The sequence below is a fragment of the Macaca fascicularis genome, chromosome 2, assembly GCF_037993035.2.
Source record: "Macaca fascicularis isolate 582-1 chromosome 2, T2T-MFA8v1.1".
NCBI lineage: Eukaryota > Metazoa > Chordata > Mammalia > Primates > Cercopithecidae > Macaca > Macaca fascicularis.
In genome coordinates this window covers 90,748,543-90,818,139 of record NC_088376.1, presented here as the reverse complement: position 1 = coordinate 90,818,139, position 69,597 = coordinate 90,748,543, and the positions used below count along the sequence as shown (strand labels likewise).

The 69,597-nt window shown below is 41.7% G+C and overlaps 1 protein-coding gene across 7 annotated transcripts; it reads left to right on the top strand.

The window, feature by feature from the left end:
• The first annotated feature begins 12,932 nt into the window (after window positions 1-12,932).
• On the top strand, window positions 12,933-69,334 carry ZMAT3 (zinc finger matrin-type 3). 7 transcript variants are annotated; one of them, XR_012430869.1, is made up of 6 exons: window positions 12,933-13,147; window positions 16,904-17,230; window positions 62,064-62,183; window positions 65,245-65,415; window positions 65,534-65,634; window positions 67,838-69,334. XR_012430869.1 is itself a non-coding variant. In XM_005546426.5 (6 exons), exons 2-6 carry the CDS (start codon window positions 16,961-16,963, stop codon window positions 68,044-68,046), a joined length of 867 nt encoding a protein of 288 aa, XP_005546483.2. In that variant the 5' UTR covers window positions 12,933-13,147; window positions 16,904-16,960; the 3' UTR covers window positions 68,047-69,334. The 7 variants fall into 7 exon arrangements, 5 of the variants coding, with proteins under 5 accessions (XP_005546483.2, XP_005546481.2, XP_073887525.1 ...); XR_012430868.1 differs by having other exon boundaries at window positions 67,835-69,334; XM_005546426.5 differs by having other exon boundaries at window positions 65,245-65,411.
• The last annotated feature ends 263 nt before the right edge of the window (window positions 69,335-69,597 follow it).

The window sequence follows — 69,597 nt, the reverse complement described above, 5'->3', positions numbered from 1 at the left end:
TTTGATTATTTGGGCTCTGAATTTTAGAATAGTTTTTTTCTAATTCTGTAGAAAATGATGTTTGTAGTTTGATAGGAACAGTGTTGAATCTATAGATTGCTTTGGACAGTATGGCCATTTTAACAATATTGATTCTTTCAATCCATGAATATGGAATGTTTTTCAATTAGTTTGTGTCATCTATGATTTATTTCAGCAGTGTTTCATAGTTCTCCTTGTAGAGATCTTTTACTTCCTTGGTTAGATGTATTCCTATTCCTTTTTTGGTTACTATTGTAAGTGAAATAGTATTCTTCTTGATTTAACTCTCAGCTTGAACATTACTGTTGTATATAAATGCTATTAATTTTGTATCCTGAAACTTTACTGAAGTTGTTTATCAGTTCCAGGAGCCTTTTGGTGAAGTCTTTAGGGTTGTCTAGGCATAGAATCATATCATCAAAGAAGAGAGCTAATTTGATCACTTCTTTTTTTATTTGGATGCTTTTTCTTTCTTTCTTTTGCCTGTCTGCTCTGGCTAGGACTTCCTGTTTATCTTCTTAATTAGCATGCAAGAACAAAGAGCTTAGGGATTTCTTTGTCTTGTTCTTTACTGTAGCCCCAGCATCTAGAATAGTACCTGACACATAGCAGGCTTTGACTGAATTTATTAAATGAATGCATATATGAATGAGGCGATAGATTCCCCTAAAGTAATGGCAACTTTTTTGTACACCAATGAACCTTTCTCTATTCATATGTTTCTAGATGAAACTTCAACTGTGGACATGCCTCTATTAACTGTGGTTGTTGTTCCAAGCCCTTGTTTTGTTAAGCAGAGGGAGGGTGGGATTGCCTTGCTTGAAAAGAAAAACTAATTTGACAGTAAAGGCCAGAGTAATAACAAATCATAAATAGTTCTACCAACTTCAAGTGCACTCTTCTTTCAAATGCAACTTGTAAGTCACCTTGAAGAACATCAGCACTGGTATGGACCTCTAGGACTTTGTCAGGTATGACTGTCATTCTTCAATAGCTTGGAAAATATTAAAGGGAAATGATGCCATTTTGTAGATTTTTTAAAGCAGCTTACATTTAAACTTGAAGAAATCCTACATTTCTATCATATATATATATAGGTTCATAAAATTTTATATTTGGCTATGACTCAGATATAATCTAATCCAAGGAATTTATTATGCAAATAAAGAAGATGAGGCCCACAGCTATTGATTTATCCAAAATCATTTAGGAAATGAGTGGCATAATCAGCACATCTACCTAGGTTCCTGACACCTAGTTCAGTTTTTCCTTCCAGCACTTAAATGTCATTCAGTATAGTAGTCACCAACTGACCAATTGAAGTAGCTGGTACTTCACAGCAAGACCTCCTTCTCTGAGCCTATCCCTCTGACCAGAGATGATGGATCCAGGCATGGACATCTGACCTACTCTTATTCAAGCAAATTCTGTTTCAAGGTTGTTAAGTTTGGAATAGAATGATAGACACTGAGATTCAGTCTTCCCTGATGGTGGAAGTCATGAGCTGAAAGCCTTGGGAACTCTGGGCACCCATGTTTCCTTCCTTGTGGGAGAACCAAGGCTGCAGTGAAGCAGAGTGAACTCCATTTGCCCTAAGAAAGAAACAACTCCTAAAGAGCAAAAGAGACTCCAGGCAGCATCTGAGTCCTCACTTCCAGGTTGCCAGCTGCCTTCCCTATAGGGCTACTAGAGAATCTCCAGGGTCTTTCCATTCCTTTGGACCAAATCAATTTGAGTGTGTTTCTGTCGTTGTCACAAAAAATATACATATTGAATACCTAGAAGATTTATAGCAACATTCTAATCTCCCAAGGAAAGACAAATCAATACTGAGCTTCTACTACATGTCAGGTACTGGAAATACATTGTTTTTTCAACCTAACAATCCTATGAAGCTGGCCTTATTCTCTGCATTTTAGATTAGGGAAGTGAAGTTCAAAAAGAATACATGCTAAGTCAGAAGGCATTAAGTACCTGCATCGGAATTTGAATTCAGATGCTCAAATTCCAAAGTCTGTAATCCTTCCAATGAGTCACATTGTCTTAAATTCATTGTGATCTATGCTTTGCTACTCAAAGTCTGACATCACCTGGAAGCTTGTTAGAAATGCAGAATCACAATCCCAACCTCAGACTACTGAGACATTATCTGCAGTTTAAAAAGATTGCCAGGTGATTCTCATGCATGTTCAAGTCTGAGAAGCTCTGATCTAGTAGAAACCAAGGTACACGGAGATGTAAGCTGAATGACTTTGAACTATAACCTAACATTTCAGCATCATCTCTAAAATGAGTAAAATAATATCTGCCTCACTGGGATTATTGTGAATGAGAAAAGAAAAATATCTCAGAGCAGTCTGAGCTATGCAAGGTGTACAAAATTTATTAGGCCGAGAACAACATGAATATGGGACTTCAGTTATTCATGCGCTAACCCCCTCGTGCCTGGGGCAGTTATTTAAAGGTATTTGTTCCTGACTAGCTGCCTCACTCACTATCTCAATGTTCTGGAATTTGTGTTACAAAGAACAATGTATAGTCAATCAACAGCTTAAATGGTGTCTTGCTATGTTGCCCAGGCTGGCTTCAAGCTCCTGGCCTCAAGGGATTCTGCCACTTCAGCCTCCCGAGTAGCTGAGATTATAGATGTGAGCCACTTCACTGGCTCTCATGTTTTGTAACATAAATTCTTGATAAACAACTTAGGAACTGCCTCTTCTTCTCCTTTATAAACCTACTTGTAACTGCTGCTAATTGGAACATATATTCAGGGCAACATGAATCTCTGTTCCCAGTTTGCAATCCTCAAACTTGCCCCAATTAAGCTCTCTACTTATATTAAATTTGCCTCATTTTTTCTTTAGGTCAACATGAGGATGATATGAGCTAGGGTATAAAAGCCCTAGCTAGGGTACCTAGCTAGGGTACAGTGCCTGGCATAGTAGGCTCTTACTGTAGTACCCTTCCATTCCAACATTAAATAAATGTATCATTCTTCCCGTTGTTGGACAGCATTGATAAACACATACACAAAATGATGCAGATAAGAATGTATGAACGCATAATGAACAGGCATTCCCTCAAAATAGTATTGTGACTGCAAGGGTAAAAGGTCAAAGGGAAATACGGTTTCATTTTCTTTGTCATAATTGGCATGCAAAATTAAGTTCACACTAGCGATGTCAATGACAAAGCAACAATGAAAGCTAACCAATTTGAATAAGACACAGTATTAAAACAAAAGTTAACTCCAGTAATTTTAGAAGTAGCAGAGAAGTTGTGTAGGTTGAGAGAGGGAAAAGAATATTGGATCAGAAAAGGAATACAGAGTTTTTAGGAAAGTTGCTAATTATTTCTACTGCTTTCAGATCATAAGACCTAAATTGGATAATCATATAACTCACAGGATACAGAAAAGAAATGTGTTTGCTATTGTATTAAAAATATCCCTTTTCTCTCTTGTATATTGATAGATCTGTCCACAAGGAAGAGTGTAGAATTTTAGCAATAGTACAAGTAGACAATAAAGTATTTTAAACACTTGAATATAATTCAAGACTTTGGTAATTTTTCTCTATGCCAGAAATATTACATAAAAGAAAATAGATTCCGTTCACTAAAGAAAAAAGCATACTTTCCCCATTTTAATTAAATATTGCATATACAATGAAGAAAATCACAAAATGTTAGTGAAGACCATGAAAGTCTTGAATCATTGTACAGTGGTAGGAAACAGAATAGCGTAAAATTTTAACTTATCTACAAATATATATGTATAGATTTGATGAAATTCAATTGAAATCCCAATGGAAGTTGAGGAATTTGACAATGTGATTCTAAAGTTAATCAAGAAGTATAAACAACAAATACTAAGCAAGGAAAGTAAAAAGAAAACACAAAAAACTAGGAATGAGAGAAATACATTTTTAACAAAGTAATCTATATACATAGTTTAAAGAGTCACAAAAAGGTTGGGGGACTGCATAAAAAATTACCCCAAGCTGGCTGGGCACGGTGGCTCATGCCTGTAATCCCAGCACTTTAGGAGGCCAAGGTGGGTGGATTGCCTGAGGTCAGCAGTTCAAGACCAGTCTGGCCAACATGGTAAAACCCCGTCTCTAATAAAAATACAAAAAAATTAGCTGGGTATGGTGGCGGGTGCCTGTAATCCCAGCTACTCAGGAGGCTGAGGCAGAGGAATTGCTTGAACCAGGAAGGTGGAGGTTGCAGTGAGCTGAGATCGCTCCACTGTACTCCAGCCTGGGCGACAAAGCGAGACACCATCTCAAAAAAGAAACAACCCCCCCACCAAAAAAAAAAAAATCCCCCCAAATTACCCCAAGCTTAGCAGTTTATAACAACATTCATTACCTCACATGGTGTCTGTGGTTAGGTCTCTGGGACTGGTTTAATTGGATGGTTCTGATTCAGGCTCTCTCATGAGGTTGCAGTCAAGTCAGGAGGCGGCCATCTAAAAGTTTGACTGGAACTTGGACGATCTACTTCTAAGGTCACATGCCATGTGGGCCCCTCCAGAGGGCAATTTCAGTGAGCAAGGGTCTCAAAAAGAGCAAGCAGTTCGTCTTCATAAGTAGTTCTTTTAATAGGTTCACATTCTGATCTTTTAGGAGCAAAAATTTCCAGAAACAAGTAACTAAATTTTGTTCTGCTTATTATAGTTAATTGTTTAACATAGGTACAGGAAAGTATGACTGGTCTCAGAATCATTTAACATAAGACAGGAAACTATGTTTGCTTTTAACATTGTTTAGCACAGGAGCAGGGTATTATGTTGGCTTATTTCTCAGATCCATGAAGGGAAGTATGGGATACTTGGCATACATGCACCCAGGAGGGACTGGTAACTGCAACTTAGGGTTAGGATAGACTTCACAGAAGAGGTGACATAGAAGCTGAAACCTATAGGATGAGTAAAACTTCCTTTCCTTACCTGTCTCTCTCTTTCTTGTCTTGTCTTGCTCTGTCATCCAGGCTGGAGTGCAGTGACCCAATCTCAGTTCACTGCAGCCTCAACCTCCTGGGTGCAAGCAATCCTCTCTCCATAGCCTCCTGAGTATCTGGGTCTACAGGTGCATCCCACCGTGCCTGCCTAATTTTGTTCATTTTTTGTAGAGATGAGGTGTCACAATATAGCCCAGGCTGGTTTCAAACTCCTGGGCTCAAGGCCTTCTCCTGCCTCAGCCTCCAAAGTGCTGGGACTATAGGCATAAGCCACCATGCCTGGCCTAAAACTTCTGTAAGTAAAAAAATATTGGCCGGGTGCGGTGGCTCATGCCTGTAATCCCAGCACTTTGGGAGGCCGGGACAGGTGGATCATCTGAGGTCAGGAGTTTGAGACCAGCCTGGCCAACATGGTGAAACCTCATCTCTACTAAAAATACAAAAATTAGCTGTGTGTGGTGGCGGGTGCCTGTAATCTCAGCTACTCAGGAGGTTGAGGCAGGAGAATCATTTGAACCTGGGGGGGCGGAGGTTGCAGTGAGCCGAGATAGTGCCACTGCACTCCAGTCTAGGTGACAGAGCAAGACTCTGTCTCAAAAAAAAAAAAAAAATATATATATATATATATACACACACACACATACACATATATACATGTATGTGTGTATATATATATATACACACATACACACATATATATATAGAGAGAGAGAGAGAGCAAGTAAACAAAAAACTAGGAGAACTACTTTTAACATAAAGAGACAATGGGTTGATATTCTCAAAAGTGTATACTACATAATTAATGAGATTAGTCTCCAAAAGAAAAATAAAGGACAAAATCAGACAATTCTCAAAAAATAACTGCAAAAGTTAAATAAGTAAAGACATGAAAGTGACAATACACCATTTTGTTGCTTAGCAAATTGTAAAGAAGAAAAAAGTTGCAATAAGCAATATTGTGTGTGAACAGTGAGAGGATCACACTCAGAAAGGGCCTAGTGGGAATGTTGAGTGGGCCACTGTTTTGGAAAGCCAATTTGGCAAAATGTATTATAAGCCTTAAAGGTATTCATTCCCTTTGATCTAGTAACTTCATATTATAATAATTTAATCTAATAAAAGTTATTATAAATTCAAATCAGGATATATGAACAACGATGAGGTGCTGTTTATTTTAGTGAGAAAGTGGAAAGAAACTTAATGCCCAACAATGAGGTAACGTTTAGATTTTTTTTTTTTGAGATGGAGTTTTGCACTGTCACCAGGCTGAAGTGCAGTGGCGTGATATTCTCTCTCTACAACCTCTGCCTCCCAGGTTCAAGCGATTCTCCTGCTTCAGCCTCCCGAGTAGCTGGGACTACAGGCGCCCGCCACCATGCTTAGCTAATTTTTGTATTTTTAGTAGAGACGGGGTTTCACGTGTTGGCCAGGATGGTCTCGATCTCTTGACCTCGTGATCTGCCCGCCTTGGCCTCCCAAAGTGTGGGGATTACAGGTGTGAGCCACCGTGCCTGGCTGAATGTTTAAATTTTACTATGTCTATTGGATGGAATATTATGGAGCCATTAAAAGTGCCATGTTCCAGGATTATTTATTGAAAGCACTTATGATATAAGTAAAAAAAAAAAAGGTACATATATAGTGTACTCCAATTTCACTAAAAATATGTCTTTACATGGGTAGAAAAACACCCGAAAGGAAATGGTGCAAACTTAAAAGAAAAAAGCATGGTGTGACTATGAGAAGTCTATTTCTGCTTTATATCCTTCTGCATTTTATATAATGACGAGATATTATTAGTTTTCTTCTGTTTTTAAAAGTTTCTGTATTGTAAAATATGACATAGATATTGAAAAATGCATTAAAAAGTACAGTTTAATGCATTATTAGAAGTTCTATTTCTTGACCACCACCTGTGTGAATGGTGAGGACTACTGTTCCAACAGTAGTAAGGTTTAGTTAGTAGTAAGGATAGTGGTTATTATTTAGTAAGTTAGTAATTTAGTAAGTAGCTTAGTATTTAGTAAGTAGTAAGCTAGCAAACAGTGCGAACGCTGGAATAGCTGGTGAATGGTGAAGGTGCCTCACTATTCACCAGCTTCTCCAGAAACCTTCCATGTTTCTTCTCCCAGTCACACCCCATCTGCGTACCCCCTGGGAAAAAGAACCACTATTTCAATTTTTATTGTAATCAATTCTTTGGTTTTTATTATGGCTTATCACCCAAGCATTCATTCTTAAACATTGTAATTTGGTTTTGCCTGTATCTTTAAAAAAATCTCCACATTCCCCTTTCATTCCCTGCCCCGCTTTTTCTGTGTAATGCACTTGTTGTATAAATCAGGTCATTGTCCTATAGTCTAGATTTTGCTGAGCTCAGGCCCATAGTATAGTTTAAGGTATTTCTTTGCCATCTGTATTTCTTGCAAGCTGGCAGTTGAATCACAGATGTGATCAGAAGCTGACGAATGGGTGGTTTAGGACACATTTCTAAATTCAGACTCTAGAGCTCCCTCTGCTCTTGTCCTCCTGTCATTTTCCAAAGGTGATGACTTACTTTCTGAGATCTGGTTCCTTCCTCTCTTCTGGATTTTTTTTTTTTTTTTTTTTTTCCTATTTCTTTAACCTATACTCTTTGGATTCAAATCCCAGCATTTTCTCTTCTGTTTGGGAAAGGAGTTTGGGATAGTTACTTCCGAGAGTTTATGGGCCCCAAACTGCTTCAGTCTGTGGAAAAACTGAAAATCAGAATATAAAGTTTAAAAGTGGCCCAAGATAGCTACAGGTTGGAGATATGCGTAATAAAAACGAGGTTTATGAACTAAGCTGTGCTCACACCTGCTAGGCTGGAGTCTGTCAAATATTTCACTGACTTGTAGTGATTACAGCCTTGTCTATCAGATAAAACACAAAGGCAGGATAAAATCAACCATTCCTCTCTAGACCCTGAGGCCTACATGTTTGTTAACCACATATTTGCTTTATTTTACATATAATGTCACTGAGCACCAATCAAAACCGTAGAACATCACCTTTGCTTCACCACTCCCCTTCTCCCATTTTCTATGTAGCAAAACCTATAAATACTGTGTCTTGTGTAGTCTACTCAGGAACACCTTCTCAGTTAGCTCTGAGGTCTGTGTTTCCAGGGTTATTAGTCCTCAAACTTGGCCCAGAAACTAACTTTAAATTTCTTTAAGCTATAGTGCCTGTTATATAACCATTTGGTCCACAAGTCCTGTCAAAACTCACCTCTTACCCATTGCATGAATCCACTCTTAGAAGTGCAAAGCTCCTCTCACTTTCAGTTACTGTTCTCAAATTGGCTCTCTGAGCTTTCCAGTGAGTCCCATTAGCTACAGCTGTCCCTCAGTATGTGGGGGATTGGTTTCAGGACCCTCCAGACCCAGCATACCCAAATCTGCAGCTGCCTTGATATAAAATGTCATAGTATTTGTAGATAACATATGTTTATCCTCCAGTAAACTTTAAATCATCTCTAGATTGCTATAATACCTAATACAATGTAAATGCTCTGTGAATCATTGTTATATTATTTTTAAATTTTTTTTGAAAAATATTTTTGATCCACAGTTGTGGGTGCAGAACCCAGTGGATATGGAGGGCTGAGAGCACCTTGGTTTTCTCAGGTCCGTCAGTTGCCCTGTTGTTTCTCTCTACTTTCTCCTGTGGATGCCACACAGGTCTTGTAGCTATTGGTGGTTTGTCCCCACTCCCTACTATATTTTGTTATAGTTGGCTATAGGCCTTTGGTTTTGCTATCTATTTGGCGCCCCTCCCCCCACCTTTTTTTTCAGAATACACATTCTTTTCAAGGTCCATTTTTAAAACTAGAGGAATCCAGGGAAAAAAATTGTGACTGCTGTTGCTGTGTTTCCACTTCTTCTTCATATTTTATTTTTAGGTTAAACAATGTTAGAATATTATTAAAATGCACAAGAGGCTATTTTGCTGGATTTGAGATTTTTGATATATTGCTTTACTCTGATTGTAAGGAAGGATTGTGTTGAAAGGCAGAGGTTATTATGAGAGACAAAGAATGTTGGAAGCATACTCTGATGATTTAAAGAAAGAAGTTGGTCTGGAAGACATTATATGTTATGAGAGAAAAGATATGTGGAATCTCAAAGGATGACACAAATTCCCATACAAGAGAGAATCTGACCTGACAAATTGTATCAGTCGATGGAGAGGGATGAGTGTTTCTCTCCTTCTGCTTGTGAGTACATCATCATGTAGCTTTCTGGATAGATTCCCAAAAACTCAAGCCATGCCACCAAAAGTAAGTGTGTTAGGACCATCTCCTTGGTAAATAAATACAAATGTAGATTTTCTCAATATAGGATCTAGCATAATGAAAAATAATTATCCTTATTTTAATATGAGAGTTCCTTTCTGATAAATTCAGAGAGTTTCCCACATAATAGTTACATTAAAAAAGGAAACATTGCAGTGAAGTACATTGTCAGGCACTATAATGCCTGTTACAGAATGGAGAAAATAAATTCCTCATTCATTCACACATTTATGCAATCAACTATGGTCATCCAAATGTACTGGTTATACTATATCAGGTCATGAAACTCAGCGTATAAAAACATTTCTTTTAAAAAAATCATTAAAATTCATCTCAATGTTGAGATCTTGTTCTTTTTAAAGAGAGAAAAAATTAGTCAATTCTACATGTACTTCTATTACCCACAAATCTCTCTTGTCTCCAAGTCATTTCTGGTTAATATGTAATCACTTCAAAATGATCTGCTTCCCCTTATTTTTCTGAGAATAACCTTAAAATTTGGGGTGGGGTTGGGTGGAGTGGGGAGGCAGGTGGCAAGAGGAAGTAGATATCAGTGCAAACACCCCTTGGCTTTGGCCTCAATAGTTGATGTCTATTTTTTCTCTGCTATCAGATCAGTGATCTGTTCATTCAGTTCTGTCCTTCTTTCTGACCTGTAGGCTCATCAGCTCCCTACAGCACTCTATCAGCTCCTCTGAATAGTTTCTAATACCATAAATACTAAAAAAAAAAAAAAGTTTTGGGGCATTCCTCTGGCTCAAACAGTTCAGGCTAACATCCTACTCTCTTTTGACTTATTGAGGGGAAACCCTAGATCTTGATTGCTTTTCTGATCCCCACTGGGACTAGAGCTCAGATGCCCCTAATCTCTAGATCCTCAAACACGTGCGGGAACTGTAGCATTTCTAGCTCCACAATTTCTTTCAAACGAATCCCAAGGACTGGGTGTGTGCGGCTGGTGGGTGGGTGGGGATTTATAGGCCTTTCTTTGGGACATACACCAATATCTCTGGGGAGAGAAAATTGGTTCCCCCATCTTTGTGGCAGATTGTATTATTGTTTACAATTAACCACACAACTCCCACTCCAAAAAAATTACAATCCATGCCCATTGCCATGTGATTTGCCTATGAAAGAAGTAGACTTCTCCACTTACTTGGGGTTTGGCCATATGAAAGGCTTTGGCCAATGGGATTTGAGTAGACATATCATGAGACATTGGAGAAGCAGCTTTAAGAGGCACCGCAAGTTTCTAACAGCTCTCCGGCTCTTCCCATCTCCCTTGAGAATTGCCAAGTCCCACATAGGGGCAGCTTCTTCAGCTTGGGCACTGGATTGAGGAGACCCATGGAGCAGAACCTCAGCTGACCCACCATGTAATACAAATATGAAATAAACCTTTGTGGCTGTCAGCCATTGTGATTTTTGTTTTCCAACAGCAAAAGTGATGAATATATTGTTTGTGGCTTTTTTTTTTTTTTTCCTTTCACCTCATGTGCTGAAACTCATGAAGTCCAGCTAATTCTAAACTACAAACTGACTTATGAGACTACTGTCACAGCCATGAGCTTCAAATGTCTATTACACAAGCATCAGATTTGACTTTTCTTTCTCCCCGAGGCAGGGAAGGAAATGCCCTAGCTGTCTGAGAAGAGTATGTGAGCAGAGAACATGGGATTGTTCAGATTTTTATCCTGATGGACAAGAATGCATCAAACTACCAAACATAAAACTTGAAAACTCCAAGACATTTATCCTTCCTGGACTCAAGGTATTTATAGGGCAGAGGAAATATCTCTTAAGTAATTATAATGTGGGACAACAAATAATGTGTCATCAAGGTGTGCAGAGAAAGTGCTGTGGGAGCTCATGAAAGAAGAGACCTGGAAGGATAGGTAGGATCTGACAATGCAAGGGGAGGGGAGAGAAAGCATTTTGCACTCAAGATGCAGATAGAGCTAAATTACAGAGGCAGGAAATTAAGGGGCATGGATGGGGGTGTGAGTGAAATGAGGAGAGGAGACTGGTGGAAGGTCAGATGGGAAAGGCTCCCTAAGGCCTAGTTGTGGTCCTAGCTAAGGAGTGTGGACTGTGAAGTTCTAAGACTGGCTAAAGACCATATAGAAAAGGGGCTGGAGAGTGGATTTTAGCAGTATTTATTATTTTAGAAATAATATAGCCCTTTAAAATAGTGACACATAAAGTAAATGTACATATACAGTTGGAAAACCAATTCAGATGATGGATTACTCTCCCCAAATGGCTGGTATACACTGTGTATACGTTTGTTAAACAATCATTGTACTTATGAAGTCTTTCATGGTTTGTTGTTGTTGGTATTGGATTGGTGCATGTTTCAGCCAAAGAAACAGCCTTAATTTCCTGCAGTTGTTTCCCTACTACTAGGACACATCTTACTATACTTAGATCTCCTTGGCATTTTAATTCGTGTTTTAAAGAATAACCACACAATAATGTGAATGTACTTAATGCCACTGAACTGTACTTTTTTAATTTTAATTTTTATTTTTTGAGACGGAGTGGAGTCTCGCTCTGTCACCCAGGCTGGAGTGCAGTGGTGTGATCTCCGCTCACTGCCATCTCCAACTCCCGGGTTCACGCCATTCTCCCGCCTCAGCCTCCCGAGTAGCTGGGACTATAGGCGCCCGCCACCACGCCCGGCTAATTTTTTGTATTTTTAGTAGAGACGGGGTTTCACCGTGTTAGCCAGGGTGGTCTTGATCTCCTGACCTCGTGATCTGCCCGGCTCGGCCTCCCAAAGTGTCGGGATTACAGGCGTGAGCCACCGCGTCCGCCCTGTACTCTTAAAGTAGTAAATTTGTTATCGTTTGCCACACACAAAAATAATACCCCAGCAGATCTTCATAAGGGTTAATTTACGCTGCAAGTTTAGAGCCGGGATTTCCTCAGCTCATCACTCAATGTTAACCCTGAAGATGTCCAGGTTGGTTATGAAGGATGCGACATCCTAGCGTTGGCCACTCTTTTCCTGGTCCTTCCTGTCTTGTAGGTGAGCCTCTGGGGGTCAGGAGAAAGTCTCCTCTATCTCCTGCTCACTTTCGTGTAGGAAGAGGGAAGGTGTGTGCGGGGGAGGGGGGGCGGGAAACGGCACTTTGTGTGAGGGAGGCGGCCACTACTGGGCAGGCAGCCACGCTCTTCTTCCTCCCTCCTGGGGCGGAAGTGGGGAGAGCAGCAGTTTAAAGGATCCACTCAGCCGCCTCAACCGCCAACCAGGAGGCGAAGGGAGGAATAGAATGAACAATGTTTGGATCCCAATGACGGGAGATGAAAGTTGCAAAAGCTCTGCCCAGGCTTCTACCAAGGATGAACTTTCCAGGGCATCTGCTGAACAGCTCTTCGGGGCTGTCTGCTGAGATTGGCGGTGGGAGCCTCCCGCCTCTCACTCGTGCCTTTGTTCCCCACGCCGGCCCAACCCCGCGCCCCTGCGCTGGCGGCCACAGCACCTGACCCACGCGCCGCCCGCCGGGGATGCTGCAGCCGCCACGGCTGCCGCTGCTACCGCTGCCTGGCCTGCTCCGCCAGGCACATGCGCAGTGGCGACACCGAGCCGGCGCCCTCAGTCTCCTCCTCCACCGCCTCCCGGTTCCGCAGTCACTTCCTGCAGCTGTTTCCCTGTGGGTCGGGTTGGACTGACTTTTGACAGTCAGCCTTCGGCTGCGGAGGGGGCTCGGCGGCGGCCGGCGGAGAAAGTTGCTTCGAAGAGAGGCTGGGTCGAGCTGGGCCGAGCCGGGCGCGCAGGGCGGGCGTCGCGGGCGTCCCGGGCGGACGCGGCGCCGAGACTGCCGGCGCGTCCCGGGGGTTCCGGTAAGTGCAGGCGATTGGGAGCCGCGGGGCTTTCAGGACAAGCCCCGGAGCGCCGGGGACTAGCGGTTCCTTTCCGATGCTCTTTCCATCTGCCTTCCACGTGACAGGGCTTGCGCTGCTTCTATTTATCAGTTTAGTTACCTCGTTTCAGGCATTTCACGTGGACCAGGTGGATCATCTGTGGGTGCCGCTGCCTTGGCCCTCTCAGTTGCCCCCGCCCGGTGGGAGTCTGGGGATTCCATCCTTCGTGATGGCATCCTTACCGGGTTGAGGTGCGTGTGTGGGTTCGTGTGTATGCATGCACATCTTAGGAATGTAAGGTGGATGTGGGCGACGCTGAAGTGTCTGTAGCTTTGATTCAAATCTGTAAACAGTTCCCTAGGATTAGGAACCGTCACAGCGGAGACTGAAAAACATTCGCCAGTTCGCCAAGGCCTCTTCCACAGTTTTCTGCGTTCTTTCGAGCCTTCCTTATAGGATATACCTTGCCTCAAGTGATTTTTTTTTTTTTTTAACTTTTCTCCCTCTCATTCCTTCTTGCTGCGTTCTGATGACCTCTGAGTAATGCTCGCCGCCTTTCCCGCATTTCCAGAATTCCCAATTACAGACTTACCTAGTTTGCGGAGGTGCTGCTAACCTGTTCCTTTATTCTATTCTCTTTCCTCTGTAGATTTCTCCAAATGAGAAAGAGATTGTCTTTAACACAGTATGTGAAGAGTAGGCCCCAGTCCAGTGATGAAAACTAAGTATGCTATGATAATTAATTTTCTTTAAACAGGGTACATTGCGAAGCTTTGATTTTCTTTAATGTCGTCTTAGGTCCTTTCCAAACCAGGACATTAACCAGCATGAATCCTTCATTTATGCCATTGCAAGCATCAGAGTGAGTGGTTTTTAAGATCTGAAGAATATTTATGCCAGTCTTCAAATTAGTCCCTTTTAAACCAATGCAACAGTTGAACAGATCTGAGTTGCATGTTTTGGGTCTATGGATTCCATCATTCATGCATTCACTGAAGACTTGGTTTTATTCATTTTAAGATTTATATTTTATGCTAATTTTTGTTTGCAAATGTACTAATATTTGATGCAGTTGTCATACATAGATTTTTTTGAGGAGTCGACATTGTGTTGATTGTTAAATATAACAAGAAATAAATTTGGGATATCAAGCTACTCTTTAAAAATTATAAGATCAAAGCGATAATGGGTAAAGCTGTGTTTGGCAAGAATTTTTTCTTTAAATCAGGTAACTTTATCCCCTCTGGTAGGAGGCCTTTTGTACCTCTGTGCTTTGAGAAGGACCTTTATTTTGAGGGAAACTTGTAGATAACACTGGGGGAGACACATGCTAGAATTTCCTCAAGTGAAAGTGAGCTTTCATAAAACAAGTCCAGACATGCCTAGGCAATTGGTAGCATTTGATTTTCTGTTTATATTGGTTTCCTTTATCCAGATGTTTTCACACCCCCATTCACCTTTTCACTAATGAACTAGCAGCATGTTTGTGGCAAGTTGACGTCAGTAGCTTAACATTATGAATTATTATAATTAGGTAGTTAAACTTTTTAAAAGGCTGTTCTTTGTCTACTTAGTTCCCTTTTCTAAAATGACCATATCTGTTTTTGCTTTATGGATATCTTTACTTGATTCGATTAAGAGAAATAATACCATCACAGAGAACCTGACTTTTTAAATGTTCAAACTCTATATTGCTTTTCTTTATGTTCCCAAAGATATGGGCAGTACACTTCTGCTTAAAAATGAAATAATATCATTTTTCTAAATTTTGTGATTAATGAGAAGTATTGTTAAATTCTATGACTAATACTTACGCATTTTACCCTTAACTACATTATTTTCCCATCACGCTGATTTCCTTTGTTGCCTCCCCACCCCAAATTTCGTATGAAAGTTGTTACTTGATTTTCAGGTGCTGTGTAGTTATCAAATGTGGTAATACAGACTTTAACTTTTCAAAATTTACTTGATACATTTTAGTAATTCTATTATTGCCATAATGTACACATTTCCATTGCAGATGGAAATTTTCAGCAGCTTAAAATAGCTATATTCTATTGACCAAGAGAAGAGGTTTTAATACTGTATTGAGAGAGTGTAGGGAATTGTGGATTTTGAAATAAGGATTCTAATTTGGGTTAATTAGAATCTTGGGAACCCAAAGGGTGTACTGTGGTTCATTTTGAGACACTCAGGTTAGACGATGCCATCTGTAGGGGGAGGCAGGAGAAATTATGGATAAAGATTGAAGAGGGAGAGGAACATTTTGGGTCTTTTCTGAGGGAATTATAATAGAGACTATCAGTTATTTATTAAGAAGGGGGAGGAAAATAGCCTCAAGACTGAGGAACTGGAATTATACTGTGGCTTTTGGTGGTGTGATCCATTATTCCATTGGACATTTCCTTGATACCTTATTTTGTGTAGGTAATTTACCTAGAGAAGGAGGAAAAATTTGGATTTTACAGGGGACTGATGAATATAATCTAAGGCTGTATGAGGTAAACTCAAGAGCCCACAGTGAACAGGCAAGTATCAAGAACAGGCAGCAACTGAGTGGGGACTGAGGTGTCCCAGAGATGGCGGGCCTGGCTAGAGGGCACTGTGCCTCTGAGCACTAACTAGTTAATTGCGTCCCATATAGGAATGTGGGCCAAGTGATGCCAGATCATCCTTTTTCAAGAGAAGCCACGAATCTCTTGATTTTTGAATGTTAACAACTCATTCAACTTAAAAAATGAAAACAAAACTGTATATTCCAAACAGCACATCTGTGGCTGTATGTGGCCCACGGGCTGCTTGCCACTTCTGCTATACATTGGCTCAACTACTTAAATATTGCTAGTTGATCAGAAGGAGCATATTTTATTTATTTCTGTCATACTTTAACTCTAGGCTATTCCTAGAGTTCCTTGAAATTTCTGCAAGGTGATTTTTTTTTTATTCACTCTTCTTGATATTGGTTGGTTGGAAGAGATATTTGCTAAGATTTTTAGCTGGTGGTTTTTTTTTTTTTTTTTGAGACACAGTCTTGCTCTGTCACCCAGGTTGGAGTGCAGTGGCATGATCTCAGTTTACTACCACCTCTGCCTCCCCTATTCAAGCGATTCTCCTGCCTCAGTCTCCGGAGTAGCTGGGATTACAGGCACCTGCCACCACACCCAGCTAATGTTTGTGTTTTTAGTAGAGACAGGGTTTCACCACATTGTCTCGAACAGGCTGGTCTCGAACTCCTGACCTCAGGTGATCCACCCACCTTGGCCTCCCAAAATGCTGGGATTACAGGCATGAGCCACCATGCTGGACAGCTCATGGTGTTTTTGTCTGTGCGTGATTATCATTAAGAGTGTTTAAGTGTTAGTGTGCCTGAGGGAAGGGGTCTGGACTAGGTGACCTTTGATGTCCATTTCAGCCATGTGACTTTTGGATTTAATTAGCCTTGGATGCAATGCTATTAATGTTCATGGGCCAGAGGGATAGCAGTTGGAACGGTGCCAAGCAAAATAAAGCCAAATCTATAAAGCCATTCTCAGTGGAAGAGCACCACGTTAACATGAATTAACAGGCAGGGGAAGTCTGCTAAATGAGGCCAAAGGAAAGAAGTCCCAAGGATGGGTTTGGAGAAGTAGAAGAAAGGGTCAGATTATGTTGTCATTTACATGTTATCTTGTGAAGTCTCATTTTTAAGTGAATTTTTTGTTTCTGGTTTGTTTTTTTTTTTTGCTGTTGATTCAGATTTGAAGACCTTGCTTCTCATCACCCACTGGATTATGCCCAAGGCTTTCCTACCCAATGATCCTCTTGCAACACACCGTGCTTCCTCCACCTAAGCAGCCCTCACCCTCGCCTCCTATGTCATTGGCCACCAGGTCTACAGGAACCTTGCAGCTTCCACCACAGAAGCCTTTTGGGCAGGAGGCTTCCTTGCCTCTTGCAGGGGAAGAAGAGTTATCAAAGGAAGGGGAGCAAGACTGTGCCCTGGAGGAGCTATGTAAGCCCCTGTACTGCAAACTCTGCAATGTCACCTTGAACTCTGCACAGCAAGCCCAGGCTCATTATCAGGTAAAGGGAGAAAAGAAAACCAGGCATTTAGTGGGGTGAACATTTCAGGGCTCTTCCTGTTTAGCAGTTGTCTCTCTAGATATGACCGTGCGTGGAATATCAAGATGGCTTAGAGAACAACTAAGTATAAATTTGTTTGATTAAAAGCCTTATGTTTTTACTTTAAAAATAAGTATCACTTTTTGTAGAATGGATCTCAACCTCTTACACTAAGCTGTGTGGCGTTCGATAGCTTACCAGTCTTTGTAGGCAAATGTAAATTATCTATGCTGGCATTTGAACCTGTAGTCTTAAGAAGAACAAGTATTTAAAACATGATGTACCAGCCTGGACGACAGAGCAAGACTTATCTCAAACAAACAAAAAAAACCCATGATGTACCAAACTCAATTCAGTGTAAAATTGTTCAGAAGCTAATACAATTTGCATCATTTCAAGGTGATCTCTGTGCATGACTCTCATGCTTTCCATTTTTGACTTATAACTCTTATATATCCTATCACTGGTAAGGAAAACACAGGTATCTTTTTATAGTGAGAATAAAATGACATTGGAATATTAAGCCCTATCCTTCATTCATAATAAGCATACTCTAATTTATTTTAGCCCGTTAGTGTAAACTAATACTGGTTTTTAAGATTTAAAGCTTTCACCTCCATGTTGAATAGCTAGTGGAGAGGACCATTTTAAAGGGTAATATTACCTAAGAACAAATGGAAAATTAAACTTTGGTTCTAAAGAGAGGGTACAATATTTCTTTTTATTCTAGACGTCTGTATAAAGTTAAATAATTTCCTTTTTTGGAGAAAAGAGACCTGGGAAATAATCAAGGACAAAACCCACTGAATGATGTCTTCCTGGGACATCATTGATTTGATTATTTATTATCTGCATGAAAATCTCTAGTAATAAGAGAGTATGGTAGAAGACTTACACAGGTGTTTCTTCTCTTGTGCACCATAAGTTTCTCCAACTTAAAGTTTTTGTTTACTGTGGGTGTTAAGTCTTCTGTTTTGCTTTGATCCCAAAGACTGATTATTGTGTTGCTTTTTGATTATATGTTGGAAGTATTTTGATGGTCAGTTGTTTTCTCTGGTATTTAGGGGAAGACATAATATGTTGCCTTCTTTAAGTTCCCATTATGTGGTTTTGTTTTGCCCTCAGGTGCAGAGAGTTGAGTTAATTGTATCTCACAGATCTTGACCTGTGTCATCATTGGTTCCTAAAGGCCTCTTCTGGTTTTATTTTTACGTTTTCCCCCTTTCCCCAGTATCTACTCTCATCACCTTGCTGTGCAGTACAATTGTTTGATACAGGGTCTTCCTTTGCCTGTCTTTACCATTCAAGCAGAGTCTGTTAGGATGATTCATCTCAACTCCAAGACTGTATTAGCTTTCTTCATTTATTCCTACGGATGTTCAGTTTTACAGCCTAAGACTCACTTTGAAAAAAGAAGCCAGAGTTCTCAAGGTTTAATTATTAGCCGTATAAAGCCCCTAACAAATCATTAACTTGGGAGCAAACCCACTTGTATGCTATACACATATATAATTACCTTTATTTATTTATTTATTTTGAGACAGAGTCTTGCTCTGTGGCCCAGGCTGGAGTGCAGTGGTACGATAATGGCTCACTGCAGCGCCTGTCTCCTGGGTTCAAGCGATTCTCATGCCTCAGCCTCTCGAGTAGCTGGGACTACAGGCGCACACCAGCACACCCAGCTAATTTTTGTATTTTTAGTAGAGATGGAGGTTAGCCATGTTGGCTAGATTCAGCCTCCCAAAGTGCTGGGATTATAGGCGTGAGTGACCTACTGCACCCAGCCTGTAATTCCCTTTTAAGGAAGAGTTGTTTACTTTTATGAGGGAAAACTCTTGGGCAGTGTGTAATTTTAACATGTCCATTGATTATACATATACGTTATTTCTTTTTTCTCCTAATAAAACTTTTTGACTTCATGGACTTTGAAAGGTGCTACTGATGATACATAGAGAAGATTGAGTTTGATGCAAGGTCATTGGATTATAAGGCTAAAACTAGATAAACGGAATCAACATTTGTTTTTTTCTTTTATTTTACATTTTTGCATATGTTTGTTCTAAACTTTTTAGTTGGCAAGATTAGTAATTATACTTAATTTCAGTTTCCTCAATGGTACAGTGAATAAATAAATTAGAAAATATAAGAAAAGGGAAATACAATTTAGGTAAATTTCTCAAAAATCAGAATTTTTAAGTGGAAAGGTTAAAGGAGAACAGGATGTAACGGGACAACTTAAGCAGCTAAAAACCAGCGTAAAGATGGGAAAGAAAAGAGGCAAGCTAGTAATCAGAAAGTAGAAGCTTACAGAAAATGAAAAGTTTGGGTATAATAAAGTATATTGCTAAGACTTTAGAAGCAAAGGTTCGAATGAGACTGATGTTATTGGTAACTCTTAAAGAGAGAAGGTTTTTTTTTTTTTTTTTTTTTTTTTTTTTTTTTTTTTTTTTTTTTTTTGAGACGGAGTCTCGCTCTGCCGCCCAGGCTGGAGTGCAGTGGCCGCATCTCAGCTCACTGCAAGCTCCAAAAAGAGAGAAGTTTTTACCAGAGAACTAAACTAAGGCAAAGCAGTTCATGTGTAAAAATACAGAGCAATTACATTAGGGGAACATAGAAAGAAGGTCATCTTAGAAGTGAAATCTGGATTTTAATAAGATAGAAATGGTCAAGATAAAAGTGTATAGTCCAAAATGTAGCTCAGGATAATAAACAATCAGAGTGTGAACATAACTCTAGAAGTGGGTGAACTACCAAAGAAGGAAAGCATAGAAATGTTAGCCAAAAAGATGCATCAGAGGGTGTACATGAATAAGCAGTAATAAAAGAAAGATTACTGAAGACAAGGCTAAGACCAGGCCAGGTGTGGTGCCTCACACTTGTAATCCCAGCACTTTGGGAGGCTGAGGTGGGAAGATTGCTTGCATTCAGGAGTCCAAGACAAGCCTGGACAGCATAACAAGACCCCATCTCTACAAAAATACAAGGAAATTAGGTGGGCATAGTGGCAGACACTTGTAGTCCCAGCTATTCGTGAGGCTGAGACAGGAGGCTCACTTGAGCCTGGGAGATTGAGGCAGCAGTGAGCTATGATCATGCCACTGTACTCCAGCAAAGAAAGACAACAACAACAACAACAATAACAACAACAACAAAACATACAAAAAAGAGAAGGGTAAGACCAATGAGTAAGGCTTACCAAGCACAGGAATAAGTAGAATGCCAATGATTGTAGATTAATACAACAAAGTGGTTTAGGGTTAAATGAGATGATGGCTGTACAATTTTATTTCAAGACTAAAAACTTACTTTCTAATTTTTAATACAGAGCATTACCAAACTGTATCTTCATTATTTCAGTTATGTGTGAGATAAAATGGGTCATGGGTAGCCTGTTTATGAGCTAGAAATGCATTTGTGAGAAGTGATAAATCACTGTGATTACATTACTCAAAACTTTTTAGTCAGTTGATGCCATTGTTGAAATCGTGGAGTTTCAAATTGCCTCAGGTATTGTAAACAACGGTGGTTACACTGGAGCCGGACTGTATCATGTTCCAGTAATCCAGGACATGCAGTGGAAACTACCCAATAAATACTTCCCTTTAAGCTCACTAGCGTTTTTTCCTGACGTCCCAGTGTTCCCAAGCTGGGGCTACCTTAGCAGTGACCCATGTGTATCTGTAGTCATTAGAGATTTAGTTTTATTCCAAGTACTTTTTAAGACTGATCAGTTGGCTTCAAAACATCGTCAGCTGTTGTTTCATTTTTAATGAAGCCATCGAATTTTATATTCTTAAAATTAGGGCTTTGGGTATAACTTAATTTAAAATCCAATCTTTGGAGGAGAAACATACTTTCATTTTATTAAAGTCTATCTGCAGGCTTCAGGTTACTTAGGGCAAGGCTGGCATGGGGTAACATACCACTGTTTCATCAGCATAAATACCCAGAGGAGGAACTGCTTTAGCATGGAAGGTTATTAACAGAAATAAAAAAAGCAAAAAACATGGATGAATTTTGCTAAGGCATCCACAGTTTAAAGTCACCAGTTTATTTGCTAATTTGCATGTATATATTTGACAAGATGTACTTACATTACATTTATAAAATTTGTCATAAACATGGCTTTCTATTTGTAATATTTAGTAGTCAAATAGTAACCTACTATGTTAATTAGATTGATTAGAGAAAGAGAATACAGGTGAAAGAGTAGCTTTAGAATTAGGATGCTGAGTGTAGTGGTCTTAATTCATAATTCATAATGAAGAGAATGCTGTTAGATTTTTCCCAAAATTTAAAGTACTGATTTTGGCACTTACATCTTAATATTGATCACCCAGGTTTGGATCAGTGAATTAAATCTCAGCTAATTTTCATGTATTCAAAATTCTCCGATTTGACTTTTTTCCAAATGGACTTACAGTGGACTGAGAATGGCTAAAACACACTTCAGATTTGGTTTTAATGCATGTGCTTTACACGTGGCATGTATGCTTTGGAATCTAACAGCTTTGGGCTGGAATCTTGGCTCAGTTACTTTAGGCAAGACACTGAATCTCTCTTTATTCAATATCTGTAAAGTAGGGGTCATTGTACTTCCTGTGCAGTATTGTGAGAATTGCATGTGTTATCTTAATAAATCCTGGTTGGTTGAAATAGGTTGCTATTGTTTAGAAGTGTTTGGGTCTCAAATGAGCAGAATGAGATGGTACACAGCTGTCTTACTGTTGTTACTACCTTGATAGTAACTTGCTGTAGGACCTTGTGTAAATAAGCAAAACTTTGTTTTTCTTGATCGTTCTCCAGAGATACTCTTTCAGATCCAGATACCAGGTTACCTTAAAAGAGTCTCATGAAGAATAATTCAACCAACAAATGAGGCAAAATAAAATGATTTTCAAATGTAAGTTCAAATAAAATGATTTTCAAATTTCAACCATACTACTCGTCTGTCAGCTTAGTCCATTTACCCAAGAATCAATTCTTGTTGGTTTTCTTGTTCTGCTCTCTGAAATCACCACCTCTGTAGGCTTTTCTAGCTGTTGCTTTGATCATTTGAGAGGGCAGAAGCTCTCTGTGATCTTGCCAGTTTTCTGCCTCCTCCTCTAGTCTACCCCTACCTCATTTCTTCTTATTTCAAAATGATAGATACCCTTTCTTTTGTCCAAGTTTGATTCCTCATCCTGTTTTCTGGATTTCATCACCTTTTCACCTCAATCAAAAACTGTGCTCAAGTCTCTTCTATATAAATAAAAATACCAGCAGCAACCTTCCCATTACTTTTAATCCCTGCTGTCAGCAACCTTTCTCCTCTTCTCTCCTGTCCTTAGCATTCTGCTGGGTATAATTGTTCTCTTCAGGTCTTCATTTCCCATTCATTCCCCAGCCCACCGTATGCTGATTTCCATTCCTATAGGCCACTGAAATGGTCCTTTCCAGTGTCACCATGATCTTACAGGCCAAATCTAACTCCTTCTCACTTGACCCCTTTGTAGCATTAGCCAGTGGTAACAACTTTCTCCTAAAAAATTTTAAAAATATTTTTATTTAAAATAATGCCTGAGGAACCAAAGGGTTTATAATGGAAAGTAGTAATTACCTGTTCTCCACCCATTCCCTTCCTTTTTTCCCCTCTCCATTCTCTTCTCCTTTCTGACTCCCAACTTGAGCTGGCTATAGTTTTACTTTGACACTGTCAAGATTGATCATGTTTTTATCCATTCTGTCATCAAATTAAGTTTTCCATGCTCTATTTGCAGGTTGATGCCAATTGTTGAAAATTAACATTCAGCATTTGCATTATTGTGAATAGGGAATTTTGCATTATTATGAGTGGGGAAATACTGTTCACTGCAGAGCTGTTTCCTTCCCTATATTTCCAGTGTCATGATCTCATGCTACTCACAAGAGATATTCAAATAGGTAACTCTTTCCTGAATGCTACCAGTTGCTCAAAAGTGTGTCTATTTTAGTTTGCTTCATATGTGGATTATAACTTTGAAATAACTTTGTTTTTCCTTGAGTTTCTGGTACTTTTTAAAAAAAAACTAGAGAGAAGATTCTTAAGCCTTACAAAAAAGCTGTTAGCATCTCAATCTTTCTTTATATTGCTTACAACCCATTTCATTTATCTTCATGAAACCTACTGTTTTCTGATTCTGATTTTGACTAGTTTTTCTAGTTTGGATTAGTTGTTCTATATTTGAATCACTACTTCATTGTGTAGGTTTTTGTATTTCCCAGAGTGTAGGTTTTTGTATTTCCTGGAGTTTTTAGTTGCTTTTCTTCTCCCCTGTTTTTCTAGCATTATATTTTTCATATCACCATTCTCCTCTCCACTCCTAAGTCTCAACCCCGCTTTTTATTGTATGGAATTTTCCTTTTATCCTAGATTCCTCTATCTCCTTGCTCCATTTTCAGCTGGCGTCTTTTTGGTTTGCTGCACAGCTTTGTCAACTTTGGACTTACTGCTCTTTAGGTTGGACCACTATTTTCTAAATATATGTGTTTTCTTTTTTAAATCTTGCTTTGTTGGAGTATATTGTCACATTACTTTAAGGAAGAAATAATGAATATAAATGTATAACACATTTTTTTCCTTGAAATAAAATGAGGGAGTAATGGGGAATAAATTTTTTTGAGCCCTGTGTTTCTAAAAAATATTTGCGTTGTGCCTTCATATTTGACAATTCAGTTCCAGGTTGAAGATTATTTTTCTTTGGAATGTTAACAGCTGCCCTCTATTTTCTGTTTTTATCTAATGTTGCTGAAGAGAAATCTTCTAATTCTTATTCTTTTGTTGGTGACCTGTTTTAATTTTGTATCTTTCTTTTTTTTCCCCGGGAAGCTTTTAGGCTCTCCTTTTTATCCTTGTAGTCTGAGATCTGACAATGATGGTTGTGTCTTGTTTTCCCCTGGATACTTTTTCATTTGTCCTGGTCAGCACTAGTAGATCATTTCAGTTTGTGTACTTCTGTTTCTCTTGCTCTGGAAAATTTATAAAATATTCTTTTTTTTTTTTTTTTTTTGAGACAGCGTCTTACTCTGTTCCTCAGGTTAGAGGGCAGTGACGCGGTCTCAGCTCACTGTAACTTCTGCCTCCTGTGTTTAAGTGATTCTCCTGCCTCACCCACCCGAATACCTGGGATTACAGGTGCCTGCCACCATGTCCAGCTGAGTTTTTTGTATTTTTAGTAGAGACGGGGTTTCACCATGTTGGCCAGGCTGGTATCAAACTCCTGACCTCAGATGGCCCACCTGCCTCGGCCTCCCAAAGAAAAAAATATTCTTTCTTAGTTACTATTCTCTAGATTTTTTGTCTTTCCTTCTAGGAATCCTGTTAGCCATTATCATGGTTCTGCTGGATTGATTCTCTTTTATTTTTCTAGCTTTATTGAAGTATAATTGATGGATTGATTATATTGTTTGTCTCTGCTATCTTTTATCATTCTTTTTTTTTTTGATTTGAGACATGTTCTTAACTTCTAATCTCATATTGAATTTTTAAATTTGACAGTCGTATTTTTAATTTTTAAATTTAAATGTTACATTCAAACATTAACATTTTACATAATGACAGTACAATTGTCAAAATCAGGAAATTAACACTGATTTAAATAAATAAGACTTCTGGATTTCTTATTCTCATTTCATAGCATCTGTTTTATAGGATATTAATTAGGAACCTGAAATCACAGACTTTGGGGTGAGACTAGTATTAGATCTTGTGGTCTTACCACTCGCTAGATGTATGATATCAGAAACATTTCCTAACCCTTCTCTGCTTCATGAAGAAGGAGATGATGAGGAGAAGGATGATACTAATAATACCTGCATGTTAATATGTGTAGGGCATTTAGAAGAGTTCCTGGTACCTGAGATAGTCCTTGATAGTGTTGAGTGTTCCCAAGGTGCAGTGGAACCAGATTGTCCCAGCTCTGCATTGGACAATTGTGGCATTTGACAAGTTTTATTTTTATTTTATCAACTTTTTAGTTTGAATTATTCTAGACTTACAAAACAGTTCCAAAAATAGTACAAATAATTCCTGTATGCGCCTTATTCAGGCTTCCCAAACATGAACATTTTACATAACTACAGTATAGTTGTCAAAATCAGGAATTTAACACAGATTCAAATAATATTGTTTATATACTGTTTATATTACATTAATTGTGTACTAATGGCCTTTCCCTGATTCCAGTTATTTAATCCAGGATGAAATTTTGCAGGTAGTTTTCGTGTCTCCTTTAATTTGGCTAGGTCCTTGGTTTTTCTTTGCTTTTTATCATCTTGCAATTTTTGAAGAATTGTTTTGTAGAATGTCCCAAATTTGGGCTTGTTTGATGTTTGATTAAATTCAGGTTATGTGTTTTTTAGCAAGAATACCACAGAAATGATACTGTGTTCTTCCTAGTGTGTCATATCAACAAAGATGTGTTGTGAATATCTTTTATTGCTGGTGCTGTTAACTCTGATCACTCGTTTAAGCTGGTGCCTGCCATGGTTCTCCTTTGCAAAGTTACTCTTTTTCTTTTTGTGTTCAACAAATGTTATATGGGGAGGTGCTTTAAGACTGTGAATATCTTATTTCTCATCATAGTTTTGGTCAGTGATGATTCTTGTCTCCAATAATTATTAGAGTGGTATTTGCCAATTGGTGATTTTTCTGTTTTAATCATTCCTTCTAAACTTGTTACTTGGAATTTTACTTTAAGAAAGATCTTTCCTATTTTTGCATTTATTTATTCAGTTATTTATATTACTGTGGATTTATGGATTCTAATTTTGTTTTATATATCTTCTATATCTATAGATATATTCTATATTTATTTCTATAGATATATTCTATATCTGTACCTATATTCTAATTTTATTTATTTTGATTTATTTTATTTTACTGTTTTTGAGACAGAGTCTCCCTCTGTCACCCAGGCTGGAGTGCAGTGGTGCAATCTCTGCTCACTGCAACCTCCGCCTCCTGGGCTCAAGCGATTCTCCTGCCTTAGCCTCCGGAGTAGCTGGGATTACAGGCGCCCGCCACTGTGCCTGGCTAATTTTTGTATGTTTAGTAGAGATAGTGTTTCACCATGTTGGCCAGGCTGGTCTTGAATTCCTGACCTCATGTGATCTACCCGCCTCAGCCTTTCAAAGTGCTGGGATTGCAGGCGTGAGCCACCCCGCCCAGCCCAGGTTGCTGCAAATGCCATTATTTCGTTCCTTTTTATGGCTGAGTAGTATTCCATAGTATATATTAATATGTGCCACATTTTCTTTATCCACTCGTGGATTGATGGGCATATTTTTTCAGCTGCGAATTGTGCTCGTATAAACATGTGTACAAGTATCATTTTCATATAATGACTTCTTTTCCTATGGGTAGATAACCAGGAGAGGGATTGCTGGATCAAATGGTAGATCTACTTTTAGTTCTTTAAGGAGGGAATTGCCACACTGTTTTCCATAGTGGTTGTACTATTTTACGTTCCTAACAATAGTGTAAAAGTGTTCCCTTTTTCACCACATCCATACCAACATCTATTATTTTTTGATTTTTTGATTACAGCTGTTCTTGCAGGAGTAAGGTGGTATCACGTGGTGGTTTTGATTTTCATTTCTCTGATAATTAGTGATGTTAAGCATTTTTTTCATATGTTTGTTGGCTATTTGTATGTCTTCTTTTGAGAATTGTCTATTCATGTCGTTAGGCCACTTTTTGATGCTATTGTTTGTTTTTTGTTGCTGATTTGTTTGAATCCTTTGTAGACCAGATATTAGTCCTTTGTTGGATATATAGATTGCAAGGATTTTCTCCTACTCTGTGGGTTGTCTGTTTACTCTGCTGATTATTTCTTTTGCTATACAGAAGCTTTTTAGTTTAATTAAGTCCCATCTATTTATCTTTGTTTTTGTTGCATTTGCTTTTGGGTTCTTGGTCATGAAGTCTTTGCTTAAGTCAATGTCTAGAAGAACTTTTTCCAATGTTCTAGAATTTTTATGGTTTCAGGTTTTAGATTTAAGTCTTTGATCCGTCTCTAGTTGATGTTTGTATAAGGTGAGAGATGAGGATCCAGTTTCATTATTCTACATGTGGCTTGCCAATTATCCCAGCACCTTTTGTTCAATAGGGTGTCCTTTCCTCACTTTACGTTTTTGTTTCTTTTGTTGAAGCTCAGTTGACCGTAAGTATTTGGCTTTATTTCTGCATTCTCTATTCTGTTTTATTGGTCTAAATGCCTGTTTTTATGCCAGTACCATGCTGTTTTGGTGACTGTAGCCATATACTATAGTTTGAAGTCAGGTAATGTAAGGCCTCTAGATTTGTTCTTTTTGCTTAGTCTTGCTTTAGCTATGAGGGCTCTTTTTTGGTTCCATATGAATTTTAGCATTTTTTTTTCTAGTTCTGTGAAGAATGATGATGGTATTTTGATGGGAATTGCATTGAATTTGATGATGGTATTTTGATGGGAATTGCATTGAATTTGTAGATTGCTTTTGGCAGTGTGGTCATTTTCACAACATTGATTCTACCCATCATGAGCATGGGATGTGCTTCTGTTTGTTTGTGTCATCTATGATTTCCTTCAGCAGTGTTTTGTGCTTTTCTTTGTAGAGGTCTTTCAGCTTTTTGGTTAAGTATATTCCCGTTTTTTTTTTTTTTTTTTGCAGCTATTGTAAAAGGGGTTGAGTTCTTGATTTGATTCTCTGCTTGGTCGTTGGTCACTGTTGGTGTATAGCAGAGCTACTGATTTGTTGTATATTAATTTTGTATCCCAAAACTTTGCTGAATTCATTTACCAGTACCAGTTGCTTTTTGGATAAGTCTTTAGGATTTGCTAGATACACAATCATTTCATTAGCAAATAGTGACAGTTTGACTTTCTCTTTACTGATTTGGATGCCATTTATTTCTTTCTCTTGTCTGATTGCTGTGGCTAGGACTTCCAGTACTAGGTTGAATAGAAGTGGTGAAAGTGGGCATCCTTGTCTTGTTCCAGTTCTCAGGGGGAATGCTTTCAGCTTTTCTGCATTCAATATAGTGTTGTCTGTGGGTTTGTCATAGATGGCTTTTATTACCTTAAGGTGTGTTCCTTCTATGCTGATTTTGCTGAGGGTTTTAACCATAAAGGGATGCTGGATTTTGTCAAATGCTTTTTCTTTGTCTATTGAGGTGATCATATGATTTTTGTTTTTAATTCTGTTTATGTGGTGTATCACATTTATTGACTCAAGGATGTTAAACTATCCCTAGAGGTAAAACCATCCTTGAATCCCTGGTGTGAAACCCACTTGATCATGGTGGATTATCTTTTTGATATGCTGTTGGATTTGGTTAGCTAGTATTTTGTTGAGGATTTTGCGTCTATGTTCATCAGGGATATTGGTCTGTAGTTTTCTTTTTTTTGTAATGTCCTTTCCTGGTTTTGGTATTAGGGTGATATTGACTTCGTAGAATGATTTAGGAAGGATTCCCTCTTTCTTTGTCTTTTGGAGTAGTGTCAGTAGGATTGGTACCAGTTCTTCTTTGAATGTCTGATAGAATTCAGCTGTGCATATTGCTGGTCTTGGACTTTTTTGTTGGTAAGTTTTTAATTACCATTGCAATCTCACTGCTTGTTATTGGTCTGTTCAGTTTCTATGTATTCTTGGTTTAATCTAGGAGGGTTGTATATTTCTATCCATCTCCTTTAGGTTTTCTAGTTTATCCACATAAAGGTGTTCATAGTAGCCTTGAATGATTTTTTTGTATTTCTGTGGTATGGGTTGTAATATCTCGCATTTCATTTCTAATTGAGCTTATTTGGATTTTCTCTCTTATTTTCTTGGCTAACCTCAATAATGGTCTATCAATTTTGTTTATCTTGTCAAAAAACCTACTTTTTGTTTCACTTATCTTTTGTATTTTTTTTGTTTCATTGAGTTCTGTTCGGATCTTGACTGATTTTCCGCTGGGTTTGGGTCTGGATTGTTCTTGTTTCTCCAGTTCTGTGAGGTGTCACCTTACATTGTCTATTTGTGTTCTTTGAGACTTTTTGATGTAGGCAGTTAATACTATGAACTTTCCTCTTAGCACTGCCTTTGCTGTATCCCAGAGGTTTTCATAGGTTATGTCACTATTGTCATTCAGTTCAAAAATCTTTTAATTTCCATCTTGATTTTATTGTTGACCCAACAATCATTCAGGAGCAGGTTATTTAATTTCCATGTATTTGCATGGTTTTGAGGGTTTCTTTTGGAGTTGATTTCCAGTTTTATTCCACTGTGGTCTGAGAAAGTACTTGCTATAAGTTTGATTTTCTTAAATTTGTTGAGACTTGTTTTGTGGCTATCATATGGTCTATCTTGAAGAATGTCTCATGTGCCGATGAATAGAATGTATATTCTGCAGTTTTTGGGTAGGATGGTCTGTAAATATCTGTGAAGTGCATTTCTTCTAATGTATAGTTTAAATCCATTCTTTTTTGACTTTCTGTCTTTAAGACCTGTCTAGTGCTGTCAGTGGAGTATCAAAGTCCCCCACAATTATTGTATTGCTGTCTATCTCGTTTGTTAGGTCTAGTAGTAATTGTTTTATAAGTTTGGAAACTCCAGTGATAGGTGTATATATATTTAGGATTGTGATATTTTCCTTTTGTACTAGTCCTTTTATTATTGTATAATGACCCTCTTTGTCTTTTTAAACTGCTTTTGCTTTAAAGTTTGTTTTGTCTCAAATAAGAATAGCTACTCCTGCTCGCTTTTGTTGTCCATTTGCATGGAATATCTTTTTTCACCCCTTTACCTTAAGTTTACATGAGTCTCTTAAAGATAGCAGATACTTGGTTGGTGAATTCTTATCCGTTCTGCCATTTGGAATCTTTTAAGTGGAGAATTTAGGCCATTTGCATTCAATTTTAATATTGAGACGTGAAGTACTATTTTGTTCCTTGTGCTGTGTTTTTTTTGTTTTTTGTTTTTTTTGCCTGAATACCTGGGGTTTGTTTTTTTTTTTTTCCCCATTGTGTTGTTTTATAGGTCCTGTGAGATTTATGCTTTAAGGCTATCCTATTTTGGTGTCTTTTGAGGATTTGTTTCAATATTTAGAACTCCTTTTAGTAGTTCTTGTAGTGCTGGCTGATAAAGTGGCAAATTATCTCAGAATTTTTTTTGTCCGACAAAGACTGTATCTTTCCTTCATTTATGCAGCTTAGTTTCACTGGATACAAAGTTCTTGGCTGATAATTGGTTAAGGAGGCTAAAGATAGGACCCCAGTCCCTTCTAGCTTGTAGGGTTTCAGCTGAGAAATCTGCTGTTAATCTGATAGGTTTTCCTTTATAGGTTACCTTATGCTTTTGCCTCATAGCTCTTAAGATTCTTTCTTTCATCTTGACTTTGGGTAACCTGATGACTGTATGCCTAGGTGATGATCTTTTTGCAGTGAATTTCCTAGGTGTTCTTTGAGCTTCTTGTATTCGGATGTCTAGATCTCTAGCAAGGCTGGGGAAGTTTTCCTCAATTATTCCCTCAAATATGTCTTTCAAACTGCTGTTTCTCTTCTTCCTCAGGAACAGCAGTTATTCTTAGGTTTGGTTGTTTATCATAATCTTAAACTTCTTGGAGGCTTTGTTCATTTTTTAAAAATTCTTTTTTCTTTGTCTTTATCGGTTTGGGTTAATTCAAAAGCCTTATCTTTGAGCTCCGAAGTTCTTCCTTCTACTTGTTCGAGTCTATTGCTGAGACTTTTCAGTGTGTTTTGCATTTCTCTAAGCATGTCCTTCATTTCCAGAAGTTGTGATTTTTTTTATTTATGGTATTTCACTGGAAATTTTCCATTCATACCTGTATTATTTTTTGATTTCTTTAAATTGGACTTCACCTTTCTGTGGTGCCTGCTTTTTTTTTTTTTTTTTTTTTTTTTCTCAGTTGCAAGTTTTAATAGAGTGAAAACAGAGCTTCCATACAAAGAGAGGGGACCCAAAGAGGATAGCCGTTGCCAGCTCAAATGCCTGGGCTTATATCCCAATCATTGTCCCTCCTGCTGTGCTCTCAAGCAATAGATGATTGGCTATTTCTTTACCTCCTGTTTTTGCCTAATTAGCATTTTAGTGAGCTGTCTTTACTATCTGATTGGTCGGATGTTGAGCTAAGTTGCAAGCCCCGTGTTTAAAGGTGGAAGCGGTCACCTTCCCAGCTAGCCTTAGGGATTCTTTGTCTGCCTAGGGAATCCAGCTAGTCCTGTCTCTCAACAGGTCAGTCCCCCCTCTCAACAGGAAAATCCAAGAGCTATTGGGGAGGTTGGCTGACGACTGCTCTAACTGCTTCCTGCTGAATTGGGGCATAGTAGGGGTTGTGCAGTTGAGATTTCCTCAGGAGGGGTGCCTTCAATGTCATTAACATCGGAGAGTGGGCTAGCAGGCCGGTCCAGGGGTCCATGGTAGATCTTAGTCATGGACTGCATCTGGGGTTCCATTTGAAGAACTATTTGTAGTTTTACAGCTTTGATTCTGGAAGGGACAAACTTAACAAGGAGGTTAAAGATACAGGGATTAAAATGTATGGCTTGCAGTGCAGGGGATTATTTCTTTGGCACAGTTTACAGGCCCTGACTATCTGCTTGATGGTTTTGAAAAGACCTGGTCTGGTAAATAATGATTTGGCCATCCAATGGGTGTTATCAATGCCTAAGTGAAAGGTTTGGTGAAGGGTTTTAAGTAATTTCCATTGGTTAGCTGCAGGAAAAAGCCTTCTTTGGTGGCTAGACATCCTGAGGGGAGGAAACTATGTCCTCATGAGGTTCCCCATTCTATTTCTTCTTCTGAGTACTGCGACTTGGTTTCCCAGAGCGGATTACCCCATACTAGGGGTCTTTCTATAAGCATTTCTAATGGAGGGTCCTGCCTTGAGGTTCTTTCGGCTTCAATATCCGCTTGGCGGTTCCCTCCTATTTCCCTTTCCTTTCCTTTCTGATGACCCCGGCAGTGTACGACTGCCACCTCTTCAGGTTTCTGTACAGCCAATAATAATCTCCTAATGGCTTCCTGATGTTTGATGGGTGTTCCCTCAGAAGTTAGGAATTCCCTTTCTCTCCATATTGCTGCATGGGCATGGAGGACTAGGTAAGCATACGTAGAGTCTGTATATAGATTTACCCTTTTTCCTTCTCCCAATTCTAGTGCCCGAGTGAGGGCTATTAGTTCTGCCAGCTGAGCAGTAGTTCCTGGAGTGAGGGGATTCTTTCAAGTATTCCATTATCACTGACCACTGCATACCCCGCTTTTCAAAGTCCTTTTTCTACAAAGGAACTTCCATCAGTATGCAAGTTGAGGTCAGGATCAGCCAAGGGAACCTCTAAAAGGTCCCCTTGAGCGGCGTAGGTTTGAGCAATTACTTGTTGACAGTTATGTTCTATCTTTTCTTCGCTGTCTGGAAGAAATGTGGCTGGGTTAAGAGTTGCACAAGCGCACAGTCGCAGCACTGGCCCTTCAAGTAATAGAGCCTGATATTTAAGCAAACGGTTGTCTGACAGCCACAAGTCTCCTTTAGCAGTGAGTATGCTGTTCACATCATGAGATATCCACACAGTAAGATCTCTTCCCTGTATCATTTTAACTACTTCAGATACTAAGACTGCTACTGCTGCCACTACCTGTAAACAATGAGGCCAACCCTTTGCCACTACATCCATTTCCTTACTCAGGTATGCCATGGGTTGCAAGCTCATCCCTCAGACCTGTGTAAGGACTCCTAGAGCTATTCCTATTTTTTTTCTGTGACATATAAAGAAAAGTCTTGCCCTGTTGGCAAGCTTAACACTGGGGCTTGGGTTAGGGACTTCTTTAGGGCCTGGAAAGCCGCTTCTGCTTCAGGTGTCCATATTACTAAATGGATATTGGCTTTGAGTTTCCTTAATTAGTGTATATAATGGTCTGGCTATTTCGCTGTACCTGGGAATCCATATTCGGCAGAAACCTGTTATGCCAAGGAACCCTCTTAGTTGCTTTAGGGTTTTGGGATGAAGATAAGCCAGTATGGGCTGGATACATTTCTCACTGAGGGCCCTGGTGCCTTTGGATGATTTTAGCCCTAAGTATTTAACCTGCTGTGAGCAGAGCTGAGCCTTTGGTTTGGAAACCTTCTAGCCACAGGTAGCGAAGAAATTTAAGAACGCTTGGGTGGCTTGCTGGCACAAGGTTTCTGAATGGGCGGCTAAAAGTAAATCATCCACGTACTGAAGGACAAGAGTGTCCAGGTATGAGGTATGAGAATTGGCTCAAGTCTTGGGCTAATGCCTGGCCAAATAGATGGGGGCTATCCCTGAACCCTTGGGGTAAAACAGTCCAGGTGAGTTGAGATGTTGGGTTTGAAGAATCTTCAGAGGCAAACAAGAATTGAGAGTCAGGATGTAGAGGGATCCAGAAAAAGGCATCCTTAAGGTCTAGGACTGGAAACCACTCTGCTTCCTCTGGTATTTGGGAAAGCAGAGTATAAGGGTTGGGTACAGCTGGGTATAGAGGGACAACGGCCCCACTGATAATCTTGAGATCTCACACTAACCTCCACTGTCCATTGGGTTTCTGTACTCCTAAAATTGGAGTATTGCAGGGGCTATTGCTTGGTTTTACTAGGCTTTGGGCTTTTAGGTCCTTAACAATCTTTTGGAGTCCTTGTTGGGCCTCGGGTCTAAGCGGGTACTGCCTTTGGTAGGAAAAGGAGGCGGAATCCTTTAGTTTAAGTTGAACAGGATGGGCATTCTTTGCTCGTCCATATTGTCCTTCTATTGCCCAGACTTTAGGATTAATTCCTTCCTTAAGCAGGGAACAACAAATGGGTGCTCCTTCTCCTATGTTCAGGTGTATAATGGCCCCTGCTTTTGCCAGAATGTCTCTCCCTAAGAAGGGAGTAGGGCTTTCAGGCATAATTATAAAAGCACGTGAAAAGAGTAAAGTTCCCCAGTCACAGCTTAGTGGCTGGGAGAAGTATCTAGTGACTGGCTGCCCTAGGACCCCTCGGATAGTGGCAGATCTGGACGACAGTTATCCCGGACAGGAGAGTAAGACTGAGAAGGCCGTGTCAGTGTCCAGGAGACAGTTACCCTCCTGGCCCACAATGGTCAAGCATACCCGGGGCTCTGTGAGGGTGATGGCATGGGCTGGCGCTTGCCCCGGGCACCCTCAGTCCTGCTGCTGGATCATCTGGTTAGTGCCTTCTGACTCAGAGGACCTTCATCCCCTGGGGCAGTGGGCCTTCCAGTGATTCCCTTGACATAAGGGGCATGGACGAGGGGGCAGCTTACTTTTACTTGGACGATCTTTTTTAAAGTGTCCTTGTAGACCACACTGGAAGCAGGCCCTCTTAGGCATTCCATTTGCCCAGCTTTTCCCTTTTCCAGAGCCTCTGAAGTCTGCTTGCCTGAGGGCCATGACTAAAGCAGTGGCCTTTTTTTTTTTTTTTTTTTTTTTTAATCCCGTTTGTCCCGTACCACCTGCTCCTCCTGATCTCTATTATAAAACACCAAGGTTGCCAAGTTCAGTAGGGTTTCTAAGTTTTGCTCTGGGCCTAAGGCAGACTTACTGAAGTTTTTTTTTGTTTTGTTTTGTTTTGTTTTTTTAATGTCTGCAGCTGACTGAGTGATAAACTTATCCTTTTAGATTAGTTGGCCTTCAATAGAGTCAGGTGACAGGGAGGTATGCTTCCTCAGTGCCTCCCTTAGTCTCTCCAGAAAGGCAGTAGGATTTTCTTCCTTTCCCTGTGTTGTAGTGAACATCACTGAATAATTCATAGGCTTCTTCCTAGTTTTCCTTAGTCCTTGTAACACGCAAGTGATTGCGGCACTGATCTCCATGTTCTGATTTCTGTGTCCCAGTGAGGGTCTACACTGGGAGCTGCCTGCTGGCCTGTGGGGAATCGTCCTCTTTCCTCTGTTGTCATCCTATCATTGACCTGACTGAGATACCAGAGATCGCCAAACTCTCAGGCTGCAGTTATGACAGCACTTCTCTCATTTGGGGTTAGCGTCTGATTTAGCAGTAACATTATATCTCTCCATGTCAGATCAAAGGATTGTCCTAACCCTTGTAAAACATCAATATAGCCATCAGGTTATCTGAGAATTTTCCTAGGTCTGTTTTAATTTGCTTTAAGTCTGAGAGAGAAAAAGGTACGTGCACTCTGGCTGGGCCGAATTCTCCTCCTTCCACTGCTTGGAGGGGGCATACTTGGGGAATATTGGCGCCTTTGGTTCACTGTTTACCCCTTTGTCTATCTCCTTTTGGACCGTTTGGGTTGAAGGGGCGTCCTTATTAGCTGGGGAAGGAGTCGGGGTGGGGGGGACGCTGGGGTAGGGAGGTAAACTCTGAAGGCTTCCTGTAGGGCATAAATCACACTTTTTACATAATTGCGAGTTGTCTCTTAATGAAAAGAAAGTTTGTACGTATGGCACTTCACTCCTTTACCTTTTTTCTACAAGAGAGGTCTAGCTGTAAGATGGTGTTATAATTTATACTTCCCTCAGGAGGCCAGGTTTCTTCCCCTTGAAGAGGATATCATGGCCAGGCGGTATTGCAGAAGAATGTAAGTAGTTTCTTTCTTAGCGTCTGAGGGTCAAATTGGTCCCGGTTCTCCAGAATACATCTTAGGGGCGTTTTTGCCTTGGGGGAACGTTTCCCATCTTAAAAAACAAAGTTGGGATGCCAGCACCCCTAGTCATTTTCCGATGAGTATTAGTCCTAGAGCGTCCTCTGTGGTCCTAATGCTTATTCCTTTCTGGGGTGTGTAACCACCCATGGACCTCTGCTTATCGGATTAGTTATGCTCACCGATATAGCAGTCCTGCACCCCTTTTCCTGCCTTTCTTGACCACGAAGAAAGGGGTCCTGGCTGCTGGATTCTAGTGGTCCTTTACCAGTGTGCCCAACATTGCCTTTGTGCTCAGGGGTGAGTCCTAGAGCTGGGCTGGGTTCCTGAGTATTTCATAACAACCCAGCTGCCCCATCAAGATGCATTCCCATAAACAGTTCTTACGCAAATTCATTTCAGGGAGGGTGTAGGTAACCTTTTGAGTCAGTATTAAGATAGTCTTTTTTTGATTCTGTGAGTACTTTAAGACTTGGCGGAGTGCAAACAGCTGGCATGTTTGAGACCAATTATTAGGCAATTTTTCTAACTCTGCTTCCACAGGAGACTCCCTATCAATTACTGAATACCCATTGTGGTTTTTTCCTGTCACCTGGGAGGAACCATCTATTGTCCTGTCCTAAAGGGAGTTCCTCCTAGGTCTGATCGGACCTTTGTATGGTAATTAAGATTTAAATCCCCTTTTAGGAAGTCTGCTGGGTTAAGGGAATTATCAGTGGTTGGTGTTAAATTACATTTTTCTAACAGAATAGCCCCACACTTTAAGATTTTTGAGTTAGTAAGCTACCTTTTTGCTTTTTTGACTTAGAATAATTCTGAACTGGTGAGGTGTGCTCACAATGAGGTTTCCTCTAAAAGTTAATTTTCTGCTTTCTTCTGTTAGCAAAGCAGTTGCTGCTACAGATTGAATGCATCCGTGGGTTACTGGGTTAAGGATTTTTGAAAGGAAAGCTACTGTCAGTGGTCTCAGTGTTTTCAGGCTATACCCTTGTTTACACTGACAACAGGGTAGTATTAGAGTATTATAGGGTCACAGAGAAGACTTTCAATTATCAATTATAGGTTTTAAATTTACCCTGGCTTTTAAAGGAATAGGCACAGTGGTTTTTTTTCCCCCACTATTTCTTTCTCTTTCTTCTCTTTGACTCCATCTTTGTCTCTCTCTCTCCTCCGTCTCTCTCTCTGTCCTCCGTCTCTCTCTCCTCCGTCTCTCTCTCTCTCTCTCCCCTCCATCTCTCTCCTCTGTCTCTCTCTCCTCTGTCTGTCTCTGTCTCTCTCCTCTGTCTGTCTCTTTCTCTCCTCTTAGCCATTGCAAACTTGGGGCCCTGGCAAGGGTGGTGGGGAATGGGTCGCACATAACTGCCCATGTTGAGAGCTGTATACCTAAATTGGGAGGGACATCAGGGATAAGACTCCCTGGGTTTATCATCTGGATACCTAAGGACACAGCCTAGAGCTTCCTTAGATCCCTTTGGAGATACAACTTGCTAGAGGAAATGAAAGTCTGAACCATCAGTACCTGGGAGGCAGGGATCAGAGGAACTAAATTCAGAGGTAAGGAGAATTTTGAGGCTACACTTTCAAGAAAGTTGCGGTCGGGACTCAGGAGGTATGGGTCAGAAGGAAAGGTAGGGGCACATGCATGGGCGACTGTTGAGTAGAGGCTTCTGGCTGCGCCATGATCTCAGCCGGCTAATGCTGGGAGTTTGGGACGACAGCTTTCTGCCTCCAGTCGGCCCCCGGCTTCCCCAAGAAAATTGAAAGTGGAAGCTGGCTCCAGCAGACCAATGTCGCCAACCTAGAAGGGTTGGGGTTTGTTAGAAAGCCCTTCCCCAGATAGCCTCACACCTGAGTCTTAAGTCCGGTGGCCACGATAATCAGTTGTAACTGACTTACAGGTGCCCGGTATTTTCCTCCAATTCTAAGGAAGGATAGGACAGAATAGCAAGCCAAAGTGGTCCAATATTACCGCTTTGGGGGTCCCTTTGTGGTCACCAAAATGTTACCGGGGGGCCCTTGCTCCCAGAGCTCCCAAGATAGTGGCAGACCGCTTCCAAAATGGCAGTGGGCTGCTTCCAAGATGGTGGCAAGCCTCGTGTTCTCTGACCTGGGGTTCTTGGCCTCACGGATTCCAAGGAATGGAATCTTGGGCCATGCAGTAAGTGTTATAGCTCTGTTGGAAGCCGTGGGTCATGGAAGAGAACCGTGGAACCCAGTGACTAGTGTTGTTGGAACCGAACTGTCGATTCCTTCCTGGGCAGGGGTCGCCGCGAAGGATCACCGACACGAGATTCACAGCAGAGAGTTATTTATTACTAGCGCGCTAGGGTCCCAAGCTCTAAGTTGGCCCTGGGACCCCGAGTGCTTGTTACAGGTTGTTTATATAGGCAAACACAAGTTCAAACACAGCTTAAGGCGCGAAATTCAAACAAAGCTTTAGGCGCGTGGTAATTGGGTCTAGCTATGGCCTGAGCAAGGTGTCTTGTTCTAATTGGTTAGAGCAGGACCTTATGAGGTTTTTTTCTTGGAGTTGCTGATTCCGGGAACTTCGAGGCAGGGTGGGACCCCCGGAATTGGCAGGGTGGGACCCCATGAGGTTGTTTCCCGGAATTGGCAGGGTGGGACCTTATCAGGGTGGGACCTTATCAAGGCAGGGTGGGACCCTATCCAGAGCCACCTGGTGTTAATTTTTTTTTTTTCTATATGAGGCCTAGTTTCTTAGTTTTATGAGGCCTAGTTTCATTCCCTCCTCTTTTTGTGTCAGAGGCTCAATCTTGAGCCTCTTCTTCAGTCCTGAGGGTCTGGTATTGTTGGGTCAGAACCATAGCATGTACTATGTTTAATCTATTTTTAATAAGGGTGAGTAAGCGGTTGAGTATGCATGGCCCGAAAGTCAGGATGAGCGTGAGCAGGATGAGGGGTCCTAAGATGGTGGAGATTAGGGTGCTAAGCCAAGGGGATTGGTTGTACCAATTTTCAAACCAATTTTGCTGAGATTCTCTCTCTTTTTTTCTCTTGTCTAATCTTTCTCTTAGTTTTGCCATAGAATCTTTAACTACTTCTGAATGATCTGCATAAAAACAACATTGCTCTTTCAGGGCTGCACAGAGCCCGCCCTCTTTCAGAAAGACAATTTCTAGTCCTCGTCGGTTTTGTAATATAACTTCAGACAGAGAAGTCAAGGACTCTTCAAGTTTTGTGATAGATTGTTCTATGGCTCTAAGGTCTTCATCTATGGCTATTCTAAGTTGTTGCAGATGATGGTTACCATGCACTAGGGCTGCTGTCCCGGTCCCAACTCCAGCCGCTACCCCAATTCCTAACATAACGGCGAGGGTGAGGGAGATAGGTTCTCTCTTTGGTCTAGTATGAGTTTTTTGCTCATACCGGAGATCAAAGGAGTCTCCAGAGTGATAGTATACTCGGGGAACAACTTGTACCAACACGCAATAGTGGGTGCCTGCCGCTGTTAAAAACGGCTGTGGATACACAGGGGGTGAGCCCAGTGTTGCAAGCCCACCAGTCCGTCTCGGAGGGGACCAAATAGTGATTGGAGCTGGGTACTGTCAAGGTTACATTACAAAGATGCTGATGACTAGGGGGCACCTGGCCTATGCAGGTTCCTGACCCAGAAACTTCAGCCAGGGTTAGTTTTCTTTGTTGTTCCCATGCGCATCCAGTAGGATTGGTGGAGTTAGTGAAATTATTAGTGGAGGCGATGCCTTCATAGGGGGGCCTGTTGCCAGACATAGCCAGCAAGAGGAGGTGAATTCTGGCTTTGTCTGGTTTAAAGCGAAATAGGAGCCTTTTATGAGATTTAGGAGCCTGTCACCTATTCCTAAGTCAAGGGGCCCGCGGGTGACGTTTTGGGCTGAGGGTGTGTATTTAGAGGAGGTGGAGATTAAGGGCGGGGAAATGCTTTTAGGAGCTCTTGGTTGGGGCTCTCTCGATGCAGGAACCAGGGGCTTCCCTGTTTCTGATAAAACTTGGTTTGGTCCTACTGCGACAGGGGCTGTGATAGGGTTGACTATTAATTTGATTTGGATAGGGATTCCATACAGTGGCTTTTGGTATAAATATAGGCCCCATGTTAACCCGGATATCCAACGGTTATCAGATTTTGCTGCATCTTCAAACTTGATGCGGACCAGATTGCAAGTTTTTGAATATCGGGTTCTGGTGCAGCGCTGGACAAAGGACATGGTTATGTACCAGGGTTTTGTGGCCCATTTCCATTCTCCATCATTAGTAGTTATACAGGACCAACTAGCGCAAAACAGGGCATCTATTTCTCCACAAGTTTTCCTCATTTCTCCTGTCCTGAATCCGGGACAGGCATAGAACCCGTTCCAGCTTACGGACACCCTTCTAGCCTGTTTTCTCCATTCTCCCCCTTCCATGTCATCTATCTTTGCTATTTTGTCTAGGTTGAAATAGAGGTCAGGGAACCAAGTCCTTATAGGAGCAATTTTTGAGGTTTTATCTAAGACCTCATGAGTACTAAAATCAGTTACCTGCCAGGTCAGGTTATATGGCCGGTGGGGGTTATTACTGCCAGCGACGCAGGGAAGGAGGGCTAGTAACAAGCAAGGGGCTAGATACGAGAGAGTCTTATCTTGAGCGGGTCCTCGGAGCGTCGGAGTCTCCATGTCTCAGGTGGTGTTGGTCCGGGCGTCCCTGGAGCAGCCTTGGCGTGGGATGCGTGGATCCAAGTGGAGATTCCGTCAACCTTTATGGCTGTGGGCGTGGTCAGGAGAACAATGTAGGGTCCTTTCCACCGAGGCTCTAGTCCTTGAGTGCGATGCCGTCTAACGTAGACAGAGTCTCCTACCTGGAAGGGGTGACTGGTTTGTGGATGTCCTGGTTGGTACAGTTCTGCCAAGGGGGCCCAGATTTGGGCCTGTACTGCTTGGAGTCCTTTTAGCCGGGCCTGTAGGTCAGTCTTAGGATCGGAGGGGGAGAAGGAGTTAAGCAAGGTTGACAAAGGGGGAGGTCCTCCGTAGAGGATTTCATATGGAGTGAGCCCAAAACGGTTAGGCGTATTTCGGGCCCTTAACAGAGCTAAGGATAGGAGGCGTCTCCAATCTTTTAAACCAGTCTCTAAGGTCAACTTAGTAAGGGTCTCTTTTATTGTTCTATTCATTCTTTCTACCTGTCCTGAGCTCTGGGGTCTATAGGCACAATGTAATTTCCAATTAATCCCTAATATCCTGGCAAGCCCCTGACTTACCTGAGAAACGAAGGCCGGCCTGTTATCTGACCTAATTACCTTGGGAAGTCCGAATCTAGGAAAGATTTCTTCCAAAATTTTCTTGGCTACTATGTGTGCTGTTTCTTGCCGGGTGGGGTAGGCTTCTACCCATCCTGAAAAGGTATCTACAAACACCAGTAAGTACTTATATCCAGCATAGTGAGGTTTTACTTCAGTGAAGTCTATTTCCCAATAGACTCCTGGGCGGTTACCACGAGTTCGTTTCCCTTCTGGCACTCGGGTAGCCCCAGCGTTTACCTGCTGACAGACCTTACAGGCAGATGTCACTTGTTCTACAAGGGTGCTTGCCTTTGGGATTAGACAGTCAGTTTTTTCAATCAGTAATTTTAGCTTTCGACTACTCAAGTGTGTCCAGGCATGCATCTGCTGGATCATTGCCAGGGCCTCTTTTTGGGGAAGGACTATTTTTCCTCCTTTTTCCCAGTTTTTAGTGTCTTTGTTTTCTATAGCCCTTATGGCTTTTGCTTTTTCCTGGTCTTCTGGGGTATAAGTATGTTCAATAGTTATATGGCTGGTTTCGTCAGGTTCTGTGGCTAGGGTCAGTACTTCCGCCATGGCGGCTTGCCTGGCCGCTTGGTCAGCCTGTCTATTTCCTACTGCGACTGGATCCTGTCCTTTCTGATGCCCGGGGCAGTGAATTATAGCCACTTCTTGAGGAAGAAAAAGGGCTTTTAATAAGGCGATTATTTCAGCTTTGTTCTTGATTTCCTTTCCTTCTGAGGTTAGGAGACCTCTTCTTTCATAGATACTTCCATGAGTATGAGCCGTTGCAAAGGCATATCGGCTATCAGTATAAATGTTAGCTTTCTTTCCCTTGGACAGCTCTAGGGCCTTGGTTAGTGCTATTAACTCAGCCTTCTGTGCAGACGTGCCAGGAGGTAATGATTGTGCCCAAATGGTGTTGTGACCATCTACTACTGCCGCTCCCGCCCTCCGGGTACCTGAGTCAAGGTAACTGCTGCCGTCTGTGTACCAGGTGTGATCCGCGTCTGGGAGTTCTTGGTCTTTAAGGTCTTCTCGTGTTCCATGGGTCTCAGCCAGTACTTGCCGACAATCGTGTGGGCTTGGTTGGTCTTCTGGTACCGGCAGCAGCGTAGCAGGGTTTAGGGTGACCGCAGGGCCAAACTGGACGCGATCCGTGTCCAGTAGGAGGGCCTGGTGGTGGGTTAGGCGTGCGTTGGTTATCCACCGGTCCGGAGGCTGCCGCACTATGGCCTCTAGAGCATGTGGGGTAATAACAGTCAGTGGCTGCCTAAGGGTTAACTTAGCAGAGTCCTTGACCAGCATAGCGGTGGCTGCCATGATACGGAGATACGGGGGCCAGCCGGCCGCCACAGGGTCTAGCTTCTTAGACAGGTATGCTACCGGTCTTTTCCAAGGCCCTAATTTTTGGGTCAAGACCCCTTTGGCAATTCCTTGCCTCTCGTCCAGGAAGAGGGTAAAGGGCTTTGAGGTGTCCGGTAACCCAAGGGCCGGGGCAGACAAGAGTGCTTGTTTTAGTGCCTCAAAAGCCAATTGATGCTCTTGTCTGCCAGGTGAAAGGGGTGCTCTCCTTGGTGAGTGCATAAAGGGGGGCGGCCAGTTCAGCAAAACCGGGTATCCACAAGTGACAGAACCCAGCAGTTCCCAAGAATTCACATACCTCCCTGGGATTTCGTGGTGGTGGAAGGCGAGCCACTGTCTCTATGTGCCCAGGGGTGAGCCACCTTTTCCCTTCACTCAGGATATACCCCAGATATGTTACCTTGGTCTGACAGAGCTGTGCCTTCTTGGCGGATGCCCGGTATCCTTTTTCACCTAGTGCTTGGAGTAGATGCCTGGTACCTTGTATACAGATTTCCTTTGTAGGAGCAGCCAAGAGGAGGTCATCCACATACTGGAGTAGAGTCACGTCTGGATTTTGGGTCCGGAAGTCGGTCAGGTCTCGATGAAGAGCCTCATCGAAGAGAGTGGGAGAGTTCTTGAATCCTTGGGGAAGCCGGGTCCAGGTCAATTGGCCCGAAATTCCTTTCTCAGGATCCCTCCACTCAAAGGCAAAGAGTTCTTGGCTTTGGGGGGCCAGAGGTAAACAGAAGAAAGCATCTTTTAAATCTAATACTGTATACCAGTTATAGCCTGGTTTTAAGGTGCTGAGTAAGTTGTAAGGATTGGGGACCGTGGGATGGATGTCCATGGTTCTTTTGTTAATTTCTCTCAAGTCTTGGACAGGCCTGTAATCCTGAGTACCAGGCTTTTTTACTGGCAAAAGAGGAGTGTTCCAGGGCGAGCGACAAGGTCGCAACACTCCGAGTTCTAGAAATTTGTTAATGTGCTGCCGAATTCCTATATGAGCCTCTCGGCTCATGGGATATTGCTTGACAGACACGGGCACCGCCGTGGGCTTTAGATCAGTTATGATTGGGGCTTGATACTTAGCTAGCCCGAGTCCTCCCGTTTCCGCCCAAGCTTGGGGAAAATCTTGCAACCAAATATCAGGGAGGCTAGTGATGACCGGAGCGTCGAAAAGCCGATGCTCATCTTGCAGAGACACAGTTAAGATTTGGATGGGCTGACCGTCCCGATTTAATACCTGGGCCCCTGTCTCGGAGAAATGGATTTGGGCTCCGAGCTTGGTCAGAAGATCTCGCCCTAGGAGGGGGTAGGGGCATTCAGGTACCACCAAGAAGGAATGTGTCACCATTCCTTGTCCAAGATTAACTGTCCGGTGGTTAGTCCACTTGTGCAATTTTCCCCCTGTTGCCCCCTGGACCCAGGATGTGCGGGAAGACAGGGGCCTGTCTGCCTTTGTCAAAACTGAATGTTGGGCGCCTGTGTCCACCAAGAAGGTGGTGGGATGCCCCCCTACAGAGAGAGTTAGCCGGGGCTCGGGGGGGGCTCCAGAGCCTTGACACCCCTATTCGCTATCTTCACCTAGGGTGAGGACAGCGGCAGGTTTCTTTTGGTCTTTAGGACGCTTGGGGCAATCTTTGATCCAATGTCCCCGTTCTTTGCAGTAGGCACACTGGTCTTTTTCCATTTTTGTTCGCCTTCGCTTCTCTCCCTCTCTCCCTGGTCCTTTCTCTTTCACAACTGCTGCCAGGATTTTTGTTAAATGCTTATTTCTCACTCGGTCCCTACGATCCTCTCGCTCCATCTGTTCCTTTGCTAACCTGGCTTCCCTTTCCTCAGGGGTTTCTCTCTTATTATATACTTTTTCTGCCTCCTTAACCAATTCCTGTAATCCATAGGTTTGGATTCCATCTAGTCTTTGGAGTTTTCCTTTGATATCTAACGCAGCTTGATCTATGAATGCCATAGCTACGGTAGCCTTATGTTCTAGGGCCTCTGGATCGAATGGGGTATACATTCGGAACCCTTCCAGAAGCCTTTCCATGAAGGCTGCCGGGCTTTCATCCCTTTCCTGAGTTATGGTCCTTACCTTGGCCAAATTTGTGGGGCGCTTTCCTGCCCCTTTGAGACCCGCCAACAGAGCCTGGCGATAGATTCGGAGACTCTCCCTACCTGGTGCCGTTTTATAGTCCCAGTCTGGGCGGGTGAGGGGAAATCCCTCGTCTATTTCATTGGGAAGTTGGGTTGGGAGGCCTCCTGGTCCTGGCACATTTTTCCGGGCCTCCAGGAGGACTCGCTGCCTTTCTTCAGTGGTTAGGAGGACCTGCAAGAGTTGCTGGCAATCATCCCAAGTGGGCTGGTGAGTGAGGAGAATGGATTCTATTAACGAGGTTAATAGAATTAACCTCTGGGGGTCTTGGGAAAAGGAAGGGTTATGGGTTTTCCAGTTGTAGAGGTCAGAGGCAGAGAAGGGCCAGTACTGGACCGTGCGATTGACAGTATGGAGGGGAAAAAGGGAGGATTGCCAAGTAGAAGGGCCCTCTGGGTCCTCAGTCCGCCACAAGCGGAGACGAGGAGGTGTCGGCGGCGGCGTCCGAGGGGTGAGTTTGGGCGGGGCTGGAGAAGGAGACGGGGTGGAGGGAGGGGCCGAGGGAGAAGTTGGAGAAAGGGTAGGGGCCGAGGTGGTAGAGGAAAGAGCTGGGGACAAGACAGGGGGCAAGGGTGAAGCGTAAGGTGGAGGTCCCAGAAGGGGGTTCTGAGGTGGAGGAGGCAGGGGGTCAAGAAGGAGGAGATCCCTCTGGGGTTCATCTGGGAGGACTGGCTTAGGCGGGTCCGGATTCCGATTCTTTGGGGCTTCTAAGGCAAGGAGGGTAGATTGGGATGTGGAAGGGGGATGGAGGAAGGGTTTCACCCAAGAGGGAGGATTTCGGAGCAGATCCTCCCAAATAATTATGTAGGCCACCTGGTCCGGGTGTCCAAGTGGCCCAGGATCCATCACTTTTGCTTTAACCTGCAAGATAATTGAGAGGTTAAATGTTCCGTCCCGGGGCCACTCCCCATGGAGGGTTGGCCATTTGGACGAGCAGAATGTTTTCCATCGTCCCTTACGGACTTCTACAGAGAGATGGTGGGCTCGAGCCCGGACGTCAGGGAAGTGAGTCAAGGTTAGAGACAAAGGAGTCGTCAACGTCTGTCCTATTCCGTCCACGTATAACAAGGACAAAACGAAAGAAACAAAAACAAAGACCAGACAAGTAAGGAGAAGCCGCGCGGCCAGAGAGTGGCGCCACAGGATCACAAAATATTCAGACGGCAGGAGCGACCTGCCTACGGATTTAAGAAGGCTGACTGAGTCGTCAGCCTTTCCCCAGACTACCGCCAGGGCATCCCCTGAGGGCATAAGTGGGAAGGTGCTGGACATGTCTGTCCCCCTTCCCCACTTAATTCAGAAGGAGTACTCCCCAGAGTTCAGAGTTAGCCGGCAAGACAGACAGAACAAAACGAAAGTACCTGGTAGGTCCGTTCAGTCAGCAGTCCGTGGCCCGGGCCAGATGGGTCTCCGCCGGATGGGTTGGGGGTCCTCGGACGACCCCACTTCCCGGCCGACGCACCAAATGTTGGAACCGAACTGTCGATTCCTTCCTGGGCAGGGGTCACCGCGAAGGATCACTGACACGAGATTCACAGCAGAGAGTTATGTATTACTAGCGCGCTAGGGTCCCAAGCTCTAAGTTGGCCCTGGGACCCCGAGTGCTTGTTACAGGTTGTTTATATAGGCAAACACAAGTTCAAACACAGCTTAAGGCGCGAAATTCAAACAAAGCTTTAGGCGCGTGGTAATTGGGTCTAGCTATGGCCTGAGCAAGGTGTCGTGTTCTAATTGGTTAGAGCAGGACCTTATGAGGTTTTTTTCTTGGAGTTGCTGATTCCGGGAACTTCGAGGCAGGGTGGGACCCCCGGAATTGGCAGGGTGGGACCCCATGAGGTTGTTTCCCGGAATTGGCAGGGTGGGACCTTATCAGAGTAGGACCTTATCGAGGCAGGGTGGGACCCTATCCAGAGCCACCTGGTGTTAATTTTTTTTTTTTCTATATGAGGCCTAGTTTCTTAGTTTTATGAGGCCTAGTTTCGGTGTTCAGCTCGATTAGGACAAACCTGGGCACTTAGACGCAGGAACGATGGCAAGCCTTTAGCCCGATCGGGAGCGGCAGTGGGTGCCTCGCTGGATCAGGAGTGCAGCAGACACCCTGCCGGATCTGGAGGGATGGAAGTCAGTGGTGGGTGTGCAATGGTGGCAAATAGCAGTGGTGGACGGGGAGTGAAAGCTCAGCGTGAGCCGTAACAAACATGGACCAAAAGAGAGTGCAGTTGCAAGATTTAATAGAGTGAAGACAGAGCTCCCATACAAAGGGAGGGGACCCAAAGAGGGTAGCCCTGTTTTTTTTTTTTTTTTGGAGATGGAGTCTCGCTTTGTCGCCCAGGCTGGAGTACAGTGGGGCACGATCTTGGCTTACTGCAAGCTCTGCCTCCCAGGTTCATGCCTTTCTTCTGCCTCAGCCTCCCGAGTAACTGGGACTACAGGTGCCCGCCACCACACGTGGCTAATTTTTTTGTGTTTTTAATAGAGATGGGGTTTCACCGTGTTAACCAGGATGGTCTCGATCTCCTGACCTCGTGATCTGCCCACCTCGGCCTCCCAAAGTGCTGGGATTACCGGCTTGAGCCACTGTGCCCTGCCGCCCTTTTTGTTTTGAGACTGAATGTCGCTCTGGCCCAGGCTGGAGTGCAGTCACATGATCTCAGCTCACTGCAACCTCTGCCTGCTGGACTGAAGCGATTCTCCTGCCTTAGCCTCCCGAGTAGCTGAGACTATAGGCAAGCACCATCACATCCAGCTTTTTTTTTTTTTTTTGTAATTTTAGTAGAGATTGGGTTTCACCATGTTGGCCAGGCCGGTCTTGAACTCCTGACCTCAGGTGATCTGCCTGCCTCGGCCTCCCAAAATGCTGGGATTACAGGCGTGAGCCACTGCGCTCGGCCTGGTGCCTCCTTGATTGGATTAGTAGTTGAACTTCTGAATTATTTTTCTGGCAATTCAGAGATTTCGCCTTGGTTTGGATCCATTGCTGGTGAGCTAGGGTGATCTTTTGGGGGTGTTAACCTTGTTTTGTCATATCACAGGAATTGTTTTTCTGGTTCTTCCTCATTTGGGTAGACTATGTCAGAGGGAAGATCTGGGACTCAAAGACTGCTCTTCAGATTCTTTTGTCCCACAGGGTGCTCCCCTGATGTGGCACTCTCCCCTTTCCCCTAGGGATGGGGCTTACTGAGAGCTGAATTGCAGTAATTTTTATTTTCCTTCTGGATCTAGCCACCTAGTGGATCTGTCAGGCTCTGGGTTGGTACTGGGGAGTGTGTGCAGGGAGTCCTGTGATATGATTCATCTTCATGCCTGTCAGCTGTGGATACCAGCACCTACTCTGGTGGAGGTAGCTGGGGAGTGAAGTGGACTCAGTGTGAGGGTCCTTGGTTGTGTTTTTGTTAAGTGTGCTGGTTTTATGTTGGTTGTTTTCCAGCCAGGAGGTGGCACTTTCAAGAGTGCATCAGCTATGGTAGTATAGCGATAATCACGCGGTGCGTGGGGCCCCAGAACTCCCAAGAGCTTATATCCTTTGTCTTCCGCTACCAGGGTGGATAGAGAAGACCGTCAGGTGGGGGCAGGGTTAGGCATGTCTGAGCTCAGACTCTCCTTGGGTGGGGCTTGCTGCAGCTGCTGTGGGGGTTAGGGGTGTGAACGGGCCAATGGAGTTATGTTCCCAGGGGGATTATGGCTGCCTGTGCTGTGTCACACAGGTCACCTGGGAATTGGGGGACAGCTGGCTGTTACAGGCCTCACCCAGCTTGCATGCATCCCACAGCCTGAAAGGCTGGTCTGCCTCCCACTGTGCCCCCCTCTGCGGCACTGAGTTCATTTCCAGGCAGCTAGTGGGCAGGGCTGAGAACTTGCCCCAGACCACAAGCCTCCCAGTTGAGAAAGCAAGCAGACTTAGTTCCTCAGCTGTCCCACAGAGCCTGCAGTGGCAATCTGCCTCCTTCAAAGGGTCCGCAGATACCCTTGGCTTTCCTGGTATGTTCCTGCTGTAGTTTTTGGAGCCAAAGTTCATGATGTGGGTCTCCACACACTGCTCTGTCCATCTGAGTGGGCAGTTACTGAGCTACTAGTTAGTCCTGCCTCTTGTCTGCTATTTTCCCTGCAAATTTGCATCCTTTTCTTAGTTGCCATTATTGTTACTATGTTGTGGATGCAATATCTGCTTGAATACTACTGGGGATGCTGCTTTGGAAATAAAACACCTGATACTATCTAACCTTGACCCCTCCGCTAGTACCGGGTACCTCTTCTGCCTTTTCATGGACTGTGTTCCTGTAGTCATGCTCTTCAGCTCTTCAGCTCCTATATCAGCTGTTCTGCTTTTAGTGACTTCTTCCTGTTATCATACAAACAAGCCTGTAAAACCCATCTTTCAAAGAGTTTTCCATTGATCCCATTTCTCTTTCTAGCTGTATGCCTGATTTCTCTGCTCGCTGTCATAGAACTCTTCTGCATAGTTCCCTGTACTGGGTGTTTCCCTAGTTAAACCACTTCACATGACCTTTTCTCTTTCACTGTTCTACTGAAGTGTTTCTTACTTAGGCCAATTGTGACTTCTGTCTTTGCAAATCCAAGTATCACTTCTCTATCCTGACTTTATCCACAGTAGCTTCTGTCCTGGTGAACCACTCCCTTTTTTGGTTATTGTTGTGTTGAATGATTATGAAATCCTTCAGATATAAGGTACCAAAAATATAATAAACATTTGTATTTGCCATTTAGTTTAAAGAGTAAAAATTATTAATGCAACTGAAGTCCCATATATCCCTTCCCAATTGTATCCCTATCCTATGCCCCTAGATGTAGCCACTATACTGGATTGATATGTATTGTTATCACACATTGTTTTTTATATTTGCTACATAGGTGTTCCCCTATATAAGTATGTAGTGTTGTTTTTTGTATTTTGAGACCCTATATTAAAAATTATTCTTACATATCTTCTTTTGCAATTTACTGTTTTTATTCAGTATTTTGTTATGAGACCCATTCATGTTTCCATGCATGGCCCTAGAGTGTTTACTTTCACTGCTGTGTAATGTTCCTCTGTATGAATAATCTACAATTTATTATCCTGTAGGTGGTCACTTAAATTGTTTCCACCTTTTTTGCTGTTACAAACAGTACTTCTAGGAGCATCCTTATGGATGTCTCCTATGTGTGTTTCTGTTTGGTAATACTTAAAAGTAGAGTTCCTGGGTCATAATGTATTTAACTAGACTCTTCTTTTGAGCCACTTTGTTCCAGACTTCTATGACACTGCACTTGTCTGGTTTTTATCTTATTTCGTGGGTCAGGCATTCTCAATCTTATTTTTGGATTCTTCACCACACTCGATATTGTAGTGTCTTAGAGGTTTGTCCTTTGCTCTCTATCACTGAGTTGTCTCGATAACTTACCTAGTTTCATGGTTTTATTTAATTTTATTTATTATTATTTTTTATTATACTTTAAGTTCTGGGGTACATGTGCACAACGTGCAGTCTTGATACATAGGTATACATGTGCCATATTGGTTTCCTGCACCCATCAACTTGTCATTTACATTAGGTATATCTCCTAATGCTATCCCTCCCCTAGACCCCCACCCCCTGACAGGCCCCAGTGTGTGATATTCCCCACCCTGTGTCCAAGTGATATCCTTGTTCAGTTCCCACCTATGAGTGAGAATATGCGGTGTTTGGTTTTCTGTCCTTGTGATAGTTTCCTGAGAATGATGGTTTCCAGCTTCATCCATGTCCCTGCAAAGGACATGAACTCATCCTTTTTTATGGCTGCATAGTATTCCATGGTATATATGTGCCACATTTTCTTAATCTGGTCTATCATTGATGGACATTTGGGTTGGTTCCAAGTGTTTGCTTTTGTGAATATTGCCACAGTAAACATACATGTGCATGTGTCTTTATAGTAGCATGATTTATAATCCTTTGGGTATATACCTAGTAATGGGATTGCTGGGTCAAATGGTATTTCTAGTTCTGGATTCTTAAGGGATTCCACACTGTCTTCCACAATGGTTGAACTAATTTACACTCCCACCAGCAGTGTTAAGTGTTCCTATTTCTCCACATCCTCTCCAGCATCTGTTGTTTCCTGTCTTTTTAATGATTGCCATTCTAACTGGCGTGAGATGGTATCTTCATTGTGGTTTTGATTTGCATTTCTCTGATGACCAGTGATGATGAGCACTTTTCCATGTGTCTGTTGGCTACATAGATGTCTTCCTTTGTGAAGTGTCTGTTCATATCCTTTGCCCGCTTTTTGACGGGGTTGTTTGTTTTTTCCTTGTAAATGTGTTTGAGTTCTTTGTGGATTCTGGATATTATCCCTTTGTCAGATGGGTAGATTGCAGAATTTTTCTCCCATTCGGTAGGTTGCCCATTCGCTCTGATGGTAGTTTCTTTTGCCTCGCAGAAGCTCTTTAGTTTGATTAGATCCCATTTGTCACTTTTGGCTTTTGTTGCCATTGCTTTTGGTATTTTAGTCATGAAGTCTTTGCCTAGGTTTTCTTCTAGGATTTTTATGGTTTTAGGTCTAACATTTAAGTCTTTAATCCATCTTGAATTAATTTTTGTATAAGGTGTAAGGAAGGGATCCAGTTTCAGCTTTCTACACATATGGCTAGCCAGTTTTCCCAGCACCATTTATTAAATAGGGAATCCTTTCCCCATTTCTTGTTTTTGTCATGTTTGTCAAAGATCAGATGGTTGTAGATGTGTGGTGTTATTTCTGAGGGCTCTGTTCTGTTCCATTGGTCTATATCTCTGTTTTGGTGCTGGTACCATGCTGTTTTGGTTACTGTAGCGTTGTGGTATAGTTTGAAGTCAGGTAGTGTGATGCCTCCAGCTTTGTTCTTTTTGCTTAGGATTGTCTTGGTAATTCAGGCTCTTTTTTGGTTCCATATGAAATTTAAAGTAGTTTTTTCCAATTCTGTGAAGAAAATCATTGGTAGCTTGATGGGGATGGCATTGAATCTATAAATTACCTTGGGCAGTATGGCTATTTTCATGATATTGATTCTTCCTATCCATGAGCATGGTATGTTCTTCCATTTGTTTGTGTCCTCTTTTATTTCCTTGAGCAGTGGTTTGTAGCTTTCCTTGCAGAGGTCCTTCACATTCCTTGTAAGTTGGATTCCTAGGTATTTTATTCTCTTTGAAGCAATTGTGAATGGGAGTTCACTCATAATTTGGCTCTCTGTTTTTCTGTTATTGGTGTATAGGAGTGCTTGTGAATTTTGCACATTGATTTTGTATCCTGAGACTTTGCTGAAGTTGCTTATCAGCTTAAGGAGATTTTGGGCTGAGACGATGGGATTTTTGAAATATCCAATCATGTCATCTGCAAAGAGGGACAATTTGACTTGCTCTTTTCCTAATTGAGTACCCTTTATTTCTTTCTCTTGCCTAATTGCCCTGGCCAGAACTTCCATCTCTATGTTGAATAGCAGTGGTGAGAGAGGGCATCCTTGTCGTGTGCTGGTTTTCAAAGGGAATGCTTCCAGTTTTTGCCCATTCAGTGTGATATTGGCTGTGGGTTTGTCATAAATAGCTCTTATTATTTTGAGATACGTTCCGTCAATACCTAATTTATTGAGAGTTTTTAGCATGAAGGGCTGTTGAATTTTGTCGAAGGCCTTTTCTGCATCTGTTGATATAATCGTGATTTTTGTCGTTGGTTCTGTTTATGTGATGGATTATGTTTATTGATTTGAGTATGTTGAACCAGCCTTGTATCCCAGGGATGAAGCTGACCTGATTGTGGTGATAAGCTTTTTGATATGCTGCTGTATTTGGTTTGCCAGTATTTTATTGAGAATTTTTGCATCGATGTTTATCAGGGATATTGGTCTAAAGTTCTCTTTTTTGTGTGTGTGTGTCTCTGCCAGGCTTTGGTGTCAGGATGATGTTGGCCTCATAAAATGAGTTAGGGAGGATTCCCTCTTTTTATTGATTGGAATAGTTTCAGAAGGAATGGTACAAGCTCCTCTTTGTACCTCTGGTAGATTTCGGCTGTGAATCTGTCTGGCCCTGGACTTTTTTTGATTGGTAGGCTATTAATTATTGCCTCAATTTCAGAGCCTGTTATTGGTCTATTCAGAGATTCAACTTCTTCCTGGTTTAGTCTTGGGAGGGTATATGTGTTCAGGAATTTATCGATTTCTTCTAGGTTTTCTAGTTTATTTGCTTAGAAATGTTTATAGTATTTTCTGATGGTAGTTTGTATTTCTGTGGGATTGGTGGTGACATCCCCTTTATCATTTTTTACTGCATCTATTTGATTCTTCTCTCTTTTCTTCTTTATTAGTCTTGCTAGCCATCTCTCAATTTTGTTGATCTTTTTTTAAAAAAAGCAGCTCCTGGATTCATTGATTTTTTTGTGTGTGAAGGGATTTTTGTGTCTCTATCTCTTTCAGTTCTGCTCTAATCTTAGTTATTTCTTGCCTTGTGCTAGCCTTTGAGTTTGTTTGCTCTTGCTTCTCTAGTTCTTTTAATTATGATGTTAGGGTGTTGATTTTAGATCTTTCCTGCTTTCTCTTGTGGGCATTTAGTGCTATAAATTTCCCTCTATGCACTGCTTTAAATGTGCCCCAGAGACTCTGGTATGTTGTGTCTTTGTTCTCATTTGTTTCAGAGAACATCTTTATTTCTGCCTTCATTTCGTTATTTACCCAGTAGTCATTCAGGAGCAAGTTGTTCAGTTTCTACATAGTTGTGCAGTTTTGAGTGAGTTTCTTAATCCTGAGTTCTAATTTAATTGCACTGTGGTCTGAGAGACAGTTTGTTTTGATTTCTGTTATTTTACATTTGCTGAGGAATGCTTTACTTCCAGTTATGTGGTCAATTTTAGAATAAGTGCGATGTGGTGCTGAGAAGAATGTATATTCTGTTGATTTGGGGTGGAGAGTTCTGCAGATGTCTATTAGGTCCACTTGGTGCGGAGCTGAGTTCAATTCCTGGATATCCTTGTTAACCTTCTGTCTCGTTAATCTGTAATATCGACAGTGGGATGTTAAAGTCTCCCATTATTATTGTGTGTGAGTCTAAGTCTCTTTGTTGGTCTCTAAGGGCTTGCTTTATAAATCTGGGTGCTTGTGTATTGGGTGCATATATATTTAGGATAGTTAGCTTTTCTCATTGAATTGATCCTTTTACCATTATGTAATGGCCTTCTTTGTCTTTTTTGATCTTTGTTGGTTTAAAGTCTGTTTTATCAGAGACTAGGATTGCAATCCCTGCTTTTTTTTTTGCTTTCCATTTGCTTGGTAGATCTTCCTCCATCCCTTTATTTTGAGCCTGTGTCTGTCTTTGCACATGAGATGGGTCTCCTGAATACAGCACACTGACGGATCTTTACCCACTTTGCCAGTCTGTGTCTTTTAATTGGGACATTTAGCCAATTTACATTTAAGGTTAATATTGTCATGTGTGAATTTGATCCTGTCATTATGATGTTTGCTGGTTGTTTTGCCCGTTAATTGATGCAGTTTCTTCATAGCATCGATGGTCTTTACAATTTGGCATGTTTTTGCAGTGGCTGATATAGGTTGTTTCTTTCCATGTTTAGTGCTTCCTTCAAGGAGCCCTTGTAAGGCAGGCCTGGTGGTTGGCAAAACTCTCTCAGCATTTGCTTGTCTGTAAAGGATTTCATTTCTCTTTCACTTATGAAGCGTAGTTTGGCTGGATATGAAATTCTGGGTTGAAAATTCTTTTCTTTAAGAATGTTGAATATTGGCCTCTACTCTTTTCTGGCTTGTAGGGTTTCTGCCAAGAGGTCCGCTGTTAGTCTGATGGGCTTCCCTTTGTGGGTAACTCGACCTTTCTCTCTGGCTGCCCTTAACATTTTTTCCTTCATTTCAACTTTGGGGAATCTGACAATTACATGTCTTGGGGTTGCTCTTCTCAAGGTGTATCTTTGTGGAGTTCTCTGTGTTTCCTGAATTTGAATGTTGGCCTGCCTTGCTAGGTGGGGGAAGTTCTCCTGGACAATATCCTGCAGAGTGTTTTGCAACTTGGTTCCATTCTCCCCATCACTTTCAAGTACACCAATCAAACGTAGGTTTGGTGTTTTCAATAGTCCCATATTTCTTGGAGGCTTTGTTCGTTTATTTTTACTCTTTTTTCTCTAACCATGTCTTCTTGCTTTATTTCATTAATTAATTTGATCTTCAATCACTGATGCCCTTTCTTCCACTTGATCGAATCAGCTATTGAAGCCTCTGCATGTGTCACGAAGTACTCATGCCATGGTTTTTAGCTCCATCAGGTCATTTAAGGTCTTCTCTACACTGTTTATTCTAGTTAGCCATTCATCTAACCTTTATTCAAGGTTTTTAGCTTCCTTGCGATGGGTTTGAACATGCTCCTTTAGCTCAGAGAAGTTTGTTATTACCCACTTTATGAAGTCTACTTCTGTCAGCTCGTCAAAGTCATTCTACTTCCAGCTTTGTTCCATTGCTGGCAAGGAGCTGTGACCCTTTGGAGAAGAGGCACTCTGATTTTTAGAATTTTCAGCTTTTCTGCTTTGGTTTCTCCCCATCTTTTTGGTTTTATCTACCTTTGGTCTTTGATGTTGGTGACCTACAGATGGGGTTTTGGTGTAGATGTCCTTTTTGTTGATGTTGATGCTATTCCTTTCTGTTTGTTGGTTTTCCTTCTAATAGGTCCCTCAGCTGCAGGAGTTTGCTGGAGGTCCACTCCAGACCCTGTTTGCCTGGGTATCACCAGCGGAGGCTGCAGAACAGCAAGTACTGCAGAACAGCAAATATTGCTGCCTGATCCTTCCTCTGGAAGCTTCGTCCCAGAGGGGCATCCACCTATATGAGGTGTCTGTCGGCCCTTACTGTGAGGTGTCTCCCAGTTAGGCTACACGGGGGTCAGAGACCTACTTGAGGAGGCAGTCTGTCCATTCTCAGAGCTCAAATGCCATGTTGGGAGAACCACTGCTCTCTTCAGAGCTGTCAGACAGGGACGTTTAACTCTCCCGAAGTTGTCTGCTGCCTTTTTCTCAGCTAAGCCCTGGCCACTGAGGCAGAGTCTAGAGGCAGTAGGCCTTGCTGAGCTGCGGTGGGCTTTGCCCAGTTTGAGCTTCCCAGCCGCTTTGTTTACCTACTCAAGCCTCAGTAATGGCAAACGCCCCTTCCCCAACCAGGCTGCTGCCTTGAAGTTTGATCTCAGACTGCTGCACTAGCAATGAGCAAGGCTCTGTGGGCATGGGGCCCACCAAGCCAGGCACGGGAGAGTATCTCCTTGTTTGCCGGTTGCTGAGACCTTCGGAAAAGCACAGTATTCGGGTGGGAGTGTCCCATTTTTCCAGGTACAGTCTGTCACGGCTTCTCTTGGCTAGGAAAGGGAGATCCCCCGACTCCTTGGCTTCCCGGGTGAGGCGACACCTTCAGCTCGCTCTCTGTGGGCTGCACCCACTGTCCAGTCAGTCCCAGTGAGATGAACCAGGTACCTCAGTTGGAAATGTGGATATTACCCATCTTCTGCATCAATCACGCTGGGAGCTGCAAACCAGAGCTGTTCCTATTCAGCCATCTTGTATTTTATTTTAGTTTTTGAGACAGGGTCTCATTCTGTCACCCAGCTGGAGTGTAGTGTTGCAGTCATGGCTCACTGCTGCCTCAACGTTCTGGGTTTAACCAATCCTTCCACCTCAGTGCTCCTGGTAGCTGGGACCATAGGTTTGCACCACCATGCCTGGCTTATTTTTTTTTTTTTTTAGAGATAGGGTCTTGTCATTTTGCCCAGTTTGGTCTCAAAGTCTTGGACTCAAGTGTTCCTTCTCCCTCAGCCTCCCAAAGTGCTGGGATTATAGGCATGAGCCACTGTCCCTGGCCCTAGTTCCATGGTTTTAAATTCCACCTACATACTAATAACTCTTCAGATTCTATCTGTAACCTGACCTCGTTTGTAAACTCCAGGTTGGTCTCTCTTTGGACATCTGAAAAGGATCTCAGACTTAACACAGCCAAGTGGGTCTCTTGATGCCCAGGCTTCCCCCCTTTCTCTACATTGCATGGAGCCATCTCATGCTTCAGGTTTTAGTTGACGTGTATCTCCCCAGAGAAGCCTTATCTGCCCACCTCACCCTCTCCCTGTCCATTATCTGTTGTATCATCCTGTTTTATTTTTTGCAGAGCAGTTGTTAGTCACTCTTTTTTCTTTGGTTGTGTGTGCGTACATACACACACACACACACATATATGTATATATGTATGTATGTATTCTGTTTATGTTCCCTAGAAAAGTTTCTGGAGGGCAGAGACTTTGCCTTTGTTCACTGTTTTATCTCCTTTTCTTAGAATGGTGGCCAGAACATAGAGGGTAGTCAGTAACTATTTAACCCCGTTATCTTCCGCCAGATTTGTAGATTCAAATTCTCAGCTGTTTTTAGAAGATTCCTAAACCTTCTTAGCCTTGACTTCCTTAGTGCTAATGTTGCAGCTTTTGTAGTTTGGCAAGTGGGAGGAAATGGCACACTGGCCTTTTCTCCCCGGTTGCTTGGTGAGCGGGAGGGAGGGTTGCAGTGTAAGGATGCTTTTGGTGCTGTTTCACCAGCTGGAGATCTCTGTGGCTGTTGTGCCCTTTGCCTGGGGCCTCGTTCCACCGAGCTCACTCCGCCCACTCAGCCTGGCAGGCTGTGCTTGGCTTGTGCCTTGATCTGGATCTTGTGCCCGCTGAGGGATCTATGCTCAGCCCGTGGCTCCACTGGGTGTGTTGCCAGCAGCTTCTGCATTGGGTGTCGTCATTTAGATGAGGGGAATGTGGGTGGTGCCCGAAAACTCAGAGATGTCAGCAATGACGGAGTCCCAAGGGGTGTTACAACTGTCACCCAGGGAGTCCCAAGATCTGACCTCCCAAGAAATGTTGCAGCTTTCTGTTGTTCCCGCCACCTGCAGCTTGGTGAACAGGGGCATGTTACAGCTCATTTGGTCCCACCACCTGCAGTTCAGTGAACGGGTGTGCGTTACAGGTTGGCGTATCCTGGGTTCTTGTCCCACGACCAAGAGGAATAAGAGGAATAAGGTACATGGACACTGGAGAGTGAGTAGGGTGGAGAAGAATTCTGTTGAGCGACAGAAGGAAAGCTCTCAACGGAGAGGGGGCCCAAGAGTGATTAGCCCTCTGTTTAAGAGGGGACCCAAAAGAGGTTTGCCATCTGTGGGGGCTGGGTTTGGGATTTTTATGGGCTCAGAATGGGGGAGTGTGTGCTGATTGGTTCACGAGTGGGCTTGGAAAAAGCACCATTTAATTGCGTAAAAGGCATCGAGGAAGTTCTCACTCTGGTTGTGGACTCTACCTGGAACTGGCAGCTCAGTTTTCAGGCTATAAACTGTCTTTGGTTTGAAGGTTGGGTTTCACAGGGACCCATCCCTGTCTGCCTAGGAATTTGTCTGTCTCCAGTTGCTGTCACTAATCCACACATTGCACTGTCTCTTGGATTCATCGAGATGTCTTTCTGTTGTCTCAATCTCAGTATGTTGACTCTATCTTCTTCCCCAAAGCCTTTTTTCTTCCCCACACCTTTAAAAATTTTTCATAAATATTTCCATCTACCCTGCAGTTCACCTCCCTTCTGCCTTCTTATTCAATATGTTATTACTTGTTCTTACCTTCTTCATAGTTCCTGTGTCTTTCTCCATTATCCAGCCATGATCTTGCTTCAGGCCTATTTTGCAAGCTCTTATCTGTCTCCACTCTGTCTAGGTAATGGTTTTTGGCTCCATAGCTTTAAATACCATCCACATTCTGATCATTCCTGAGAGTCTGTCTTCATCCTGACCACACTCTTGAACTCCAGTTTAGTTGTGGGCTTCTATGATAACACACTATCTGATTTTTGTCTTACATTTTGACTACACATTCTCAATCTTATTTTCTGGATCTTCATTCTCTACTAGACTCTATATTGTAGTGTCCTAGGATTTTGTCCTTGACTCTCCTCTGTGTATCTTCCCAGCTTCCAGCTTGGTCTGCTACCCTGATGCTCATCTTTATCAAATGCAATCAAGTCGTGCACTGCTTTGCTTAAAGTTCCTCAGAGGCTCCCTGCTGCCTCTGAAGTCCAAATTCTTTATCGTGGGCAAAGGCATTAAGAATGAGCCCCCTGTGTGTTTCCATTTGTGCCTCTCCTCCAAAGGATCTAGAAGACCGTTATCTCTCCTTGTGGTCCCTCAACACAGAAGGCTGGGCTGTTGCTCATGCTATTTTCTTGGTGCACAGTTTTCTTTTCCCTTACTTCTTACCTCCCCTGTAAACATTTGCTCATTTAAAAAGATGAGTCAGTGGCCCCCTTTTCAGGGAAGTCTTCCTTGATACATTCAGGCTGGAGTAAGCAATTCCTTCTCTGTGTTCTCCTAGCAGTTTATTAGCTTCATTATAATACTTGGTTCATTTATCCAACAGTTATTTATTGCTTGCTTGCTATATTCTGGAAACCATTCTAGGCATTGGGATTAGAATGGTAAACAAGACAGATAAGGTCCTTATTTTCAAGGAGTCTACATTACAGAGCGGAGGAAAGTGGAAAAAAAAAAAAAACAAGTAAACCAACTATTATTTTAGACAGTGATTAGTGGTACTAAGATAAAATAAAACCAGACAGTGTGGTAATATGATGGTGTGTGTGTGGTGTGGGGAGGGGGAATGGTTGTGACACTTGAGAGTGAGTGAGGTCCAGTTTGAGTTGAGACTTGAAAGATTCTAGAAGGAGCCAGCCATACAGAGATCTGCAAGAGGTACATTCTAGGCAAAAGGAACAGTTAAGTACAAAGACCTTGGAGCTAGAGTGAGCTTGGCATATTTAAGGAGCAGATGCAGCCTAGTGAGCCAGGAGCATAATGTGCAGGGGAAAGGAAGGAGTTTTGTCTGACATAAGACCCAAGAGGTAGACGGGGCCAGGTCATGTAGGGCCTTATAGGTAAGATGTGTCAATTTTAAGTATAGCAGGAAGCCATTGGAAGAGTTTTATGTGAGGGAGTGACATGGAACTGATTCATGTCAAGAATTATTACCCTGGTTTATAATGAGCAGAATTCTAGGAGGACAAGATTAACAGCAGAGACCAATTAGGAGTTGTTATCTACTGCAAATGAAAATTGTTGGCACCTTGGATTACCACTGTTACCTACTGCAAACGAAAAATGTTGGTACCTTGGATTACTGTGGTATTTGTAGTATCCATGGAGAGAAGTGGAGTGATGTGGGATGTATTTTGAATGACAAGACTTGCTGATGGGTTGAATGTGTTGGGCTTAGGGAAGGATGGAATCAGGAAAAGGCCCCCTTGACTTTTCTTGAGTAACTTTGTGGATGGTGGTGCCATTTACCTACTGTGGATGACTAGTGGTGGTGGTAATGGTGGTGATGAGAAAGTTCTATGGAGGAGGAATCAAAAGTTATTTTAAGTTGGATATGCCTCTTAAGACATGAAAGTGTGGATGACCAGGAGAAAGTTGGATATATGGTTCTAAAGGTCAAGGATGGAGATTGATATGGGGAGTCACCAACTTACTCATGGTATTTGAAAGCTATATGTCTGGGTAAAATAACCTGAGTCAGAGAGTAGAAGAGGGCCAAGGGTGGGTTCTTGGACATTGTAGAGTTTAGAGGTCTGATAGAGGAGGAGAGGTGGGGCGGGAAGAAAGACTATAGATGATAGTAGGAGGAATATTTCAAGAAGGAAATGAACTGTATCATGTTACTTTGAGTTCCAGTAAGATGAAGGCACATATGTGAACACTGGATTTGACTCTGGAGTTCACTGTGACCATGGTAAAAGCACCTTTAGGGTATTCAAGTGAGGAGAAGATGGATCTTAGTTCATTACTCTATTTAGCTGCTTACGTATCTGTCTCCTCCTTTATGTGCTAGTCCTTAGTTTATTTCTAAGGCTTAGCATATAAATAGATGGTGAATAAATGTTTGCCTGCAGGTTTTAGTTTTACAATGCAGTTTAAAGAATAATTTATTGTTTTACCCTTATGTAGAATGCTTTCCTAGTGTTGGCCCTTGCCACTAGTTTGTGTCAGTTCAAGGAATATAATCATGTGACTAATAACTTAAAATGTGATGAGAAAGGCAAATTCATGTTAGCAGAGATTTTTAGTGCAACTTGAAGCCATCATGCTGTAGTGGAGAAGGGCCATTCTTTGATTTGGAAGGCCTGTCTCAGGCTTTGACTGTGCCATTTAGCCCCTGAGAAGGGAGCTGGGGGCAAGTTCCTTACAGTCTCTGGATCGCAGTTCCTTGGCTGTCATAAATGTACAATATTAACAAATTCCTCTTATAAGATTTTTGTGAGCAGCAAATGAATAAATGCAATTAACATCCTTTGTAAGTAAAAAGATACTCTGTAAGTGCAATTTTTAAAGAATAATTGAATTATCCATTTCATTACTAACTTATATTAGATCAGAGTGTCATGAAATTCATATTTAACTGTGGCATATAAATTGCAAGAATTTGGGTGAGGACGCAGGTCACTGGAAAATGTGATACTTTTTTTGTTTGTTTGTTTTTGAGACAGAGTCTAACTTTGTCGCCTAGGCTGGAGTGCAGTGGTGTGATTTTAGCTCACTGCAACCTCCACCTCCCAGGTTCAAATGGTTCTCCTGCCTCAGCCTCCCGAGTAGCTGGGATTACAGGCGTGTGCCACCACGCTCAGCTAATTTTTGTATTTTTAGTAGAGACGGGATTTCACCATGTTGGTCAGGCTGGTCTTGAACTCCTGACCTCAGGTGACCCACCCTTCTCGGCCTCCCAGAGTGCTGGGATTACAGGCATGAGCCGCCGCGCCCAGCCAATGTGATACTTTTTAAGAAACATATAGGAAATTAATTTCTTTTGCCTTTGTTCTCTTATCTTTCCCAGATAAGTTTAATCATTCTGTTAGAACCAAAGAGTAGGCTCTTTTACTTCGAGATCTAGCAATCAAATCTAGCTAGTAGTCTTTTTACCCCCAGGATTGTGTATGTATGAAGGAATAAAGTGTAGTTAGTATTACTTGTGTTTTTTCCTTTTTTTTTTAAGTGATTAAGTAAATACATTTATTAACTCAGTTTGACACCCTTTCTCATGGTGATTACAGTTTTCTTTTTTTCCGTAGGAGATATCAAGACCCCTAGTAGATGCCTAAAACTGTGATATTTCTGAACCCTTCCATATGCATTTTTTTTTCCTGTACATACATAACCTATGATAAAGTTTAATTTATAAATTGGGCCAGTAAGAGAGTAACAACAATAACTAATTAGAAAAAAGAACAATTATAAAAATATACTGTCATGGAAATTATGTGAATGTGGTCTCTCTCTCAAAATATCTTAATATTTTTGGACCGCAGTTGACCATAGCTAACTGAAATTGCTGAAACTGCAGATAAGGGGGGACTGCTGTACTCATTTTATTTTTATTTCTAGGGTAAAAATCATGGTAAGAAACTCCGAAATTACTATGCAGCAAATAGCTGTCCTCCTCCTGCTAGAATGAGCAATATGGTCGAGCCTGCAGCTACTCCAGTTGTTCCAGTCCCTCCGCAGGTGAGACACATATATCAGGGTGAAGCAGCATTAGGGTGGAAGCTGTAGTATGCACAAATGATTATGGATGACATTTGTCGTCCATGTGTCCATCAGGGTACAGTTGGGAAAATAATCCTGAAAGATGCTGCTTGGTACTTTTAACTCCTTGAACTACAGTGCTGGATTTAATGCAGGCCATTGTTACATGATTCTTTATACATTTCTTAAAATTCTGGGCTAAATGGGCCGAGCCCAGTGGCTCATTCCTGTAATCCCAGCACTTTGGGAGGCCGAGACGGGCGAATCACAAGGTCAAGAGATCAAGACCATCCTGGCTAACGTGATGAAACCCTGTCTCTATTAAAAATACAGACAATTAGCCAGGCGTGGTGGCGGGCACCTGTAGTCCCAGCTACTCAGGAGGCTGAGGCAGGAGAATGGCGTGAACCCGGGAGGCGGAGCTTGCAGTGAGCCAAGATCGCGCCACTGCACTCCAGCCTGGGCAACGGTGCAAGACTCCATCTCAAAAAAAAAAAAAAAAAAAAAAAAATTCTGGGCTAAATGATTCTGAATGTCTAGGCTAACCCCAAAATGAAGAGATTTTCAAACATGTGTTCCTTTATTGCAGTTCATCTCATTTATTTCAGATTTTGTCTTCCAGTTGCAAAATTAGTTTTTTGAGATTGCTTATTACTTACCTCTATGCAGAGAGCCTGTATAAACATGTTTTGGACCTTGCTATTATGAAACAGACTTGAAAACCAAGTTCTTTTGCTCTTTGGAAGATAGAACAGGTGATTTAGGCAAGATATTCCTGTACCTTAATTATCTCTGAAACATAGAGTCTACTTCTTAATCTGTGTTTGAAGTGTTATATATCTGTAAAACAATACAGTGGTCATAAATAATAATAGTTATAATTGAGTACATATCGTGCCAGACACTGTGCTGAGAATGTTTCATACGTTGTTTCATTCAGGGCTGAGACTTCAGTGAGGTGATGGATGCACTAAACTTGGGCATACAATTTAAGAAGGAGCCAAAAAACTCAGTAATCAAGATAGATATTTAATGTAACATTTTAGAAATATAAAACTGATGTAAAATAGTAGTGAACAAAACATTAAAAACTTAAGTATTACTGATTTTCCTTTTGTCCCAGGCTGCAATATGACTTGGCATGGCTCTGTTACTGATTCTGAATGTAAAATTTTGGTATTTTATTAATCATTAATTTTTTTGCATTAAATTTAATTTTTTAAGCCAGGTGTGGTGGCGCATGCTGGTAGTCTCAGCTACTTGGGAGGCTGAGGCACAAGAATCACTTGAACCTGGGGGGTGGAGGTTGCAGTGAGCCAAGATTGTGCCACTTCATTCCAGTCTGGGCGACAGAGCGAGACTGTCTCAAAAAAATAAAAAGAAAATTTAATTTAAAAAATACTCCATTAAAGTATTATTTGTCTTAATTACTGAGTTTTTTTTTGATGCTCTGTTAAATTCTGAACCCAAGACAAGTGTCTCACTTGCTTCATTTTAGTCCCAGGTCCTGACCTCATTTAATGCTTTCAACAACTTAGAGGTATTGGCCATATTACTCAAATTGGTGTCCATGGTCCGGTAGTATCAGCCTCACTGGAAGTTTATTAGAAGCTTAGATGAGCTAAGTAACTTTCCATGATGCTACATGTTTTCTAAAGTGGTGGAACAAGAATTTCTTTCTTTTTTTCTTTGTTTTTTTGAGATGAAGTTTTGCTCTTGTTGCCCAGACTAGAGTGCAATGGCGTGATCTTGGCTTACTGCAACCTCCGTCTCCTGGATTCAAGGGATTCTCCTGCCTCAACCTCCCGAGTAGCTGGGATTCCAGGTGCCCACCACCACACCCAGCTAATTTTTGTTATTTTTAGTAGAGGCAGGGTTTCGTCATGTTGGCCAGGCTAGTCTTGAACTCCTGACTTCAGGTGATCCACCTACCTTGGCCTCCCAAGGTGCTGGGACTACAGGCATGAGCTACCGCACCTGGCCCAAGAATTTCTTTTGATCTTAGACCTTTACTCCTAACCAGCTTGTATCATTTTACTTTTCTGAGTGTTAGTTTTTAGTACTTAAAAGTGTGGGTAGCAATTCTGGCTGTTCGGGATTTGTGGGGAAAACGAGATATATAAAAAACCAAATCAGAGAACAAGAAGATACCCAGAGAGATCTTCAAGCTGCATAGTTTTCCTGTCACTGGTTTCTGAAGGCTGCTCTGGAATTGAATAGCTGCCCCCCGCAGTGGGGGCTGTTTTCAGTGGGCTCCACCCTCCTGGGCAGGCAGCCTAAGCCTTTCTTTATAGCACACCCCAGAAAAATCTTCCCTTCCAAGTGAAATGATGCTATTTTCTGCAACTGTTCCTGATATATATGGTTTCCAGATCTTTATCGTGTACTATATTATTCTCTTTTGGCCAAAACCTAGTGTGTCATTTTTTTTGGTTAACCTAATATTTACTGAGTGCCTACTACCTTCTGGGCCCTCTGTTAGGCTCTCTTTAACATGTTATTCCTCAACCTGAATACAGTTGTCTGGATTTGCTACTCATTTTTAGTTTTTTCCTGATTATATCTAGCTTGTTTGTAGACTCTTTGAGGACAGGGGCTCTTTTTAAAAAAATATATGACTACATATCCCTTCTGGACTAGACAGCAATCCTAATAAATAGTTAAAAGTCAGTAAATGCTTATTGATGGATTCTGCATAGACTTTACTCTTTCCCGAAATGTGGTTTTAGGCCTTACCTATTTACCCATGACTTACTGTCCTAAATCTAAGGTTTTAAAACTCTTTTAAAAAATGTCTTCAGTGGCGACAGCAATGAGCCATTCACTAATTGGGTACCTGTGTGATTATAATGCAAAACCATGATTAAGTATCTCCCAGCCTTTTTGTTTTCCTGGAATGAATTGTTTTCCTGATGAAGCTTAATGCTTGTGGTCATGCCATATCCTTTGGTGGTTTTTCAGCTCTTAGAAAGACCTTTGAGGAGAAGGAGGAAGCTCCATATTTTTTTAACCTTGTTTCTTTTTGTGTCTTTGATGTCAGATGGGCTCCTTTAAGCCAGGAGGCCGAGTGATCCTGGCCACAGAGAATGATTACTGTAAGCTCTGTGACGCCTCCTTCAGTTCCCCGGCTGTGGCTCAGGCTCACTATCAAGGGAAGAATCATGCCAAGAGGCTGCGGCTGGCGGAAGCTCAGAGTAACTCATTCTCGTAGGTATTGCCATTTTCTCTGAGGCCAAAGTGTTATGTGAGATTGATTGTCTTTAAAGAAAAAGAGTAGAAAGGGATTCTTGTTTAGAAGACTCACTCTTTTTTAAACTTCTTTTCTCCAGGGAATCCTCAGAGCTGGGTCAACGGCGGGCCAGGAAAGAAGGGAATGAGTTTAAGATGATGCCTAACAGGAGAAATATGTATACAGTACAGAATAATTCAGGTATCTTGTCTGTTTCCACATGCCTTGGCGACATTCTGTACATAGTTTCCTTTGTTTTTGTTTCTTTTAATGATAATAGATAGCCCTGAGAATTTGGAGTTAAGTCTGTGTTTTATTGAATTAGTCTAGGCTGGTGTGTATTTCAGGTCTCATTTATTTTATTTATTCTTATAAATACTAAATATATTATTTATTTTGGTTTTACACCATAGTCTATGTTTTAGGATCTCTTAACATTGTCCCTTTATGTTTGTTTATATTTGCCAGCTGAGAAATATAAAAGGCATGATAAAAATGGGCTACTTGGTTTAAAGTTGTACCATGTTAAAAAAAAAAAAAAGATTCTAAAGCAGTGGTTTTTAACCAGGCTAGTGAAACAGAATTACCCGAGGAGTCTTTACAAAATGCCTGAACCATGACTTAAGAGATTTTCAACGAGTAAATTTGGAGTGGGACCCAGACATATGTGTGTTTTGAAAGTGCTTACTTGATGCTTCTGATATACACATTTAGTTCACAAACACTGATTTATAGGAATAAATTCTGCATTTTCTGATAGTCTTCAGTAGGGAGAGTGGGCTGAGTCGTCCCTCACCCTCCCCTCTACTTCAGCATCTGATTCATGCACATGCCCGCAGAGGTCATTTACTTGAACAGTGAAAGAAATAGAAAACAGAGCTAACTGAAAAACCAGAGAGGCCTACTATAAAAAGGACATATAGCAAACACAATTCAGGCCAGGCGCCGGTGGCTCATGCCTGTAATCCCAGCACTTTGGGAGGCTGAGGTAGGTAGATCACCTGAGGTCAAGAGTTCGAGATCAGCCTGACCAACATGGTGAAACCCTCTGTCTACTGAAAGTACAAAATTAGCTGGGCATGGTGGCATGCGCCTGCAATCCCAGTTATTTGGGAGGCTGAGGCAGGAGAATCGCTTGAACCTGGAAGGTGGAGGCTACAGTGAGCTGAGATTGCACCACTGCACTCAGTCTGGGTGACAGAGCAAGATTCTGTCTCAAAAAAAAAAAAAAAAAAGGAAAAGCACAATTCATTATGATTAATAAAAGTCTAAACATGTATTAGTAATTATAATAAAAGTAAAATTACCAAAGTCCAAAAAATGTTAAATTGGATGAAAGAAATCTATCTGAAATGAAAGAAGCTGGGATAGCCGTATTAATATCAGAAAAATAAATTTTAGGATAGATTATGTTCTCTGACAGTGCAATGAATAGAATGAAATGAGATGTCAACAACAAAAATAGAAAAGCAAACACAATTTCCATTTGTTTGGGAATTTAAAAACACTTCTAAATAACTCATGGTTCAAAGAAACAGTTATACTGGAAATTAAAAATTCTTACAATGAAACAGTAATGAACATATATTAACACTTGTAGGATGCAGTGAAAGCAGTATTTTGAGAAAAGCATTACATAGATATTATTATAGTGGAAGTGAAAAGCAGAAAGTTAATGAACTCTAAGGGTCCAGCGTATGAGATCAGTAATGTAGAAAGAGGAAAATGAAATGATCAATAATGTCACCAACGCTTTTGCAGATTTCATTCTAGTCTCGTCATATATATGACTTCTTTAAAATAGAAATGGGATCCTAGTTTGGGATATTCATAGTTTATTTAATAGCATAAGAGTTTTCTATAGCATTATTATGTTTAGCAACTGCATAGTTTTCCATTGCATTCATTACCATATTTTCTTTAATCCTATTTTTGAATCTGTCCTTCCCCCTAAATTTTTGTTTTTATAATCATTGCTGAGGTAAACATATTGCTATTAAATCTCAGTGTGAAAATTCTTAATATTTTCTTAGGATAATTCTTACAAGTAGAATTTTTGGATTAATGGGGTAACATAAGCATAAGACTTCTGATATAATGCTTGGAAATTAAAGTATTTTTTAAAAGTGTATTCACTTTTTTAGAGACACAGCCATTTGGAATTTGGGTTTGACTCTATAGCAATTTTTCTGACAATAGTTGGAGGAATCATTTTATCTTTTTAGATCAAACCTGTGTAAGATTGTAATTTAAAAAATCCATTAACTTCACATTCACTTAAGGCTAAGAATCTGTGAATTTTGTAATTTGAACTTAGAATTACAAATTACAGTGATAATTGGTCAGGTTGTCATTCACTTAATGAATATTTTGAATATATTATTTTTATCTCTTGCTTTAGCAGGTCCTTACTTCAATCCCCGCTCTCGGCAGAGAATTCCACGTGATCTGGCCATGTGTGTTACTCCAAGTGGCCAGTTTTACTGTTCAATGTGTAATGTTGGGGCTGGCGAAGAGATGGAATTCCGGCAGCATTTAGAGAGCAAGCAACATAAGAGCAAGGTGTCGGAACAGCGGTACAGGAATGAGATGGAAAATCTGGGATATGTATAGTAATTATCACATTAAGATAGAGCAGCTCGCTCTGCCTGTTGTTTGCCTTTTGTCAACTTGCCCTGCTTTGTGGTCCTTTTGATATGAGTACATTCCTCTGCTTAATGTTAATACATGTAACCCATGGTGGTACCATAAGATGTCAAAACCTGGGGGTCCGGGGGCGGGGTGGGGGGAGGCGGGTGTGGAGAACGTGCTTCTCTTAGGTCATAACGCTTTTGCAGGGTCAATTGTGTTGAGCTGCTCATAGCATGTGACCTACCTACCCCATCAGAAATAACTTGCCCGAGTTCTGATCAACTGGTAGCCTGACTGCTTAGAATTTGACTATTTAAAAGTTTCATTTTCTTTTGCAATTTTAGTTTTGTGTACCGTTAAAGAATAGTATTGAATTCTTTTTAGATCACAGTAAAAATAGGTTGGCAGAGATTTCAGTTTCCCAGGGCTTAACCAGAACGACCACCTCAATGCATTGTCAGTAGAATACATTATTAGAAACTGTTAAGGTCTTTCCTGGGACATTTTTTTTCTGCCATTTTCTTTTGTAGTTGTAGTTTTATGTACTGTTAAAGAATTGTATTGAATTCTTTTTAGATCAAAGTAAAAATAGGTCAGCAGAGATTTCAGTTTCCCAGGGCTTAACCAGAACCGCCACCTCAATGCATTGTCAGTAGGATACATTATTATAAACTGTTAGGGTCTTTCCCAGGACATTTTTTTTTTCTGTATCATGTCTCCCCATCATTGAAATGCAAGTTTTGTTGAATTCAAATACTCCCACTGAGCTTGTATACTTCCAAACAGCTAAACTTGATTTCCAGTTGTGGATTTCATACATGTAATTGCTGCCTTCTTCCCTCCTCTTTTTCCCCCCTCATTGAATCAGCTTGTCTAACAAGCTCATTTTCATCCCCAGCTGTGCTGTGGGTTTTCCAAACCTCATATTTGAATATTCAATGAGTTTAAGATGGATATGATTTAAAAAAAATACATTTTCCAGTGGATTTTAGGAAACAAAGGTATGTTTGATTTTTCGATTTTAGAGTTACTTCTTCATTGATAGTAACATGCACTTATATCATGATCTAAACCATAAGTTCAGATTGCTTGACATTTTGTTTTGCCACTTTCTTTTTGGATAATCTGATTCTTACGCTTTACTTACATTTTCCTTTGTCTTGCCAGTCTGTTGGCCGTCCTGAAAAATATCACCACCTGCTGTTTCATATACAGAGAGGAATTTTTTAAAAAGCAAATAAAGTTTCACTGTCTTCGTTTCCAGTAGAAATATATACGAACTATGGTTTTACTCTTTGTAATTCAGCTTTCTTGAAGATACTAACAAGTATATGATAGATCACTTTGACATCTGATAATTATATCAGTATTATTATTTTCATTTTTTTGCATTTAAAATAAGAAGCTGTATGAACCCAGGAGGTGGAGGTTGCAGTGAGCCAAGATCATGCCACTGCACTCCAGCCTGGGCGACAGAGCAAGACTCCGTATCAGAAAGAAAAAAAAAAAAAAAAAAAAAAAGCTATAATGTGT

Excerpts from the sequence above, each read along its gene's own strand:
- ZMAT3 (XM_005546424.5), top strand. The coding sequence starts at position 16,961 with ATGATCCTCTTGCAACACACCGTGCTTCCTCCACCTAAGCAGCCCTCA. Across the intron at positions 17,231-62,063 it reads AAGCCCAGGCTCATTATCAG|GGTAAAAATCATGGTAAGAA; the intron begins GTAAAGGGAGAA and ends TTTTATTTCTAG. Across the intron at positions 62,184-65,244 it reads TTGTTCCAGTCCCTCCGCAG|ATGGGCTCCTTTAAGCCAGG; the intron begins GTGAGACACATA and ends CTTTGATGTCAG.